This window comes from Nomascus leucogenys, chromosome 14 (genome assembly GCF_006542625.1).
Source record: "Nomascus leucogenys isolate Asia chromosome 14, Asia_NLE_v1, whole genome shotgun sequence".
Lineage (NCBI taxonomy): Eukaryota > Metazoa > Chordata > Mammalia > Primates > Hylobatidae > Nomascus > Nomascus leucogenys.
In genome coordinates this window covers 44,101,084-44,171,530 of record NC_044394.1, presented here as the reverse complement: position 1 = coordinate 44,171,530, position 70,447 = coordinate 44,101,084, and the positions used below count along the sequence as shown (strand labels likewise).

General features: G+C 55.6%; 1 protein-coding gene across 2 annotated transcripts; it reads right to left on the bottom strand.

Annotated features, from left to right (window-relative positions):
- Positions 1-20,762: 20,762 nt before the first annotated feature.
- On the bottom strand, positions 20,763-63,949 carry KCNJ12 (potassium inwardly rectifying channel subfamily J member 12). Of its 2 annotated transcripts, XM_030827863.1 has the most exons (4): positions 63,424-63,506; positions 31,881-32,002; positions 27,813-28,097; positions 20,763-25,280 (listed from the first exon to the last, which is right to left on the bottom strand). In XM_030827863.1, exons 3-4 carry the CDS (start codon positions 28,060-28,062, stop codon positions 23,923-23,925), a joined length of 1,608 nt encoding a protein of 535 aa, XP_030683723.1. In that variant the 5' UTR covers positions 28,063-28,097; positions 31,881-32,002; positions 63,424-63,506; the 3' UTR covers positions 20,763-23,922. The 2 variants fall into 2 exon arrangements, with proteins under 2 accessions (XP_030683723.1, XP_003281333.1); XM_003281285.4 differs by lacking the exon at positions 27,813-28,097 and having other exon boundaries at positions 63,424-63,949.
- Between the last annotated feature and the right edge of the window lie 6,498 nt (positions 63,950-70,447).

Below are 70,447 nucleotides of genomic sequence, written 5' to 3'. Positions count from 1 at the left end.
CCCAGAAAATCAAACTGCTTGGGGAGTGGACACTGTTTCCCTCCCAAAATGCACCTTCCTCCCAGCCCACCCTCACCTACCACCGGCTGTCCCTGAAGAACACCAGTGAGGATCAATTGCTCTTCTGTGTTCGTACCAGCAGTGCTAAATAAACAATGAAATAGACACAAAGTTAAAGTTACCTGATCCAAACAGGAATGAAGCCTAGACCTCAGCCCACTGACTCAGTCTCTAAGACTCAAATCTTCAATCAACAGTGGAGATGGCTGTGAGCTCTTCTGATTCCAGATGATAATACTTCTCCTTTTAATTCCTTGATATGTTTAATTATGTCAGTAAATTTAACATAAAAATCATTGCATTAGAGTTCACTGTTTTTTTACAAGATCCAGTGTCAGATCAATGTTATACTTTCAATTTGTCACACTTATAGAGAACTGAGAAGAATCACATTATTTAAAATCTTAGCACGTGTGCATAATTCCTTTGGATAATTTTAAAGTGATAGGATTGGATCACATATGAGGCAATTGCCTGGGTCTCTTTTGTTTTTAGATGTATTTATCTCTCATATTGTGAATCTCATATTCATGTGAATAATTATCAGGAGATTTTATTTTTATTATGCATATTAGGATAAAATGATCATACAGTGAAGAATGTATAAAATCAGAATAAACTGCCATTCATCACCTCTGGCTTTTATTCCAAGAGATCATCATTGGCCATTTCTCATGCAAATTTCCTGAACAGTTATAGGTAAATAGAAGATCTATGTACACACACTTAACCTATACAGCAGTTTGGTCCTCAGTCTTCGCTCATATCCTTTAATGAGATTTATAATTAGTCCCACTGTTTCCATGGAACAAACTCAACCATTATAATACCTGTGTGTCTTTCTATGGACTTGTATGACCGTCATACCAAGAATACTTCTAGGAATCCCAAGCCCTTCCTGTAAGATTCTTCTGCTCCATGCGGTCTCCACCTGGGACGCATGATGGTTTTCAGTGGTGTCTGGGCTGCTTTCAGACCTGGATGGCCACACTCGTGCCTTGGAAGGGTTGCTTCCAGAGAACCTGCACCTGGCCTCCAGCCTGCTGGTCTCAGGTGGCCGGACTTCTTCCATGGAGGCTCAGGGATCATGGAAAGAAAGCCCCAAGAGACAGGCAGGGAAAGGTGCCAGTGTCCTCAGTCCTGGGCCAGAAACCAGCAAGTGAATCTTTCCCTGCCCTTGAGTGGGCACAGCTGTCTCAGAGCCCGCCCGGTTTCCAATTGAGGGGACGTGACCCCCACCCACCAGCAAGAGGATTGGACACTCAACTCATTCAGCCTTGACTCATCCTGGGTCACGCTGACTCAGCCAAGCCTCCTGTTTGCCCAGCCAGGGCTCCCATTTGCCACCTGCTGCTCCCCGACCAAGGCGAGGCCTCCCTGGCCTTGGTTGAATCACTGAAGGCAGTCATTTGCATCCTCGGACACAGGCCCAGGCAGAGTCATCCAAACACCCACCATGGTTTCCTCAGCCACCAAGTGCCTAGGTTGGGATCCCGACCCTCAGGGTGGGCCACATCTGGTGGACTTGAACATTCTGTGGACCCTCACTTCCTCCTCCTGCCCTCACCAGGCTTCTTCTATACACCTGGGGTGTGGGTTGGGTTTGAGTCTGAACAGGCCATGTCCAGGGAGAACTGTAGGGGTCACCCCGCAGTCCTGAGCAGTCTCATTTTCGTTTCCTCCTGCAGGTGGCCAACAGCAGGATTCCCCAGGGTCTCTGCATCTGAGCTGCAAATATTCAAAGATGTTTTAAGGACCATTTGAATTCACATTTTTCTTTTTATTCTGTCAATTTCAAGACTTTTTAAATATTAGCTAGATTAACCTTCTATCTGCTGCAAACATTGTCTCCCAATTTTTTACTTGTATTTTGCTGTCATTTATGGTGTTTTTGGCCATATAAAAAGGTTTCGTTTAATATTTATGCATTAATTTGCTAGTTCATTCTGTGAGTGCATCAGATTCTTTGAAGCATAATGATAAAAGCCTTCTCTACACCCAGGTTTTCACAGAATTACTCCTGTTCACTTCTGGTTCTTACATGGTTTCAGTTTCCACATTTAAGTCTCCAGTCGATTGGAGTTTGATCTTGTGTGACATGTGAGATGTTTACCCAATCTCGTTGTTTTCAGGATGGCCGTCTAGTTTTCCCAGCACCATTTATTTAAAAGTCTGTCTTTTCCTCAGTGATTTGAAATGATGCCTTTATCATATACCAGATTCCCACACATAGCTGGGATATTTCCAGGCTTTGTAGTCTTCATGGGTCAGCTGGTCTATTGCTGTGCTGTATATTATGGCTTTAGTAGAGACACTTTGTAGTATATTTTAGATCTGGCAAAATATATGTGTGTGTTTGTGTGTGTGTGTGTGTGTGTGTGTGTGTAGATATAGATATAGATATATGTAATTGAGTTAGCTGCTTTCAACCCCCAGTTCATTTTTTTCAAGGTGTTCCTAGCTCCAGTGGAAGGGAGCAACTTAGTCTTTTTGTATGTACTAATTTGCTCTGGGGACCCTCACAGCCCTGTTGCTTTGTGCCTAGCAATAGAAAGGCTTTCTTTGCACCCTCTGGAACCTTTGTAAATGCTTTGCGCTTCTTTTCTTTGAATATTTGGCAAAAGGATCGTTCCAATGACTGCTTTGTAGTCAGTGTGATGTTTGAAAGGTTTATGTGCTGTAGATCCAGGAAACCCTGATAGCGAGGCTGTGACAGAGTGTACTTAATTTGCATTCAACTTTCTTTTCTTTCCGTTCCTTTGTGAGAAAGGGTCTAAAATGGATCTGTGATATCAAAGCCTGTGGGTGGGCCATCGGGCGCAATTGCAGCATATGCGGTGGACTGTGCCCAGAGGAAATGTTTCCTAGGAACTAGCACAGTATTCCCTGTTTGATGCTCTAATTATATGCTAAATTGTGTGCCTCTGAGCAGCGGGAACCCTTGGAAGGTCAAGCGCCCTCTCCGGGGCAGCAGTACCTCTGCCTGGAGACCCAAAGGCAGAATCTGAGGGCAGAGGCGGCAGCAGGAGCGGGGTTGAGGCCAAGGCTGCTTACCTAACCCCATCATGAGATTAGGAAGAAAACGCCCTAGGAGTCTCTCAAACCCGCTATTCATTATGACCCTCCCTTCCCCCCGCACCTGCAGTGGCTCCCTGCTGCCTGCAGAGACAAGTTATTCAGGGCCTCACCAGGAGTGGACTTGGAACCCCTGGAGTCCTGCCGAGCCAGGCCATTTAAACCACATACATTGAAACTTCCTGCTTTTCATCCTCTGCTCCCAGCTACTCTCCACGACCCCACTTGTCCCGAACCTCTCTCCATGGGCCACAGAGACTGGTTTACTCCCTCCCATCTATGAGTTCTCTTAGAATATTTTTGTGTAAACAAGGTCTCAGTAACTAAATCCTATTTCCATCTCCCTGCGTCAGTGTTCTCTGGCTGGGTGGGCGGCGCTCCTTTGGCTCGGTCCTGCTGATGTCCTTAAAGGCCTCAGCCCATGGAGTCAAAGCCTGGGGCCAGCAGCTGCAGGATTCTAAACACTGTGGGTGCTCAGTTGCGGGGCTGGCTGTGGGACTGTGTGATGGCAAGAAGCATCCAAAGGTGGATGTGGCCAGGGATAGGAGGAGCCATCGGAGCGGTGGGCAGGACAGCAACCAGTTCCCCGGGAGAGTGGAGTCTTAGGAATTCAGGAATTCAGCCCCCATGACTGTGGTGAGTGAGGAGGAAGAATGCAGAATTGAGAGATGGAAGATGAGGAAGGCACTGGCCCCAGCCCTGGAAAGCTGTCCTTCCTCCTGTCCTGAAAGCCCACTTCTCCCACCTGGACATGCTCCCCATCTCCCCCAGGAGGCCCTGGAGCGTTGCTGCACTCTGGCCTGCAAGCTGCCCCATGCAGCATGTCCCTCTTATCCTTGCCATAGTCTCTCTTCTGTTGGGCAGTGGCTTGTGGTATGTTTCATGCAATAGATGCCCATTCCACTAGGACGAGTACAGTGTCTGTAAATTCCTGCCTGGGTTCCCCTTCCTCTCATACATGCAGGAAGGAAAGTCACTCCGGGGACCCCGAAAGATTCTCTAATTCCAAGGGGGCGCCCAGGAGCCTGGGAAGTTCTAGGCAAGGAGGGGAGGCCAGGAGGCTGATCATGGCCCAATCAAGTTATTGAAGAGTTTTGAGGGTTCGTTATATGCTCTGGATGTGAGTCCTGGATCAGATTCCCAGTCTGTGTTTAGTCACTTCATCCTCTTAAGAGGGTCTTTCATAGACCATGAGTTATTTTGATGACTTCCAATTTATCCACTTCTCTTTACAGTCGTGCTTTTGCGGTCAAGTCTTCGAAGATCTTTACCTAGCTCTAGATACCTAACTTTTCTCTTAGAATCCTTTTCCCTGAAGTTTTCCAGTTTTGCGTTTCACATTGAAGTGTGTGATCCACCTCGAGTGAATGTTTATACAAGGTGAGGCTTCAGAGTCTAGGTCAAGGGCTCTCTCTCTGCCTGCCTGCTTGCTGTGCCTGTGATGTGCAATTTCCCTACTTCCATGTGACAGAGAGGCCACCTTTCCTCCCATGAATTGCTTGAGCACATTTGTTAAAAATCAGTTGGGCACCTATTTAATTTGGGTCTCCATTCTGTCCTGTTATCAAAGTGTCTGTCCCCCTGCCTATGGTCACAGTCTTTATTCACTGTGTAATAAGTGTTGAAATAGGGGCAACTTTATTCTTGTTTTCTTTTTTTTTTTTTTTTTTTTGAGTCAGAGTCATGCTCTGTTGCCCAGGCTGGAGCACATAATCTTGGCTTGCTGCAATCTCTGCCTCCTGGGGTCAAGCGATTCAGCCTCCAGGGTAGCTGGGATTACAGGTGCGTGCCACCAGGCCCAGCTAATTTTTGTGTTTTTAGTAGAGACAGGGCTTCACCACATTGGCTAGGCCAGTCTCCAATTTCTGGCCTCAAGTGATGTGTCCACCTCACCCTTCCAAAGTGCTGGGATTACAGGCATGAGCCACCTCCCCTGGCCTTGTTTTTCAAAATTGCATTAGCTTTGCCAGTTCCTTTGCCTGTCCATGTGAGCTTTTTTAAGGTAAGTATGCCTACTTTCAGGCGGGGCTGTCTTGTGGTGGGGGGAAGGTGGTGGGCTGTGGGTTAATTTCCATGTCTCTAGCTTGGCATCAGCTCCTTCCAGTGGCTGGAGAGCAAGCGAGTGCTACCTGAAGACCTGTGGGGCTCCCTGTGCTCTTTGCCCTGCCTGGTAACAGCTTCTCCTTCCACTGCCAGGTGTGCTGGGCCTCTGCCCTTCCTGCCTGCCCCTCAGCCTCCCTCCCCACTGTCAAGACATAGGCTGGGCCAGGAGTGCTGGGTTCCCATACAGGGAGAGGCAGGGGAAGCTCGGGGTCAGCTGAGGCTAAAAGAGTCAGGGAGCAGTGCTGGTGTCCCCAGCTTCCAACTGGGGTGGACGGGATCTCAGAGGACACGTGAAAAAATTCTCCTCCCAAATACTCAGTCATGGCCATTGTTCCTCACCCTTCTGAACTTAGAGCCTCAAGACTCCCAAATCTTAGTGCCATGTTCAGGATATGTAAAGGTTCTGGTCTCTTTTTGCCCTGGAGACTGAGCAATAGAACTGTGACTGTCTGGTTCCCGTGCAGCCCCGGCACCCTGGTGGCTGTGCAGTTCAGTAGAACGAGGGCACGGAAGGACTGACAAGGCCAGGTCCTGACACTTGTTCTTTGATGGGTCCTCTCACTTTCTAAGTCCCTGAGTGCTTGGGTTTGTTTTTTGTTTTTTTTGTTTGTTTGTTTGTTGTTTTTTGTATTGGTTTTCTAAAGGCAGTATTCACAGAGACAAGTGAAGAAACCTGGGATGACCATGGGTGTCCCCCGTGGCTTCAAACCCTCTGCCAGGTGCTGGTCAGTTTCCAGAAGTCCAAGCTGACTCTCTGAAAGAGCTGAAGCCAACCTTTTCCCTCAGCTCCAGTTCCTGGGATATTCTAAACTTCCCCCAAACTCAGCACAGAGAGGGAAAAACACTGTCCTTCCTTGGTAAATAAATGTATCCATTCAGGAAGATTCAGCGTGGCTGGTAGTGAGAAGTAAGGCCATCATTTTGCTGGGATTGGGGATTGAGGAGGACTTTCTGGGTGACTCAAGGAAACTGCCAGGTGTGAGCATGGTCCATGGCCCTGCTGCTCTGGTCTGGGCTGTCAAGGTCTGGCTGGGAAAACATTCCCTAGAAGCCTGGGAGTGGGTGACTGCAAGGTTGCTTGGTTTCTCGGACGCTGCCTGTGACCTTCTTATTGTGTGGAGCTCTCTGACTCTCAGGCGCACAGAGCTGCAGCCCTCCACCCTCTGCTGTGCTCGGGGAGTTGGGTGCCCTGTAATCACAGGGTGGCTCTGCCTGGGCCTTGAGCACCCCCTTGGGTGGACTTCTTTTCCTTGTGTTGGCTCCAGGCATGAGCCTGCCGTCCTCTGGAGGCTCCAGGCAATGGCTCACTTGTCTCTGGGTGTCCATATGCCCTTTACCCAAGAGATGGCTCTGCTGCTCAGTGGGCCTGGGCTCTGCCCAAGGCTTTGTGCCATGGGTAGGTTTACCCTTCCCTCTCCTCAGCAGAAGAAAGCACTGACACTAAGGTCCTCTTATTGGACCCCATGGCAGGAACTGGGGTGCAGGACCTGCTCATCTTCCTGGGCGAGGGGTCTTGAGTCCCGTACGCCTATTTCTCCCTCCACTGCTAAGGGTCTCTTTGGCTGCTCTTGAGTCGATGACAGATTCTCATCCTGTTTGCTGCCCTCTGTAGCCTGTGAGCAGAACCAGAAGGGACATTCTCACAGCCTGTTCGCCACGGAATCCAGGAGGCAGGTCCATTTTGGTGAGTTTGAGATCCTGAGAGAGTGTGATTAAGAATCATGTAAACAATAATCTTACATGAGTTTCATTGAGATCTGTCTCGTTTCCATGTTATTCATTTTTAAAATTGATTGATCCTGTGTATAGTGTAGGTGCAAAACTAAATAAAAAATACATACATACATATATAAACATTGATTTTAAAAATGTGGTCTTCTGATCCTTCTTCACCAATCTCAAATAAAGAATTCTTTTCTACATGGATTTCTAAATTGTGGGGCACGGAATCTCAGCTGTTCAGGCACATGCAGGCTGCATTCTGCAGGGTCCAGCCCCTGAGACAGCTCCTGTGGGTCCCATCAGCCTGCCAGAGGCCAGCAGCACTATCCAGCCCAGCCCACCAAAAGGGAATGGCAAGGCCCAGAGACTCCTGCATTGGGCAGGTGGCAGGGGGCAGGGAAGCTGGTCCACAGCCTGCACTGCAGTGTGGAGCTTAGCCCTGGAAGCCTGCCCCATGCCTAGCAGGGGGTCCCTGCTCAACCTATTCTAGACTTCTGCCCTGCTCAGCCTCTGCCCTGCTCAACCTATTCCAGACTACTGATATTTAAATCTCCCAAGAGTCCCCATCCCTAGGTCTTTCCATCCCAATAATAGATTTAGAAAAACGGCACTTGGGAAAGGAAGATGAAAGCCTACTGCTTCAGTGGGCAGCCCTTGGGTTTCATCACCTGATTTGGGTACATGTTTTTTCCAAACGGGCAAAAGTGGACACCACCGAATGCAGTCAGATGGCAGAAAGATGATCCCAACTCCATACAAATGAAAAAATGTAACCAAAGCTCCAGGGCTCATTAAAATGCAAAAGAAACCAAACAAAATTCTTCATCATCTGAAGCTCATGGCCACCTCTGGCACCTGAGCAGAGAATGTGCTCTCCTGACTGGAGTTTAGGCCCACGTCACAAAGCATCCTGAGCTCCAGGAGGGGACGAAGGAGGCAGATGAACCCTCCCCACCATCCAGCCCAGCGGATCGCCCAGTCCACTGGGCCACCAGATTCTCACATCATTTGTCACTGGGGAAATGAAACTCAAAACCACAATGAGATAACACTTCGCACCTACTAGGACGCCTGTAATGTTTTTAATGGAAAATAACAAGTGTTGGCAAGGATGTGGAGAAATTGGAACTCTTGTATATTGCTGGTGGAAATGGAAAATGGTGCAGCCGCTGTGGCAAATGGCATGGAGTTTCCTCAAAAAGTTAAACATAGAATTACCATATGGCCCTGCATTTCCACGCCTAGGTATAATCCCGAAAGCATTGAAAATAGGGACTCAAACAGATACTTGCATGCCAGTGTTAATAGCAGTACTATTCATAACAGCCAAAAGGGGTAAACAACCCAAGTGTCCAGCAAGAGATGAAGGAGTGCATCAAATGTGGTGTATACATACAATGGATTGTTTTTCAGCCATAAAAAGAATGAAGTCCTGATACACACGACCACATGGATGAATGCTGAAGAAATGATGCTAAGTGAAACAAGCCGGTCACAAAAGGCCACATGTTGTGTGATTCCACTTATACAAAACAGCGAATGTCTTAGTCTGTTATGTGTTGCTATAAAGGAATCCCTGAGGCTAGCTCATTTATAAAGAAAAGAGATTTGTTTGGCTCGCAGTTCTGCAGCTTGTATAGGAAGCATGGCACCAACATCTGCTTCTGGTGAGGCCTCAAGGAGCTTCCACTCGTGGCAGAAGGGGAAGGGGAGCCAGTGTGCACAGAGGTCACATGGCGAGACAGGAGGCAAGGAAGGAGGTGCCGGGCTCTTTTTAACAACCAGCTCTCCCAGGAACTAGTAGAACAAGAGCTCACTCACCCTGAGGGAAAGCACTAATGTATTCACGAGGAATCCATCCCCATAACCCAAATACCTCCCATTAGGCCCCATCGCCAACACTGGGGATAAATTTCAATGTGAGATTTTTAAGGGGTCAAACATGCAAACTACAGCACCCACAATAGGCAGATTCTCCCCTATTGAATGCTACCAAACATTGAAAGAAGGATTAAAGCCTATCCATTCCCCGCCAGGTGGCTGTCTCCACAACATGGGTTTTTCCCCTTCAAGATCATCAGGAGAAGAGCCTGTATCTCTGCATCTGCGGAAATCTTCTTTGCCATGTAACGTGCCATAACCGTGGGAGTGACATCGCATCACATCCCAGGGCCACCGCTAAGGAGAAGGCTGAGGACCTTGACCCTCATCTTAGAATTCTGCCCTACCTGGCTTCCACTTGTCCTCTTCTAAATCCATCTCAACGCATTCCTTTGCTGCCTGTTTTTACTGCCTAAATTTTGGCAATAAAGGGAGGAATAAAAACACATCTTTTTTTTCTTTTTTTGAATTCTCATTACATCCACACACAAGAAATGTGTCACATGAAGGAAGTGTATTTAGAATACCAGTTTTCCTATTTGGTTCATGATGTTTTTCCAGGGTAAAATTGCCAACAGAATTTGGAAGCCCAAAGCAGGACATGATATAAATTAATGCTGGTGATCTGTAAATTATATTTTATTTCATAAAATGATAAATTTTCCGCTTTAGTGTGGTCAATTTTATGCAATTTGGCATCACATTTTATAAATGTATTACCCTTTTGAACATTTACTGAACTGAATGCACAAAGAGAAGTATAAAAGAAAATCTGGAAGCACTTGTTGGTTTTATTTTAAGGTTGGAAAAGAATATAAAATGGAATGCATGTATTAATTTTGGCTTGGATATATTCATTTCCTGTGGTTGCCGTAACAAATTACCACAAACTTGGTGGCTGAAGACAACAAATATTTATTCTGTCACAGTTCAGAGGCCAGGAGTCCTAAACCTGCCTCACTGGGCTGGAATCAAGGTGTCAGCAGGGCCGCGCTCCCTCCACAGGCTCCGGGAGACCCCAATCCGCGCCTCCTCCAGTTTCTAGTGGCTGCTGGCCACCTCCACCCTCTGCCTCCATGGTCACATGGCCACCTCCTCTTCTGTCTGTAGTAAAATCTCCCTCTGCCTCCCTCTGATAAAGACATGTGATTGCATTTAGGACCACCTGGGTCATCTATCATAATCCCCCACTTCTCAAGACCTTAATTTAAATCACATCTGCAAAGATCCTTTCTCTGTGTCAGGGAACTTTCCTAGGTTCCAGGGGTGAGGGCCTGGATAATTCAGGGGCCGTGATTCCACCCACTGCAATGTGTCTTCTCTGACCCTGCTTGAGTGTGCTGGCAAGGACTGCTGCTTTGTCATCCATTCGTATTAGTGTCTGCAGCATTTGGCAATATGGTGTTTCTATTGACAGAAAGTCATAATCAAGTAAAGTTCTTTTTTTTTTCCTTTGCCTCAGAGAGAAAAATCTCCATTCCACTATTCTCCCAGATCAGCTGCTTTTGGAAGGCAGGGAACAAGGCAGCATCAGTGAATTCCACAAGCACTGACCCATTGCCACATTCCTTTCATATAAAGTAGCTTCCTGAGTCAGAGCAATTCTGAGTGAGACACCATGATGGTGAAAAGGTCTGTAGTTAACAGATCGTACTGCCATGGAAGGATTACGGGCAGAGAAGATTAGCCCATATTCAGAGTAAGTGCCTCTTCCAGGGAGAACATCTTGCTGCCCTCTTCATCCTGGAAGTGATCAAATGCAATCAGTCTGCCACGGGGATCCTGGGAAACGGTGTCACCTCAGGCTTTTCCTTGGCTTGTAGACAGCCATCTTCTCCCTGTGTCCTCACATGGTTGACCCTCTGTGCACACCTTCATCCTAATCTCTTCTTATAAGGACATCAGTCCGATTGAATTAGGGCCACCCTCATCACCTCACTCCACTTTAATTACCTCTTTAAAGATCCCATCTTCCAATGCAGTCACATTCTGAGGCACCGGGGTTAGGGCTTCAACATATGAATTGCGGGGACACAGCCCATAGCATGAGGCAAACAGCTCCCTTGCATTTGGTGGGCAAGCACAGGAGGAGCCAGGGGTGGAAAAGTCCTTTGATAGGTGGGGGATGATTCAGATGAAAGGGACAGAAAATGCAATTTAGAAAGTGGAGTTTGGGTACAGCCTCATCACGGGAGCTGCTCTGTGTTCTCAGGTCATGCAGGCTGGCATCTAATGCCAACTTTCCCCTGTCCATCAGTGCCTGTAGCCTCCACGTCCTCCTCACCCATGGTGGCCTCCACAGACCCCACTCAGCCCCTTCCATCAGCACCACCTGCTCCCCATCTATCACTTCTTCCTGGGAGAGCCCCACTCTTGGTCTTTTCTAAGCCTGCTTCATAGTAAGTGGCTGAAACCTGTGGGATAAGCTCCCATGAGGTTGTAGATTCTGCTGCCATAAATGTACGGTCTGACCATTGGTCAACTCCAACACTGTGTGGGAACTGTCCATCCGTCTGTGCGTCCATTCACCCATCTGTCTGTCCATTCATCCATTACAGACAAATTTGAAAAGTGCCTTCCTTATGAGCTAGAATGTCTGTGCACAAAACAGACAAAGTTGGCTGCTTCTTGGAGCTTACATCAGAGATCTCCAAACTTTTTCTATAAATGGTGAGATATTAAATATTTTAGGCTTTGTAGGCCATATGGTCTCTGTCACAACTACTCAATTCTGCCATGGTTTTGTAAAAGCAGCCATCAACAATTCATGAACAATTCATGAAATGAGTGTGGTTCTGTGCCAAAGGACATTGGGATTTCATTCCACTTTCACGCATCATGAATACCATGCTTCATTAATAGAGCACAAAGGAAGCCTTCCTTTGACCCTAAAGAACAATGTTATCTGCACATTACAATTGCTTTGATTCCTCCTGTTTTTGTCTTCATGCTGCCATCTTGGGTACCTAGCACACTGTCAAATAAGTCTTAATTGCCTCTTAGCTCACGTAACAAAAATACTTCTGTTTTGTAAGTTCCCTCGTTTAAAGAGAAACATGCTTCATCTGATTTAGATGTATCAGTCTATTCCAACTTAATTTGGAGTCTTCAAAATTAAGGATGGCCAGGGGTGGTGGCTCACGCCTATAATCCCAGCACTTTGGGAGGCCTAGGTGGGAGGATTGCTTGAGGCCAGGAGTTCAAGTCCTGCTTGGGCAACACAGCGAGATCCTGTCTCTAAAAAAAATTAAGGCTGCATTGTTTGAACATACACCTTACTATTTTAGAGATGAAAGTTTTATTTTTGTATTGTAGATACTGATGAATAGATGTTTAATTGTTGCCAGAGCTGAATGAAGAGCCCATGTTACTGGTGGTGGTGTCAGTTGTTGCAACTAGTTTAGACACTATTTAATCACTTATCTTCCAAATGTCATTCTCTTTGCTTAGCAAATGTATTTCTGTGAATGTACAATGAGTAAATAATGAAACATAAAGGAAAAAAGAGAAGCTTAAAATTGGAATCTCATTAAAATATTCGTTCTGTATTGTTATTTACTACCTAACCTGACCCCACTGAACCTTCGATAAACATGATTTTAAGTAAATTTTTGTGATTTTTCCACCCTAATTGGAATAACTTCACTGTGTCCTCTGATATCTTGTTGCTGGAAAAGATATTTGGCCAACTAAGTGCTGGTAAAAACAAGATTTCACTGTATTCATCAAGGATGTGTGGGCCTGCTACAGATCCTGGAGTCATGTCAATTTAGCAAATGCGCAAGAGCCAGACGCCAGTGCCTGGAGTTGAGTCCCTTACGGTGTTCCCCAGATGAAGCAATATATCCTGATGACTAGTGTTTTCCTGGCCTCCACGGGTTCCAGTTGGAATCCCTTGCCTAGACACATTCCAGGAAAATGGCTTCAGGGTACAATTATCATGAAAGTTTCCCCTTAAACCCAAAACAAGCAAGAATAAAATAAATAAAAATATGGAAAGGTTGATGTATGTGCTTAGTCAAACAGTCAAAGAGCAGAAAGTATTCTATTCCCACATTAGTTTTGAGATTCACATTGTTTGGCCCTTTATATCACTTGAACATCATGAAAATGGCAATATTGAGCCCAGAATCTAAGACTTACAATTAATAGTGGGATCCACTAATGGCTCCTTTTGGGGGCATGACTTCCTTCCACCATTTTCTAAGCAGAGTGCCTTCATTGCAAGCCCTCACAGAAAAACTCTTTTCAAAGGCAGACGATGCAACATGTGCCACATCCCAACACAGGTCAGCTGACTTAGGACTCGAAATGCTTTCATGGATTCTGTCCATGTCAGCACCAGGATTTTCACTGCTGAAACCAGTTCAGGCAAACACACACACACAGAGGCCACACAGGGAAAAACACATAGTGGAACACACACACACACACACACACACACACACACACACACACACGACACAGGATGGCTCCGGGGCCAATTAACTCAAACTCTCCCAGGACTCACTTGTGGCTCCAAGTTTTCTGTTACCCCAGGAAATAATAAAAGTGGCTCTAGCTTCCCTTTTTCCAGTCACCCGCACCATGTTCTCCATTGCGGACCCTGTTCCTCCCTTAGCATGAATGTCCTGGAAACAGATGTGACTCCACGCCCCAGCTTGCCTGCATGTCCCCGCACTTTCATTTCCCAGGCATGACCATGGGAAAAAGTGCGGGCCACAGCTGGTTCAGAGCAAGGGGGATGGGACGCTGACAGGAGCTGCCCAGGCCTGGGACTGGGCTCTGATTTTTGTCCTTTTTAAATGTACAGTCCTGCTTCTTGTCCATAGCTCTTTGCTGGTCAATCTCCCCAACGCCCATTAGCAGAAAGGCAGGGGCTTTTGATTTGGGTCATTTCAGCCAAGGGCCACCCAGCGTTTTCCAGGGGCTGGCGAGGGCCTGGGGTGCAGAATCACTATGGATGCACCTGCTATGTAACTCGGGGGAAAGTGTAACTTGGAAATGAAAATATTCTGTAAGTCAGGAGTTATTTCCAGCCAGTTAAAAAAAATTAAATAATTAATTTTGCATGTTTGAATGAAAATACAGTCAATATGAACCATCCTTCATAATCCATGTGGATGGTCTTCCTCAGGCAAGCTCAAAGTTTCCTGTTTTCTCTGTCCTCCTCCAACCCGCTCCCCAGCACACACCCTACTCCAGATGATACACACTGATAGGCCTCTTGAAACCCTTTACTGCCTTTAAGTGGCCCACACCACCTGGACAGCACCCTTTTCCCAACTCAGAAGATGGCCCGGGGTGCACAGCAGCCCAGCCTGCCTTCCTTAGTCCCTGCCAGGAGGGATTTCTGCAGCCACTTGTGCAGCAGTGGCCGGCCCAGCTAAAGGGAAGTGTGGAGAAGGGAACTGAGCTAGAGGAGTCGTCTCTGACTCCAAAGAGGACGTAAGTCAATGCCAACACCATAGATTCAAGATCTAGAAGAATGCCCCCAAAAATCAGGGCAGGCTGTTCATGAACTCATAAGCCAAGACATCTGTCTGCACTTCTGTCTGTGTCCACCTGAGAGCTACCCTGAGCTCCATCCATCCACTTACACAACTTTCTATCTTTACAGCATCCTTCTGTCTACCTGTTGCTCAGTTAGTGGATATTTGTCTCTGTCTCCACTTTCTGCCTGTTAGTCCACGTCTGTCTCTCTGCCTGTCTTTCTGCTCATCCAACTGTCTTTTTTTATCTGCGTGTCAATCTTCCTTCCAATTTGCCTCTGTCATTCCCAATGCCTTCTGCACCCGTGCCCTCTCCCAGCCTCGCCTTGCCACATCCTCGGTGTCTAGGTGTCTGGTGTCTTTAATCTCTCAGTCACTTGGCTCCATCCACAGCTGGTGACTCCCCAGTCTCAACCTACAGACCCGACCTCTCCTCCAATGTGTCTGAAATCCAGACAGGCTGGTGGCTCAACATACAAGGTTTTTGTGGCAACTTCTTTTTCTTTCCCCACTTTAAAAAAAATTTAAGGTGTAATGTACCTATACTCACCCTTTGCTGTGCACCGTCCTGTGAGTTTTGACAAAGCACACATATCCGTGTAGCCATGATCAAGACACCAAGCCCCAAAACTGCCTCCTGTCCCTCGTGGTAACCACACCTCCACCCTCAGCCCCTGGCAACTACGGATGAGTTCTCCATCGCCTACCCCATTCACAGCTTCCATGGACATGCGTGGGACCCACAGCAGGAAGTGGCGGGGCCTGGCTCCTTCTGCTCAGCCGCTTCCTTTGGGACACGTTTGTGGTGCCATGTGTCAATATCCTCCCTTCTCCCTGCTCGGGATGCTTCCATCTCGGGGTCGGCCACTGCTTGCTTGTCCCCTCACCAGGTGAGGCACACGTGGCCACTTCCTTGTTTGGGTGATTACTAGTAAAACTGCTATAAACATCCACTTACAAGTTTTTGTGTGAACATGAGTCTCATTTCTCTTGAGTAGTACCTAGCTGACAAATGGCAGGATCGTCTGACAAGTGTACGTTTAACTTTATCAAGAAACTGCAAACCAACCTCCAAAGTGGCTGTGCCTTTGTTTGCATTTTAAAGCATCCAGAGAGGCCATCACTCTCCGCAAGCTTCTCCTCCCTAGTCCCCCCCCATCTGCCTGGCTGCTCCCACCCAAGTCCACAGACCAGCCTGGATGCTGCTATGTTTCCTCGGGCCCCTTCTTGGGCTGCACACTCAGCCTCCTACCCTAGTCCCAGGGCCCTCCTCCCTGGCCTGCTTCCTACATGGCCACAGGAATGATCCTGAAAAGTCAAACATGTCAGGGGTCTTTCTTGCTCCCATCACACTTGGAGTCAGCAGATCCCAGCCCCAGCCCCAGCCCCGGCCTATTCCTCCTCCCCGGCTCTAACTGGCCCAGCCCAGCTGGCCTTCCCTTTCTCCTCCAGCCACAGAGCACCAGTCCAGGGTTGCCCCACCTGGGATGCTTGTACCCCAGATCATGGCAGCAAGAGAGGAAAGCTGGTGCTCAAGCAGTGCCCATGTGCCGGGCACTGCCACAGGTGGTTGCCTACTTCTTACCCTTGGCTTTATGATCATCAGCCCCATTTTACAGAGGAGAGAACAGGCGCAGAGAAGTTAGTGCAGCCAAGGTCTTCAGAGTCCTCAGATGTCCTCTCTGGGTGGCTCCAGGACTGGCATAGGGTCATGCCCAAGAGGACCCCTAGCTTTCATTCCCTGCTATTCACTTGTCCGTGGCATTCATAGTGTTTATGGCTTCTGGGCCAAGCGCAAAGGGAGTGCCCTGTAACAGCCATGAAGTGAAAGCCACGACCCACCATTGCAGCCTCCAAACACGTGCAGGGCAAAGACCCTTGAACTGTCCTGGTGTTCCGTAGGGAGCACCCCATCCTCCCTCAGGTTGAGCAGACTTGGGGGCTGGGGGTTGGGGTGGGCAGGAGTGCTCTGACTCTTGAGATTCAGCACTGGGTTCAAGAAATTACTCTGGCCCAGCCCAGCCCCTGTGGCCTGAACTCCCTCAGGGTCTGGGGATAAGCCTCAGAGCACGTGCACTGGGAAATGAGAAGCATTCAATCTCAACTTCACCTCACTTTCAGAGAAGTTTTGCAATTTCTTCCTTGACAGACAAGGGTGAGCAGTGCCCAGTGCCTGCTGTCCTGTCGCCCACAGATCAGGAGGCATTCCCATGCCCTGTGACACTGCTGGCCCCCTTGGGAGGGGCTGCGCTCACCAGCCAGGGAGGCAGAGGCCATTAGCAGGTCTGTAAGGAAATAAGGTCATTGGTATACCACCAATGTATCTGTTCATATTTTGATAACTGCATTTCAGTAAAACAGATTTCCTTTGAAACTCTATGTGTTTTATTTTTTGCCTTTCAAAATGTTATTCTGACGGCACAGTGGATCCTGGTCAGTGGGTCCCTAATCTGAGGCTGGGGCTGCTTGTGTGGCCCACCCCCCAGCACCTCTGGCATTAGCTGTGCAGAGGAGCCCCTGGGACCCATTGTGGACCCTATCCCTTCCTGCTCCCGGTCACTGGTGGTTACCACCCTACCCTGCCCTGCAGCAGGGTCCCAGGCACCCCAGGGACAAGCTCACACTGCACCAACTCTGGCTTGAAGGTCCTTTTACATCTTGAAGCAGCTAAGGATTTACTGAGCACCTACTGGGTGCCGGCACTTTCAGTTCTGGGGGCTGGGACCCAGCCATGAACAAAGCAGAACAAAAAGTCCTGTTCCCAAGGGCTGACATTCCAGGGTGGGCAATGCAGCCACGCTGTGGCTATGGTGGAGGCCGGGGAGGGGCTGGGAACAGGACTGAGGCTGGGCCCTGCACGGGGTCCTCGGGCTCTCAGTGACCCGCCCACCCCAGCCAAGCAGCTTCCTTCTGCTGTCTCCCACTGCAAGGCCTTTGGTTGTGCCTGTCCCTCTCCCTGGGAAGCACTTCCCTGTGTGCCTGGCAAACACCCACTCGTTCGGCAGATCCCAGAGGAAGTGTCTCTTCCTTTGGGAGGTCCCCGGTCCCTCCAGCCAGGCCTCCCTGCCTCCGGGCGCAGCCCCTGCATGTGTCCTGCTGGAGCCCGGGACCACGCTGCTCTGTAGCTCCTTGCTGCAGTGGACATGGTTGGGGCCACCCAGATCCAGTTCCTGGGAGGAGTGCCCATCTCCCCACTACCCTTCTCTGGAGAATAGTCCTGGATCCGTAGGAGCGACCTCCTCTCCCAGGGTAGCTGCAGGCAAGGACTGACTGATGAGCGCAACAGCTGTCACCGCCGCCCCGTCCCCCTCACCTAAGGAGGACAACCCCTTGCCCCTCTTCACACTCCTCGGAATGCCAGACGGTGATGGGCTCCAGTGACACTCGCATCCCTCCTCAGCTCCTTCCTGCCCGGGCTGCTCCCCTCTCCCCTATCCTTCCCCTGCACCAGAATCCCCACTTCTAGAGGACTCCGGCCCAGACTCTTGTTCACCATCTGCTGGGCCTGGCTTCCTTCCCACCTGGCCCCTGACGCTCACGGTGGCAGCTCATAAATACTTGTTGAAGGAATGAATGGAGCTCTTGTTCCATAGGAGGAAACTGAGGCCCAGAGTGGGCCAGTCATAAACACTTAAGGGCAGAGTGCAGAAGCCAGGCCATCCAGGTCCCAGTCCAGCTGTGGGTGAAAGGGAAGCCGCCTTCTAAATTTTCTTGGCAGCACCAACGAGGAAAGCGGGTGGAGTACCCAGAGCCTTCCTTGGGCTCAAATCGCCTTCAGCACAAAAGCCCTCTCCTGCTCTATTCCTGGTTCCCGGTTCCAGTTGCCCCAGGCTGGGCTGCTCTTCCCTGGGTGTGGCCGGTGGCTGGGTCCCATCCTGGCTGGGTCAGCAAAAAGGGGGCCTCAGGTGGCAAGACCTGTAGAGCCGTCTCTGTGGGAGAGATGCCTGCAGGGCCCACATCCCCCATCCAAGCACACAAGGAGCTCCTCCATGCCTTGCTCCTGGCGCTGGGCACCAGCAGGGACCGAGACGGCAGTCCCTGCCCCGCAGAGCTTGCAGCCTGGTGAGGGCAGCAGACAGCAAGCCTGGGAGTGATGGCTGCCTCCAGAGGGAGCATCAGCCATCCCTCACACTGGGTCCAGGAAGGCCTAGACTCGAAAATTGAGGAGGTGGGTCTGCCGAGACCTGAGGGGAAAGTGTCAGGCAGAGGTAAGGCACGCGCAAAGGTCCTGGGGTCAGGGCGCATGTGGAATGTCAAGGAACTCAAGGGGCAGGGTGCCTGCAGCTGAGGGGCAGGAGCGGGAGGGAGAGCAGGGAAGGTTGAGCTGCATGGGGCGGGCTTGCAGAGGTGAAGCAGGCAGGGAGCAGCTGGGATTTTATTGCCAGTGTTAGGGAGAAGTCAGGGAGGGTTTCAGGCAGGGGGGCTGCAAGGCCTGATTCTGGTTGTAAGAAGACCACTCTGGTGCTGGGTGGAGAGTGGGCTGAAGGGGGTCAGGTGTGTCATGGGGGGCCCCCACTGCTGTTGGGGAGCACATAGGCAGCTCTGATCTGGTCTGTGATTCCTCCTGAGTTGTGGGGGTCCTCCCTGCAGACTGGTTTTAGGAAGGGCAATGTGGAGATGAGTTCAGGGCAGGCCCCAGCTGGGGCATCCTTCCACTGGCCGGGACCGCAGCCCAGCCCTGGTCACCAGCAGGCGGAGGCCCTGAGGTGTCCAGTGCCCAGCAGGGTGGCAGCATCTGGGTCAACTGACCGAAGGGCCCAGGGCCTGGCTTAGATCCCAGCTTGAGGAGCTACCCTGTGGGGGCCTCGAGCAAGTCCCTTAGCTTCCCTCAACCAACCTCCTCTAAAATAGGTTAGCAGTGCCTCTGAGGCCTGCTGACACGGGCCAGCCCAAGATCAAGGGCGGGGCCTGACAGACTTCAAACTTCAAGTTCACAGGCGCTCAGTGAACACTCACAAGCTCTCCACCCCCACCCCAGCTCTACCTGTTTTAAAGCAGATTCTGGGTTGGGCTCACATCATCCCTGGAGAAGCAGGGAAGTGCACGGAAGTCACGCAGACCTGGGGTTAGGCCTGGGCTATGTGTTCCTTGCTGCGACCTTGAGCCAGAACAGCACCTCTGCGTGCCCCTCAGGAAGGCGGGCAGTGCCAGCGCAATCTGACTTAGCAGAAGGCAGGCACCGAGGAGCACTCACTACGTCAGGGTTCTTTCTCCTCCTTTCCAACAAACCTGTGAGCTGGACATTCTTATGAACATCCCCTTTTTCCAGATCAGGAGACCGAGGCTGGAGGGGGAAAGGAATTCACTGGAGGTCCCCCAGCAGATGAGTGGCCTGGATTCTGACCCAGGGCCCTTTGTGGCATTAGTACAGCCAGGACAGCGCACCTGGAGACTCTACGATAAACATTTGTTGAGCACCAACTGGGGCCAGGGCCTCATGCTTATCAGTCAGTGCCATGGGAATGGCCCAGAGGGCTTGAGTGGAGTGGAGACAGATGCCACTGTGTTTTGGCCCCAGTTGGCTTAGATCCTGCTACTGGGGTCCCAGGAGGGCCCCAGAGTCAGACAGGAGGTCCCCACCAGACCAAGCCACCTCCAGGGTCCCCCCGTCACCCTAGGTCCAACCCAAGGGAGCTCCCACTGGGAAGCTTTCGTGACCCTCTAGGCCCTGGCACCCAAGCCCCTGCTCCAGGTTCTGCCATGCATGGCACCATCACCCGGGAATAACTCGGGCAGGGGATTCTTATGTGGGGTTGTCTGGAATCATCATCAAAATCCTGCAGAAAGAGGGTCCCCTGAGTCCTTTGCTGATGCAGAGGAGTGAAGAACTCTCCACTTACATAGTTTGGGAAGGGAAGGAATTCTCTCCCCACAAGTCCCTGCTGAAGACCTTGGAGATCTGGGGCTCAGCCTCAAGGTACAGATGAAAGTCTAGTTTCCCAAAATTGGGCTATGTGTGTTCCCTCGCCCCACCCCAGGCTTGTCTCGTCACCTCAGTGGAGACACCGGCATGCTCTGAAACTCCTCCTCAGCCCCCGCCTGCTACAAGCTGGAGCAGGGCTTCCCCTCCTGGGAAAGGAGTTGCCTGTCTCAGGTCAGCCTCCCCCAGCTGGGGAGGGCGCTGCTGCAACAGCAGGCACCCAGCACATCCCTGCAGAAGGAAGGGAAGGCAGGAGGCTCGGCCCTGCCGCCTGGGAGGGGTGACATCATGGGACAAGCCCTGTGTGCTTGCTGGAGACCACTGGGAGCTGCAAGGAGGCTGAGTTCTGTTCTGTCTCCCAACAGCTGCCACCATGTCCCACCCTCACCCATGAGGAAGCCCCAGGAAACCCCCACCCAAGGCGGAGGCTGAGGAAGCCAGGCAGACACCCAGCACACTGTGGAGCCATGCAGGGGACCTTCAGAAAACACATCTCGACACAGGGAACCTCAAAGAGATCAAAATGCATTTAATGTGGTCTAGTCTCATCGCCTACGTCTTTAGATACTATGTATTGAAAATAACATGAAAATTCTCCAGTTTCACCATTTAAAATAATTTGACATTCTATGACCTCACGCAGGGCAGACACCCTATACAGGGGCCTCCCAACGGTGGCTCCTCCCCGCCCCCCAGGACCCTCTGGGTGGGGACCAGGCAGCACAGCACCAGCAGAGGCTCAGGGGACGGCCACCGTGCTCTGAGCAGCAGGCATAGGCTGCACACAAACACACACTCAAATACATGGGTTCACATGGGCGCACACACAGCCTCCTACACACAAGCCGGATGCACACGCTCACCTCCAGGTGCCTCATCCTGGAACACAAGCTCCACTCAGCCACAGACGTGCGTAATCAGGGCAGAGGGTCGGGGACCGTGGGGTTCAACTGTGCCAGTGCCCAACCTGATGGGTGGGTGCCCACCCTCACAGCCCCCCTCATAGGAAACTTGCACACGGAAACGCCTGTGGGTAGACAGACACATAACCACCTGCACACACACACACACACACACACGTATAGATCACGTATCTGTATTACTAACCCAGGCATACACGTAAAGAGCCGAGTGTGCATGTGTGCACCACACATGTATGCATGCAGGCTCACACAGGCACACGCCTCCACACACGCACTCCCCAGGGGCCAAGTCTTCCTCGCTCCTGGCTCGTCCCATCCGCCCTCCCGCTTCAAGTGCACTAAAGAGGGAGACTATTTTGGTCTTTAGCACAAGCAATAAATAAATAAATAAATACAGGGGAAGGAAGAAAGAGGGCAGGAGAATCAAGCATCTGCCGCCTTTGGGGAGATGAGGCGCTGGGGCTGCTCTCCCGCAGGGTGGGGGCTGGGAGGCAAGAGCACAGACCTCCAAGAGGGCCAGGCGGTGGGCCTGGGGCCCCCAGACTCAGCTCTGGGTTGGGGGAGTAGAAGGCTGTCTCACTGGCCCTGGAAGGGCACAGGCCCCTACACCAGCACCAAGTGACCAGGGTCACCACTGTCCCTCATCAGGGAGGCGAAGTGTCAAGCTCTCCCCTGCCAACTTCACCCCAGCACCCAGGGCTAAGTCTGAGAAAGCCCCTCAGGCTTCAGGGCCAGGCCTGGGAGCAGGAACCAGCTGAGGCACCCCTGGCAGACCCCGAGAGGAAAGAGCTGCCTCGGCGGAATCTTCTATGCCAGAAATGAGTGTGGGGCTGAAGCTGGGGCAGGATGCTGAGTCGGGCCTACCCCAGGATGTAGGAGTCGGGTGTCTTGACTTCCATTGCCCCAGACCTCGGGGCTGAGTCTTCAGCTGCTAAGGAGAGGAGGAGGTGGAGGGAAGAGGCAGATACCCCCACCCCAGGCCCCCAGCCCCTCTCTGTCTCCCGCACCCCACCCACTCACTGCATGACCCCCTCTGCTCTCTGCCTCAGCTTCCCCACTTGGGCCAGAGTCCTCGGTGCCTTCTGGCTCTGAGCTGTCTCGGGGGCAGAGTTGGAGCAGGAGACACATCCTTTCTGATTCCCGGCTTCTGGAGAGGCCCGACTAGAGGAGAGCAGGTTTTCTCCGCAGCCCTGGGAAGGGCCTGGCTCTACCACGGACCTGACCCAACCAGCTGCCATGAACAAGATGGGGTGGCAGAGCCAGCAGTGACAACAAGGGGACCCCAAACCTCTTCCTGATGAGGGTGCCACAGTGCCTCTACCTGGGGGAGGGTGGTGGAGGAGCGGCCCTGGAAGCCTCGGCAGGAATTCTGTTCCATGGCTGGTTTCTGATTCAGCTTTGAATGAGCGTGGCACTCCCCAGTCATCCCAGTTGGCAGGAGAGGGTGATGATTCCTCTCCTTTCCTAAGATCTTTCCTCTGCCATTCAGCGCTGACCAGGGCCTGGCTGTGCCCCACCTGAACTCCGCTGTGCTGCTGCTCCAGGTGAGGGAGGGACAGGATGTGGTCCTATGTCAGGCAGACCTGGCCCCTGCCACCTTCACAAGGCAGACAGAGGGGCTGGAGGAACTTCAGCAGTGGAGGTATGGGCGGGGTGGGGTGGGACAGGGTTGGGGGGAGATAAGCGAGCCCAGAAAGAACAGGACAACCCGGAGTCTCTAAGGCACGACTCACACTGTGGGCCCAGTGGGGACAGGGCTGCCAGTTTCCTCCTAGCCTGGGATCCCGACTTCCCTTCCCAAGGAGCCATCCCGGCCTATGGCTCCTAACCACCCCTCACTGTGGAAGGGGCGGAGGCCTGGACAGAAATGGACAGAGAAGCAAAACAGGAAAATCGAGGGTTGGGGGAGGAACCCTCGATGGCAGGTCCCATGCCTGGCCCTGAGATGCATCTCTAAGGTACAAAGGCAAACTCTAAAAGCTCAAACCAGTTTCTTCCCAGCCCCTACCCACCACCCCAACGACAGTAGAAAGCTTTTATTACGATCATTAACATGGTCTTGATTTTTCTATCACAAACAGAGCCTAGCTGGCTCGTGAGCTTGACGAAGTGCGATTCCAGAGCACCCTGCTTGCCCAGGGACTGCAGTGCCCATACACACGGGGAGAGGCCGGTCCCACCTCAGGGAACACTCTGGGGCCTCCAGCCAGCTGCTGCATCCTGGCAGACCCATGGAATTCTAATTGTTCTTTTTGCCCCCTATGAATTAAAAAACATTTTTTTCAATTGCATGGTAATTTTTTTTTTTTTGTAAACAGTCTCACCCAAGCTAAGGTCGAGAAAGCTGAAACCCGGTGTTTCTCCCCAAGTTAAAAACCAGCAAGGAGCACCGCAGCTAGCCAGCCTTGAACAGCAGAGGCTGGGCCCACCATCGAGCTGAGCTGCTTCCCCGCAGGCTGCAGCTCCATCTTCAGGCAGAAGCCCTGGCCCCCGTGGCCTGGCCCCCCAGGAGGCCACTTCTTTGCCCTGAGCCTGTGATAGCCTCTGAGGCCGGGGGCTGCCGCTCTGGCTGCCCCCTCTCCGGCCAACCTTCTGAGGCCGTTGCAAAGAAACATAAAACGACTAAAACGCTACTGAGTCTGCAACCCAGGGCACCGGGCCCGTTCTGCTCAAACCCAGGGCCCCTGAGTGACGGCGGGGCCTCTCCCCGGCCGGGGGTGGATGCTGCATGTCGGCCAAGGTTGGCTCAGATCTCTGACTCCCGTCTGTAGGGCCGCTGCTCCAGGGCCCCGCCGCCAGCCTGGAGTCTGTCAAAGTCATGCCTGGCCTGGGGACTGAGGCCATCCCGGCTTCGGCCGTCCTGGTCTCCGTCCGCCTCATCCTCCTCGTCACGGCTCAGGAAGGCCAGCTCATTCTCGTAGCAGAAGGAGTTGGCGCTGGGCAGCAGGAACTTGTTCTCCACCAGATCCTTCGCGCTGCAGCGGGGCGTAGAGGGCACCTCATAGGTCTTGTGGAAGTGCGAGTAGTCGATCTTGTACTGGTTCTTCTCCTCGAAGAGCACGGGCTCAAAGCGGTGACCCCACAGGATCTCATTGGCCAGGTAGGAGCTGCGGGCCTGGGTGGTCATGGCTGTGGCCTCCACCATGCCTTCCAGGATGACCACGATCTCAAAGTCGTCCGTCTCCAGGTCCTGCCGGCTGATGCCGAAGAGCGGGCTGGCCTCGTCAATCTCGTGCAGGATGGTGATGGGCGACACGAGAAAGATGCGGTCCAGGCCCTTGTCGAAGCCCACATCGATGTCGATCTGGTCCAGCGGGATGTACTCGCCCTCCTCGGTGACCCGCGGCTTGATGAGCTGCGCGCGCACATGGGCCTCCACAATGTGGCTCTTGCGCAGGTTGCCCACGCGCCACATGAGGCAGAGCTTGCCGTCACGCAGGGCCACCACGGCGTTGTGGCTGAACAGCAGCGTCTGCGCCCGCTTCTTGGGCCTTGCCATCTTGGCCATGATGGCACCGATCATGAAGGAGTCGATGATGCAGCCCACGATGGACTGGGCCACCACCATGAAGACGGCCACCGGGCACTCCTCCGTCACACAGCGCAGCCCATAGCCGATGGTGGTCTGCGTCTCGATGGAGAAGAGGAAGGCCGCCATGAAGCCGTGCACCTGCATCACACAGGGTGTGCGGCCGCGGCCCTCAGCTGGCTCCAGGTCACCGTGTGCCACAGCGATGACCCAGAAGATGATGCCGAACAGCAGCCAGGAGGCGAGGAAGGCCAGCGAGAAGATGAGCAGCATGTAGCGCCAGCGGATGTCCACACAGGTGGTGAACATGTCAGCCAGGTAGCGCTGTGACTTCTCGTCCATGTTGGCGAACTCAATGTTGCACTGGCCATTCTTCTTGACGAAGCGGTTGCGGCACCTGCGCCGCGTGTGCACCTTCCCGTTGCCGAAGCCGTTGGCGCCCGACATGGTGACCAGGTGCAGCCCGTCCTCCTCCGATGACACAATGCTGTAGGGGTTGGCCCGGCTGGCCGCGGTCATCCCGGGGGTTGAGGGACCCTGGCTCACCCCCAGGCTAGCTCCAGGCAGGGCGGCTCCTGCAACAGAGAGGACAGCATGTCTGGCTGGGCTGGTGGCTCCGGGCTCCTCCACCCCCATCCCAGGGCCCCCAGACATGACTGGAGGACGCTTCCACCCTGATTGACCCACGATCTTGCTCTGGTCTTGCCTAAGCCAGCTCCCCACTCCGCCTTCCCAGTGCGAGTGGCCACCCCCTTCGCGCCCCCAGCAGCTCCAGCCAACAACCTCAGCTCCACACCTCACTCCCACACTGAGGGCTCTGAAGAGTCTATTTAGGATCCGACCCCTTCTCCCACCCTCAAGGCCTGAATCTCACCAGTGCCTGCCCAGCCAGTTCGGGGCACACCTTGCCAGCCTCTCTGCCTCTGCCCATGGCCCCCCAGTCTCCATGGCAGCCACAGAGGGCCTGTGGAAGCTGAGTCGGTGCCTGTCCCTCCCTTGCTCAATGCCAGAGGCCCCCCAGGACATGCAGGGCCTGCACAGGGAAGCCCCTGACCCCTCGGACCTCACCTCCCAGCCTCCTCCATCAGACTCCCCTTCCAGCCACAGCCCCTGGCCCCAAGATGTCCCTCAAACCCACCCTGGACACCCTCCCCTAAGACAGTCCTGCCACTGCCTCGCCACTTTGGCACCAGAGGCCTCCTTGTGCCCCGGGAAGACCCATGTCCCATCCCTGCTATATCCACAGCACTGCCCTTTCTAAGGGCACAATGGCAGCAGCAATAACAATAATGTAGCCGGGGGCACTCAACCATCAACCCCACCCTGAGACTACCACTCCCTAAAGGCAGCACATTTTCTTTTTTTCTTTTCTTTTCTTTTTTTTTTTTTTTTTTAGACAGAATCTTCCTCTTGTCACTTAGGCTGGAACGCAATGGCGCGATTTCAGCTCACTGCAACCTCTGCCTCCTGGGTTCAAGCGATTCTCCTGCCTCAGCTTCCTGAGCAGCTAGGATTATAGGTGCCCGCCACCACATCCAGCTAACTTCTGTAATTTAAGTAGAGACGGGGTTTCACCATGTTGGCCAGGCTGGTCTCGAACTCCTGACCTCAGGTGATCCACCTGCCTCAGCCTCCTGAAGTGCTGGGATTACAGGCGTGAGACGTTTTCTCTTTTGCTTCCTGTTGTCCCTCCCAGGGCCTAGAACAGGGCCTGCCACCCGTCGCCACCCTCCTGACACCCAGACCCCCTACTCTACAGTGTCCACCCACATGCCATGCTTGCAGCTTCTTGGTTACCAGCAGTGCCAAAGAGGGCAAGATCTGGCACCCAGACATGGGCTGCTCCCTGGCTGACCTCAGCCGAGGGCCTTCCCCAGCCCCTGCTTCCCGCATCTCTAAGGAAGATTGCAAGGCTGCTACCCTGGCACCTGGGCAGTGCTCAGGGGTGTCACCTGTTCCCAGCACCACCCTCAGCTCACTGCAGGCAGCACCTGGCTCCAGGCCAGCCTACTGCACATTCAGGCACCCCAAGACAGGCCCCGCAGCAGGGCATCCATGCCAGCCAGAACAAAACCTGCTCTCAGCCACCGACGTGTCCACCCCCAGGACACACAGGCTGTGCTGCCCCCACTAAAGGCCCCACGCTGGCCTGTCAGTGACAGGCTAGGGCATCTGCAAGCTAGGGGCTATGGCACCGCCTGGCCCACAGCCACATCTGGATGGCAGCCTGCCTCGGCTGGGCTAGGCTGGAAGCAGGGAGACCTGGGCCTTCCAGCATTAGCCCCGAACAGAGGAGGTGGACAGGCCCACCCCTCCCCGCCCACGGGGACCCAGCACCCCCAGTCCCAGTCCAGTCACACCATGACCTCAGAGCTAGACAAAGCCTTTTCCCTTAGCACGCCTGCAGCCACGTTACTCAGTGACGAAGACACTGAGGCCCCAAGAGAACATCCTGGGGGGCTGGCACCACTGTGGACCGGGTGCTGCACACAGCCTTCTGCAGGCCTCTCAACCCCTCCAGGGAGGGGTGGGCCACCCTGCTTTACAAACAAGGACCTGGAGGCCCAGAAGCCAGAATGGACTTGTCCCAGTCCCATAGGCAGGAGGCAGCAATGCCAGCATTCAGTCCCGGTCTGTGTGACCCAGCTTCTGGCCATGTCCACACTAGTCTGCGCCTCAGAGCGGGCGCGGCCTCTGACCTCTGCTCCAAACACCGGAGCAACAGGTGACGGTGGAGCCGCCTGCCCAGCCAGCCTGTGGAACACTCCCAGGGGCTGCACCAGTTGCTCGGCCCCGAGCCAGCCGGTCTGAGCAGCACGCAGCAACTGCTGCCTGAGAGAGACACAGGGAGAGCAGGCGAGGTCCTGGGCGCCTCGGCAGGCAGATCCATCAACAGCTGCTCTCAGATCATCCTCTCAACAACCCGGGGGTGCAGCCACCATCCAGGTTCAGAGAAGTTAAGTGACTCTCCCCAGCCATTAAGCAGGAGAGTTGAGATTTAAACCACCTCTCGTGCAGTCTCCCACCATGGGCCCCCAAGCTCTGCAGGGGACGCCTTTCCTTACTCCGCCGTCCTCCCCCAACACCATTGTGGCTGACCACCTCACCATGACGCTGAGGAGCTGGGACGCAGGGCCGGAATGGTGGACACTGCTTCTGCCTGGGCCAGGAGGTAGGGAGCCGGCAGCAGGGGGGACCCCTGAGGCTGTGCTGGGAAGGGGGCTCGGCCCCAGATTCCTGGACCCTCCAGAAGGAGGCAGCCAGGGCCGGGGCACTCAGACGCCGGCGTGAGGCCACCAGCTGACAGGGGCTGGATTTGTGTGGCCCAGGGGCCTTGAGGGATTTCCAGCGCGTCATGGCTGCTCCAGCCCCTGCTCCGAGCAGCTCGAAGCCTGCAAGGAACAGAATCACAAGAATCAAAGGCCAGAGAGCCCAGTCTGCATGTGCTCCCAGCAGCTGGCGGCCTCGAAACTGGCCAGCTACCAGACTGGTGAGGGTGCTGCCACAGCTCCTGGCATCTCTGCCAGGGCCGGGTGCCCCAGACCTGCCCAAATGGTGTCATACAGGCTTGGAAACCCCCACTTCTGTTGACGTTCCTCTCTGCGTGGTTCTACCACACAGAAAGCATCAACAAGGTCAAGTTCACGCCCCACTCCCTCATTTCTCAGAGCCAAAAACTGACAAAGACACCTGTCCCAGGATCCCTGGAAACTAAGCAGAGAGAGAGTTGGAGCCCAGAATGCCAGTCCTCAGCCTCATACAGCCCTGCTCTGCTGTGTGTGCATGTGTGTGTGAGAGAGAGAGAGAGAGACCCTCCCCAGGGGTGCTGGGAGCCCCCTCACTGGGCACTTGGTGAATACAGCACCACAAAGACCCAGAAGGGGACTCTGGCATAGAAACCCTAGCACCACAAGCTAGACAATGTCCCAAGAACACTCCTGTGTAAACACAGGCGTGGCAAGAAGTTACACAACCATGCGGCCTTTAAGGACGCAATTTAAAAAATATAGGACAATATCCTCCACCAGGGACACACAGGCCTTTTTGGCTCTTGCTCAATGGGGTGCATACGGTGAAATCAGACAAGACATGAAATCAGAGAAACTGTTTTGCTGGAAGAGGCCTTAGCAAGCAAGGAGGCTGGCTCCCCATTTCACAGATGGGAGAAGCAAGTCCAAAAGAGAAAAAGAGACTTGTCCCAGGTCACAAAGCAATTCAAGGGCCAGGACAAGGTGCTCACTACTAAAATTAGGACCGTCTTCCGCAGACACCCAGGTTGGTCTGCCAGGGTCCCAGGGTCACCGGGAGGGGAATGGGGGAGGGGCGCTGGGGTACACTACCTGAGCTAGACAAGGCGGTTTCAACACCAAGGGGCAGTGAAGCAGACCCAGCAGGGAGAGAGCAGGCAGTGGGGAGAGAGCACGGGCCTGGCAGACCCCCGGAGATCCCTGCTTTCCTGCTGGCCACAGTGCCTACAGACACAGCCTCCCAGCGACCAGTCCACTGGAAGAACGGACCAGGGCCTGGGCTGGGAGCTTTTAGAGAGGATGCCAGAAGGCAGCTGCCACGTGACCTAAGGGTGGGGTCCAGGAGTCACGGGGAGGGGCTTCCGGATGGAACTGGACGCCCCATGCCCACTGCCCTGAGGCCTTGTTCTTCTCAGGTTTCGGTGACATCCGGGAGGAGCCCAGGGCAAGGCCTGGACCCACATTCCCAGACACCAAGAAAGCACTGACAGGAAGGGAGAGTGCAGGGGCCTGCATCACCCAGGGTAAGACATAGGGACTCAGACGGGGAGGCGCCAACAGCCCCCATCCTCCATGCAGAGACTGTTAAACTAGCTGGGGCACCTCCCGAGGCATGAACACAGCACTCAGTATCTACCAAGTGCTTACTACCTGCCAGGTGCTCTTCTAAGAGCTTTAATAAACTGACTCATTTAATCCCTTCCCTCACAGTGTGATTATTATCCCCATTTTCCAGATGAGCAGATGGAAGCCTAGGAAGATTGAGTCACTGTGAGGGTTACACAGCCTTTCAGGAGTAAAGCTTCCAGGCTGGGCTGTGTGGGTGAAACCAGTGCCCCACAACACCAAGACCTGAGGCCTGACTGTGTGCATGGTACTGCAGTCCTTTTGGTCCCAAGCCCCTGCAATCCCAGGTGGTGATGAGATGTAGACTGCCGCAAATCAGCACTCAAAAGCACAGGTTCAAGGGCCCTCACCAGCACTCCGACCCACGGCCATTCACCCTCATTGGTGATGGGGCACTCTACCTCATGATCAACCCTCACCATTGGAAGACCCCTCGGAGATCACTCAATGCAGGGAAGGCTGGCGCACGCCTCCCCGCCCAAGGTGCCTGCTCCAGCCTCGCCCAGGCAAGCACCATTCCTCAGCCACAGAGCTTCATCCACTGCATCCAGGGCAGCTCAGAATCTTTCCTAATCCAGGCACCATTCATCAGATGCAGCACTGGGGCCTGGAAAGCCCAGCCCTTCCTTTGCAGATGGGGAGACTGAGGATCTGAGCGGGTGCCCTTGCTCCGTCACATAGGGTATGAGAGGCAGGGCTGGCTGGGGGGTTAGGGGCTCTCCCTCATGCCAGGCCCTGCCCAGGGTGTAGGACCACATCAAGGCTAGGCTGGGCACAGGCAGCCAGGAGGGGCACTCCTGGGGGACACTGCCAGAGCCAGGAGTGGGAGGCAAAGACGCGCTGGGCACCCTGGGAGCAGTGAGGAAGCTTGGCTGGATGGGGGAGAACCCAGGCTGGTGTGGAGGGGAGAGGGAGAGTGGGGGGTGGCATTCCTATGTCTCATAATCTGGGAAGAAGATGATGACCTCTTATGCCCAATTCCCTTTCCAGGCCAAACTTCCCCACCAGAGACTCAGCTGGCCTCTGTCCACCAAGCTAACCCATGGCCCCCAAACATTTGGGTCCAATGCCATGCCAGCTTCCTATGCCAAATGCAGGCTAGGCCCGAGAAGAGAGGCATCATTGTGTGCAGGGCATGGGGTGGTGGGTGCCCCACTGATATCCTAGGCCCTTACCACCTCAGGCCCACCTGTCTCAATGCCTACACCAACCACAGTGTCTCTCTGCCCAAAAGCTCTCTCTAGCCATGGGCACGCTCTGCCATTCAGAGGGCAGGCTGAGGAGCTGATGCTGCCAGGACAGCTTTCAGTCAGTGACTGATGGGAGCAGGTGGCTGGGCCCCAGCAAGCTGCCCCTGGGAGGGGCACTGCTTCCCTGGCCTTCCCAGCAGGAGTCGGCTCCAGTGCCCCAGCAGTAACTGTATCAATGACATGCCCTTTATCACTTCCTTCTCTTTCTCACCTCATTTCCTTATTTCCTGGGATCACCTCCCAGGAAACTACTTGCACTGGAACCTTTGTCTCCTGGGCCTTCCTCATAGGGTCTCCAGTAGCCTCTCCACAGCAAAGGCTCTTGAACCCTGGCCTCCCCTCCCAGATGCCCCACAACACCAAGTCTCCTCCTCCTCTTCCTCCTCCTCCTCCTGCCCCACAATACTGAGCCACCTTCTCCTCTGCCTCCTCCGCCTCCTCCTCCTCCTCCTCCCCTGGCCCCCTTTAGGATCCTCTAGCACTGAGCTTTTCCCGTTCAGGCCAGAAGCTACTTCCCACCTTGTGTGAGAGTTGATCTTGCCCAGGCCCCATCTCTGACCAAGCTCAGAGGCCTAGAGAGGCTGATGTAGGTACTAGCAAAGAGGGGCACCCAGGAAATGCTCCCCAGCCAGAAGAAGGGTGAAGGACTAAGCAGCCAAATGGGATGGATGAGGAGATGGGTGGAACAGTGATTGAATCAACAGGTGGGTGGTCGGGCAGATGGGTGGATAAATTGGGTTGACAGATGGGTGGGTGGATGATAGGGGTGACCAGATAGATGGACTGGCTAGGTGGGTGGAAGGATGGGTGGATGGATGGTTGGGCAGATGAATGGGTGAGGGAATGGGTGAGGAATGGATGGCATGGGCGAGAGGATGGGTGGAGGGGTGGAGGCATGGGTGGGTGGATGGAAGTCTGAGCAGATAAATGGGTGGGGGAATGGGTGATGAAAGGATGGCATGGTGGGTGGAGGGGTGAAGGATGTACAGATGAGAGTCTGGTGGAAGGAATGCCTAGATGCACAAGAGCATGTCAATGACTTCACTCTTACCTCTTGAGTTCTATCTTCTACGTAATGGTGCTGAGTGGGCACGGTACTGTCTTCAAGGCTGAATTAGTAGTGGCTGCCATTTCCCAGGCACCAGCTGGAAAGGATCCAGTCACTAGAACATCCTAAAGTTAAAAGAGTAAAGCCAAGTTACTGCAGGCGGTGCTGCTCTTCTCAGAGGGGCTCACAAATAAGACATAACCACATGAACCCACATTTCTGCTCACTTCCCCAGGGGCCCCACAGGAGGTGGAAGGGCCTCTGGCCTGCACCTTTGATGCCCCACACCTTCACAGCATAGCAACCATCCAGAACCAGAGAAGAGCAGAACAAGATGGGGTGTCAGAGAAAAATGACAGCTGACAATTATTGAGTGCCTATTGCATGCCAGACACTATAGTAGGCATTTTACATACATCATCTCACATAATCCTCACAATTCCACAAGGTTGGAACTATTGTTGTTACTAATCCAGAGAAGCAAGTAATGTGGTAATTCTCCCACTGTCACAAAGGAATTCAGGCCCTCAGCCTGTACTCCTAGCCACCACCTGCAGAGCCTTCCCAACGCCAACCTTGGAGCCAGTTGTGAATAGCTAGGTGGGTAGATGGATGGATGGATCGATGATGGATGGATGATGGATGGGTAGGTGGATAAATGAATGCAGGGACGAATGGGTAGGTGGATGGGTAAATGGATGAGTGGGTAGACGGATGAATGAATACATGGGTGGGTGGATGGATGGATGGGTGAATGAGTGGTCGGGTGTGAGGGTGGATGGCTGTATGGAGGAGAGGATGGATGAGTGGATGAATGGGTGAATGGATGAGTGGATGAATGGATAATAGGATGGATGGATGGATGGATGGATGGTTGGATAGATGGATGGATAAATGTGAAAGTAGATGATTGGATGGATGGATGAACGGAAGGGTAGATGGGTGGGTGACTGAGTGGATGGGTAGATGAATGAATGGAGGGATAGATGGGTGAATGGGTGGATGGATGGATGGATGGATGGATGGATGGATGGATGGATGGATAATGGGTGGGTGGATGGATGGATAGATGAATGGGATGGATGGGTGGATGGACAGATGATTGGGTGGATGGATGGGTGAGTGAATGAGTAGATGGGTGAGTGGAGAAGTGAATGGATAGAGGGATGGCTGGGTGGATGGGTGGGTATATGGGTGAGTGGGTGGACGAACAGATTAATGGATGAATGGGTGATAGGTGCATGGATGGATGGATGGATGGATGGATGGATGGATGGATGGTTGGGTGATGGATGGGTGGAGTGAATGCGTGGATGAGTTGATGGGTGGATAGATGGACAGGTGGATGAGTGTATGGGTGGGTAGAGAAATGAATGGATAGAGGGATGGAAGGGTGGATGGATGGATAGACGGGTGAATGGATGGAATGGGTGGATGGGTGGGTAGATGGATGGATGGGTGGATGGGTGGATGGATGGGTGGGTAGATGGATAGACGGATGGGTGGATGGGTGTGAGGGTGGGTGATGAGTGGGTAGATGGATGTATAGGGTGTTTGGGTGAGTAGGATAGATGACTAGATAGATGAGCGGGTGGGCACATGGCTAACTATGTGGATGGGCACACATCAGTAATTTGCCAGAGATTTGCCTTGGGTACACATACATCCTACATGGTCCCTGCAATCCCCAAGATGCAATTTCCCCACCTGTCAAAGGGGTCCCCCTGCCTTCCTATCCAGTGTGCCATGAGAATCAGAGAAGAGGTTGGTGGGAAGGGGCTCTGAGGATCTCCAGGGTGAGCCACCTGACATGCTTCTCACCTCCGCACCTCCCAGCCAGGGAGTTCATGGGGCCTGCCCTTTCCAAGGTTACAGCCAAGGCTGGTTTGTCACACTGGTTTTTCTGGCTGGAATTAAGGCAACTGTTGGTGAATCACCCCCACCTCATCAGCCTCCTGGGACAGGTGACAGTGGTTTAGAGGCACACAGACCTAGAATCAAATCCCAGCTCTGCCCCTCATAAGCTGTGTGACCTTGAGTGAATCACTTCCCCTCTCTCAGCTTGTTCTGAAATGGGATGGCCTGCCTGGTCTCTAGTGGCCCTTCAGTGCCTCTTCACCCTCCAAGTCCCCCGATCCCCAGCCCCTGCTTCCCCATCCCTCATCATTCTGGGAGCAGAAGCCACAGACCTACACTTTGCCTCTCTCAGCCATTCCACTCTCAAAACTGATGGGGACACAGAGGTTCAGAGATGGATGGGTGGATGGATGGACAGGTGGATGAGCTGCAGAGGTTCAGAGAGGTTCTATCACAAGCCAACATCACACAGCTGGGGACCTCCACGGTGGGGACTTGGGTCCACGCCCTTCCCTGAGTGGGCCAACACTGTGCCTGGCCCTGCATGCTTGGCAGCTGGCTGCAGTTATCCCGACGCTCACAGCCCTGCCTTGGAGGAGGGACAATTCTCCCCTGTGGACAGATAGGAAAATTGAGGCTGAGAGAAGCTAAGTCACCTGCCCAGTCACCTGGAGCTGGAACTCTGAGCAGTGAAGGTCGGATGTTGCCACAGGGCCATGGGAAGCCAAGCAGGGGTGAGGGCCAGAGTGTAGGCAGCAGCCTCTATCCACGTCCTACTGGTCACCTGGCTTGCACCAGCCTCTCCCAACCTCGTCCCTCACTCCCTGCTACCTGGAAGGGGCATTCCCCAGACCACAAATCCAGCTGGATTTGTTCTTATCTAGGAGGAAGGCAAAATTACCTCTACTCTACACAGGGGTACTGAGACGTGGAGCAGAGAAGCGACTTGCCTGAAGTCACAGGGCAGGGCAGGACCCTGCAAACAGGAGCCAGCCTTCCGGATGCCCTGGCCAGAGCTCCCGCCACCTGCGGGGGCCACAGCAGCCACCATGTGAGCTCACCCCGCCAAGTCCCATAAATGCTTCCCAGGGTTATGGTCACAATCCTGAATGGGGAGGTGGGCTGCGGGGGCAGTGCTTCCCCACAACCACGACTGAGGGCCAACAGGCCGGGCTGGCCCACAGCCTCCCACAGGGGAGGGCAGGGCCTGGGCTGAGGCTGGGGCTGAAATCCCCCACGGAACAGGGCAAGGCACTTCCCCTTCCTGAGGCTCAGCTTCCCCTGAAAAATGAGGCTGGTGACGCCTGCCAGGCCTCTCAGAGGATGTGCCATGAAATTGAAGGTGGTGACGAAGGTGCAGTCCGGGCACTGGGCCTGATCCCAGTGGGTCTCTGGGAGGTGGCAGCTGTCACCCTCCCTGGAGAGGCCTGGCAGCCCCCCAGCTCACTGGGGCCTGAAACTCCCCATCTGCAAAATGAGGAGACCCCACACACCTCGGGAGACTGTCACGAGTGTAAGCCAAGCCCTGGCTTCAGTATCTGTCCCACAGAGACTGTGCAGCAGTGTGGGTCCTGCAGGCGTTCACTGTGACAGGCACTCCTGACACCACGTGGGCACTGAAAGCAGAAGCAGGCTTCCCAACAGGACGGAAAGCTGGCTGTGCCCAAGCCTCCCTATGGCCTGCTGGATGTCCTCAGAAACCCCCCTGGCCCACAAGGAACCACAAGACGCACAAGGGCAGGATCTGCCTCGCTATTCCATGCTCGGGATGTGCCCGGCCCACAGAGGATGCTCTGAAAGTGGAAGCTGCAGGAACCTTGAGTGACACTGACCCCTCACATTCTGTGGCATAAAGATGGGGGCTGGACATATGGACCCCAAGAAGAGACTGCACCAAGTGGCCAGAAAAGGCAAATGTCCACCCTTGAGCCCTGAGGTGAGGCCAGGTCAGAAGATTCTGGCCCCACAGGGTGGACGACAGTCACACCAAACACCAGGGAATGTTTCTGACGGTATTTTTATCTTGAGAACATCCTTCTTCACAGAGGGTTGGGGCAGGAAGGAGAGAGGGTGTCCTTGGCCCCAGGCCCCTGGGAGAAGCAGAGAACAGAGGCCCTGCAGTAGTGCCTTCTGCTGGGGTGGCCATCGCAGACACTGCCCCGTCCCTGGGCTCCGTTAAGTCTCAGGAACATGGGAGACCTGGAGGGTCTTGGGGCCCTTCTAGGGCTCCTGGTTCTGCCCCAACTTGCTGTGTGACCTGGGACAGGGCTCTGTCCCTCTCTGGGTCTCCCTCTTCAAGTCCTCACTGGGCACCAAGGACTTGAAGAGGAAGCATTGGGTGCTGCCTTCATGGGGCACCCTGCCTCACAGGGCAGACGGTGAGAAGTCAGCAGTCACAACTTGCTGGGCCCTCAGGAGCCCAGGGGAGGTGTCTAACCCAGTGGCAGGAGGGGTGCTTCCTAGAGGAGTATCTGCCAGTCGGGAGGCAGCAGCAGGCAGCAGGGGAGAGAACCCCACCTGAGACCAACCATAGCACAGTGACACAGCTAAGAGCACCAGAGTCCTGCAGTCTTGGTGCAGATTCCAGCTCCACTCTCCAGGCACTGGGCCTTGGGCAAGACCCATCCTGACTGTGTGCAAACCGGGGGCTGGCCCAGCTACTCCACAGAAGCCCTGCCAGCCCTTCATTCCAGGATCTAAACTATTCAGGGTTTGTGGGGAAGGTGTGAAGAGATGGGCACAGCCTTGCCACCATCATATCAGGGAAGCTCAGTGTGTGCAGGCACAGAGGCCGAGGCATCCCCCCAGGAGGCCTCAGATGTCATATTAATGAACCTAGACTTGATCCCAAAGGCAATGGGGAGCCCAAGGGCCATAAGAGAGCTTGAAACTGTAAGAGTTCTGGGGCAACAAGGCATGAATTCAAATCCTGTCTCCATCCCTTCCTGTGTGGCCTTGGGCAAGCCACATAACTTCTCTGAACCACAGTTTTCTCATCTATAAAATGGAACTAATCATAGCACCTGTCTCATGAGGTTGCAATGGGGTTTCCATGAGTGAATACATGGAGACTGGCCAGCTGGGAACTCCCTGTCCCCCCACCCTCTCCCCTCATCACAGCTATGAGCCTCTGCCTCACCCTGCAGAGAGTCACAGGCCCCTTTAGGGCCTCAGCTGGACCCCACTCCAGGCAAGAAGGAATGATGGGCAGGAACCCCAGCGGGAGGCACAGGTCAGCAAAGGCACCCTGGCTTCTGATTTTCGTACAGCTGTAAATTTTCCAGCTTCAACTTAATTTGACTCTCAGACACGTCCTGAGCAGCCAACATGTGCACAGGAGAGCAAGGACCCAAGGTAAGGACACAAGAAGCATCCTGGGACCTGAAAGACCACCAAAGGAAAGGCTGGGAAATTTGCTAACATAAAAATATGTATGATGTTGTCAAAACCAATCATAAGTAAAATAAAAGGAAAATAATGTGTTTGTTTACAAAGGACCCATGTGCTTAATATATAAAGAGTTCTTATGAATCAATAAGAAAAAAGGACACAGTAGGAATGAGCAGAGAGCTAGGGTTGGGCTTCCAATGTCTCTGGAATGTTCCACACCTCAGAGCCTCAGCCGGAGCTGGCCCCTCACCATGAAATGCCTTTCTCTGCCTCTCAGAATGCAATGCATCCTCCAAGCTCAAAGGATGCCTCCTCCATGAAGCCTTCCAAGATTTCCCCAAGTCCCTTGCTCCTCCGTGAGTACTCCTAGCGTGTTTCTTGAGCCCCTAGGACCCAGTACTTGGCTTCTGCTCACTGCATCACAGAAGTCCCAGGTGGGGTGGCCCAAGCTTCTTTGAGAGGAGGAAATGAGGTGCAGAGAGGAGCCATGCCCAAGGTCACCAGTCTGAGCCAGAGCTGGGCCTAGCACCCAGGTGTCCTGCCTCAGTCCCTCTGTAATCCAGCCACCAACCCCTCAGTGAGTCCTCCAGGCCTGCCTTGCTCCCAGGAAGGAAGTCCCCAGCTTGAGGGGTGCATTTATTTCTTCACAAAGGGCCAGGCAGGATTAGGGCCTCAGCCCCCCCATAACCTGTCTGCTCTCTGTAGGGGAGCACGTTATAGTTGCTTTCTTAGCTTCCTTCTTTTATTTTGTAAATCTGGCCTTATTTCAGGTACAGAAGATTCCCTGGGAGGGCCTGACGGACTCTAAGGGCTCTGGGGTTCACCCTACCATGGGCAGGAGGCTGACCTCAGAGATGTGGAGTCCAGGAAAATAGGGTAGGCCTTCCAGAAAGCCTATCGCTCTGCCCCAGGCCCCATTTACAGTTCAGATCTGTGAGCGCACCATGGCCTGGCACTGCTGCCAGAATCACACTCAGCATTGACTCACACGCTCAGCGGCGTCTGCCTCTACTATGAGCTGACATCATGCTTGGGGGCCCACATGCTGCTGGGGCAAGACAGACCAAAAAAAAACAGGCTGGGGAAAAAAAAGAACTTGAGTAAATCCAGAGACGGGTGGAGACTATTCCAGAGATCAGGGAAGACTGCCTGAGTAGGTGACATCTGGAGAGCTAGTGAGAAGAGAATGAGGGAAGAGGGTACTCCTTGAAGTGGGAACTGTAGCCACAAAGGCCTTGAGGCTGAGGCCAGGGGAGGGCAGTGGGGCTGAAGTGAGTGTGCCAGGGAGGTGGGGGAAAGGGAGGCAGGGACAGCAGATGGATGGCAAGACAGAGGCACACAGCTCAGAAAGCGAGGGGACTTGGCCGAGGACGCACAGCACGCTGGGCAGATGGGAGCACCTCTTCATCGATGGCACTCAGAGGAAAGGCTTCCCATCCCTTGCCTTGCTGCATGCCAGACACTACCAAGGCCCTCTCTTCCCCATTCTCCCTCAAGCTCCTATGCATCCTTCAACACCCCTTTCCAAGCCCCACCCCTTGTGCTTCCCTCTGTCCTGGACCAGACCATGCTGGGTGCAGCCGGTCTTTCTGAGTCCACCAGGCCAAGGGTCTCCTGAGAGTAGAACATGGGTCTGACCGTGTTGAGGGGCCTCAGCACAGAACCAGGTCCCTGGGGAAAGTTAAGGGATTGGGAACTAGGATTCTGTCCCTGTGCCCCAAGAGTGCTCTAGAGTCCTTAAAGTCTGAATCACAAGATGGCAGGCAGCACTGCAGCCCACCCAAGGCCACTCCAGCTTCAGCTCACCATGGGACCACCCCGTCCCTGTCCCCTCTGGGCCTCAGTTTCCCCATGTGTCAAATGAGAGGCCCCATAGCTTGGGAACACGGCAGCTCCACCTTCCTCCTTTATGAACTGCTCACAGCAGGGTGGCCCCTGCAGGGAGAAAGCATGGCTGTCACTCTCTGACCCCTGCTGAGCTCTGAGCTCGGCCCACAAGGCAGGAAATGTCAGCTTTCTGCCAGGCCGGCAGGAGGGTTCCAGACGAGCCTGGGGGTGATGGGAGATCCTCTCTGCTCTATGGCCTTGCTGGGGGACTCACAATGCCTGGCCTGGGCATTTCACCCACAACAGCCAGGTGTGGGGGCCTGGGGATGCAGCTGACCCCGACCACTTCTCCCCCACCATGGCTGGGAAACTAAAGCTCAGGTCACAGTCGGGATGCCTGCCTTGGTCCCCAGACCCCCAGGAGGGCTGCCCAAGGACCCTGGGGGCAAGGCAAGGGGGCCAGGCAAAGCAGGGGCAGGCTTTGCAGTCCCCGAGACAGTGGAGCAGGTTCCCGGAGGTCCTGCCGCAGAGCCCAAGGACAGAAGCCAGGGCTTTGTGAACTTGATGGGGGAAAAATCACCAACTTCCTGCCTTCAACCTCTCTGTGAAATGTATGCTGGACACACCGAGCCTGGGCTCACCCCAGGCCCTATAGCAATGCAGACCACTGGAGCTGCACGGCTCTCCTCCCTGCTCCCGTGGAGCCAGTAGCATAGCTGCCACCAGGTCTTGCTAGTTAAGGTGCTCATAGGCAACAGCATGCTAATTACTAGATCACACATTTTAAAATAATGTTTTGATAAGTATTGCAACACTTACTTCTGGTTTCCTCTGTAGCCCTATATGGGTTCTCTCTTGCATTCAAAAGTGTTATTCTGAGAAGGAGGATGTCAAAGGCATCCCTAGCACACAAACAGCTCAGCACGCTGATCAGAGGGAGAAGGGCTGAACATCTGCCAGCTCAAGGCCAGGGCCTTGTCGGGAAAGGACAGGGCAGCCTGGCCCCTCGCCCACCCATCCAGCCACTTGTTCATTCCCTGTTCATTCCATAAACAAGTCTTTCCTGAGCACCAAACCCGTCTGAGGCTCTGTGCAGGGTGTAGCATGAAAAGGGTGGTCAGCCCTGTGCCTGGCTCCTCACAGATGGGGGGAGACAGACATTCCAGGAGAAACCGGAGAAACACAGGATATTCCAGCTACAGGACGGACTGTGTGACCACCCAGGAGGAGGGACTCGAGGCCAGCTGGGGGGCAACAGGGCTGGAAACAGGAGCAGGGTCCCCGGCCCAGGACACAAGGCAGGGTGTGAGGAGACAGGAGGGAGGGGCAGGGAAATGAGCTCTGAGAGGGGACAGGGCGGGAGCAGGCTGCTCAGAGGCCAGGAGCTTCCTCCCCACCCCCAGGTGGCCTTTGCACGTGCAGCCCACCCAGGTGGGGTGGGGAGCCCTTCAGGCTACAGGGAAGGGTCTGGAAGCACTGGCTGCACTTTTTCCTGCACTCCCTCTAGTACTAGGTAGCAGGTGGCTCTGCATGGCCTGATTTCACAGTGAGGAGACTCAGGCACCCCACAGCTAGACGGTAGCGAGCGGGGCCCCACAGAGGCTGTTCTGACCCCATACCGCCTTGCACAGACCTCTTACTGCCACACACGCTTTCCAACCCCAGTAAACTGGGACTGCGCAACTGCTGTGCGTCAGGAACACTCGTCACTGTGACACATGCCACTTCCATTCACACCAGTTTCTTTTGATAGAGGCAAGAAACTGGGGCTCGGATAGGATGAGTGCCGTGCCTAGGGACACGCAGCCAGTCCATGGCAAAGCTGGGATAGAAATTCAGGACTTCCAGGGCTGTGGAAATCAAGACCTAGGATTTGACCACGCACGTTGGCCCTGATGTCTCTAGGAGACACCACAGCCACTCCAGGTTTGGCTTGGACCACCTCCTCCAGGAAGCCTTCCCTGACTATGTGGCTCTTGCCTGCCTCTCTCCCATTCCTTTGGTGGCAGCTAATTGGTGCTGTGAGGAGGCAGGGGCTGTGGGACCCAGGAGTGGTGGGGTAGGGCCCTGGTGTCTGGCCTCTGTTTGGCCCCTGCTGTGTTGTGTTGACCTGGGGCTATGGTCTTTCTCTGAGCTGGGATCTAGCAGGACATTTGTCCTGAAGGAGAGGTGTGACCAGCAATGTCTGCTCAGAAAGCAGGTGGGTGGCCACTGAGACAGCCAGGAAATGCTTTCTCATGCCTGGAGCAGGAAGAAAGGACCTATTTTGTGCATCTCTTGACAACCCCAAGAGACACACCGGGGACTATCCTTGCCCCAGGACGAAGAAATAAGCTCAGAGAGGGAATCCAGAGCCCAAAGGCCACATGATCAGCCAGCATCTGGGGGCCAGGCGTCCTGGAAAGGGTGCATGCACCCAGTCGCTGGGGTGCAGGGCCAGAAGCAGGCATGGGGGATGGCAGCTTCGCTCCATGGGGTCTGAAGATGAATGCGGCCGCTGCCACCTCCAGCCTCCTGCTAGCATCTGCAGGGCTTGCGGCGGGTAGTGCAGCAATGCTGAGGGGGTGCACAAATTCTCACTTCCTAGGGTGGGTCCCAGCTCCTGCCAGGGTTCCACCCCTAAGGCACACCTTTATGGATTCATCCTTGCCTCAGTTTCCACATCTGTGGAACGGGCCTAATCATTCTGCCTCCCTGGTCCAGCAGACGTTAGTCTATGCACAGTACCCAGAACAGGCCCAGCACACAGTGCTATGTGCTATGCACACTACACACATGATGCATGCTAGCACATGCCTGCTCTCGCCACCACGGCTCTGTAAATGCATCTTTGCTGGCAACATGTCACATGTGTACATGGATACACGACCTGGGATAAGGGTGTGTTCTATTCTAGTCCTTTCCCCAGAAACAGATCTTGAGTCAAGGATTTGGGAGTAGGGAGTTTACTTTGGAGGTGACACCAGGAAGCACCAGGGAGTGGGGACATGAGATGGGGACAGGACGGCAGCCAAAAATGATTACATAGATGAGCAGGTCACCGCTGAGGATACCTGGGCTCCAGCCTCCTGGGCATAGAACACGCCTCAGAGTTATCCCCAGCAAGGAAGCCCCTTGGAGGGATGGCCCAGCATGCTGTGGGCAGTGGGGGCCGTAGAGGTCTGGCCTGGCCTCGGGATGCTGCTGGCCACGGGGGCTGCCAGGCAGGGGAGGATGCGTTCATTCCTTCGGCTGCACATGCAGAAGGCTCCAGTGGCCAGAGGAGGCAGTGGGCAGGGCCTCGGGTACCAGAGAAGTGTGGGGTATGACGAGGGAGCTCCTGCATGGGCACACATGGGTGTGTGCAGTCCACCTGCGTGTGCCTTCAGCATGCACAGAGACTCGGGCCTGCGTCCTTCCTCAAACGATGAATCCATGCCCACATTTGTGTGGGGCTATAGACCCAGGGGTCTCTGCGTGTCTGCTCTTGTACACATATGTACACAGGCATGGACACACACACACACACACACACACACACACGTCCAGGGCTATGTCCCTCACCCAGCCCTGGCAGTGGCTGCAGGGTGACAAGGATGGTCTGGTCACCTTGGCAACGGGGCAGGAGCAGCTAAGTCTGGGACAGCCTTGGTTCAAAGGCAAAAAACAAAACCAAACCACTGAGCACAAAGGGGCTGAAAGAAGAAAAGGAGAAGGGAGGGGTGAGAGGGGGCAAGTCTCAGCCCCCAGGCTCTGCTCCTGGTCCAGCTGCTAATCCCTGCTGTGCCCTGTCAGCCCCAGCTGAGGGCTGCCAGGGGAGCTGGAGGGGGCGGGGCAGAGTATGAGGCCCTGAGTCAGGCCGCAATGGCTGATTCTCCGGCTTGGGGTCCTTTCTCAGAGTCGTGGGGGCAGGCATCCCAGACATCAGGCACTCTGCAAACCATTGGATTCTGGGCCACACCCTCACAAAGTCATCCTCTCTGCACAATTAACACACTAATTGCACACACTGCCCATGGCCAGTGCATTAGCCCAGCTCCCACGATGATTTATTCAGGAGCTCCCATCTCCTTCCCATCCCCAGGCCAGCTCATCAGCCTCTGCCAGGCGGGGAGGACGACCCACAGACGCTTCCCTAGCCTTGCTCGAAAACATCGCGTGCTATTTATATTTCATCAGACAAGAGTGCACGGGGATGAAACCACCGGTGATCCGCTCCCTGCAGGCAGTCGGGCGCTGAAGCCCCACACGGCACCAATCTCAGGCAGGAGAAGCTGAGGCCTCCTGCATTCTTTGGGGTGGCCCTTGCTTGAGAGCCTGCAGCAGGAGCTGTGATCGCAGCTACTGGGATGTTACCTTGACTGCCTCACTGCGCCCTGAGAAAGCTCTGCAGGGAAAAGTCTGCTATTATCCCCATTGGGCAGATGAGGAAACTAAGCTTCAGAGAAGCGAAGTTTCTTACCCAAGGCCAAACAGCCTATAAGAGGCAGAGCTGGGGAACAAGCCCATACCTTTACTGCCCAGCATCTGGTCTCGCAAATTCAGTCCCCAAGCATCCCTATGAGGATCTCTATTTCACATATGAGGAAATTGAGGCCCAGAGAGCTAAACACACTTGCCCAGGGTCACACAGCTAGGAATGGAGGCCAGGCAGATGACCTTGATGGACAGTGTGCTCCAATCTGTGCCCCGGGAGACCCCCTTGAACTATGACCCCTGGCCAGAGCCTCCCAAACACCTGCGTGCATCCAGGAAGCCTCCCCGGGAGGCTCTGCATAGTCCGGCCCCACGGCTGCCTGAGGCCATACCACGGTGGGCCCCAAAGCTGATGCCTTAGCCCCACCCCTGGATGCTGAGTGGAGGCCCAGCTTGGCCGGCTCTGGTGACTCCAGGGGTCCAGTGGTTAGGACAGTGACCACTGTGAAGAGCCCTTGAATCACATCCTCTTGTCGTCATCCTCACAGAGGAGGGGCACCTCACCCCAACCAAGACGGCCCTCCCCATCAACACGGGGCTGATACCCACCCCGGCATCCCATAACCGCTGGCTCCTGAGACTGGTGTGAACCAAGCTGGCTAGAACCCCGGCCAGGCATGGGGATGTCTCTCTGAGCCTCGGTGTCCTCATTTGTCAGATGGGCGCTGACAGCCCCTTGGAGGACTGGGATGGGCATGCCAGGGCTTGCTGCCCGGCAGGACCTGTGCACAGCAAAGCACCAGGCAAGTAGAAGCTGTGATCGTCATCAACGTCGTCTGCAGAGTGGGAAGCAGGGCTTTGCAGCGAGCTGGCTCTGTGACTCCCTGGCTGTGTCATCTCAGATTCCTGGCCGCCCTTCTCTGAGTCTCAGTTTCCCTGCCTGTTGGCTGAGGATTTCTCAAGGTTGTAGGAAGAGCAAGGAGTCCAGGTGCGTGTAGCACTCAGCTCTAGCCTCAGCAAGTTCTCGAGAGCCCAGCCAGTCCCTCACCCCCATGCCAACCACAAGGCCAGGGGAGCTGGCACCTTGGAATGACCCCTGGCCCCTGCCTGCTCCCGGGGGCCCAGGGCAGCCACCATAACAAGCCCGGCAGGCACCCAGGTACAGCAGGGCTGTGGCCCAGCCGAGAAGCCCGAGGACATCCTGGGCTGGCTGCAGAGGCTCAGAGCCCACAGAGGGCAGGCCATGCCTGAGCCACACAGCAGGGCAGGCAGGGCAGAGCAGGACATGCTCTGGAAATGGCCCTGCCCACCAAGTAGAGGGGCTCCAGCCACTCCTCTGCCTCAGCTGAACCCCAAATACTCTTCCCCTCTCCCCAGGCCAGTGCACAACCTCTACCTGACCTCTGCCACTCAGTCGTGGTAAGACCTTGGGCAGGTCATTTCACCTCTCTGGGATCAGTTTCCCTATCTGTAACATGGGGGCAATATGATGTGATTGTCATGAGGATTAATGACTTCATAAAGAGCTTAGAGCCATGCTTGGCATAGAGAAATATTACATCACTATCCCTGTTATCATCGGGTCCATTATTTCCTTTTTTTCTTTTATCTTTTTTTTTTTTTTTTTTTTTTTTGAGAAGAAGTCTCGCTCTGTCGCCCAGGCTGGAGTGTAGTGGTGCGATCTTGGCTCACTGCAACCTCTGCATCCCGGATTCAAGCAACTCTCATGCCTCAGCCTCCCAGAGGCGGGTGCCACCATGCCCAGCTAATTTTTGTATTTTTAATAGAGACGAGGTTTTGCCATGTCGGCCAGGTTGCTCTCGAACTCCTGGCCTCAAGTGATCCACCTGCTTCGGCCTCCCAAAATGCTGGGATTACAGGCATGAATCACTGTGCGCCATCTTTTTTTTTTTTTTTTTTCTTTAGGATCTTGCTCTGCCGCCTAGGCTGGAGTGCAGTGGCTTGATCAGAGCTCACTGTAGCCTTGAACTCCTGGGCTCAGGTGATCCTCCCTCCTCAGCCTCCCAGGTAGCTAGAACTACAGGCATGCTCCAGCAAACCCAGCTAATGTTTCATTTTTGTAGAGATGGGTCTCACTCTATTGCCCCGGCTGGTCTTGAACTTCCGGCCTCAAGTAATCCTCCTGCCTCAGCCTCCCAAAGTGCTGGGATTACAGGTGTGAGCCACCTTGCCCAGGCATCATCAACACTTCTGTGCCAGGCACTGGGTTAAAGAAGAAAGCAGCCCATGGATCCCATGTGGTCATAGTCTGTGTCCAGGCCTGCCACCCTCAGGGGTCCCTCAGCACTTCCAGGGACCCGTTTGCTGTGGCCCCAGCAGGGCCTGGAAAGAATTTCTGGAACTAAGATGAACAATTTCTACTGGTTTACCCCTGGCAACACTGAACTCCCAGCAGTTCCCACCTCCAACGCCTTACGCCAGGCCGGTCCCCTCCCAGGGTGCCTATGCCAGGGTTTCTCTCTGCCACAACCCTGACCACACCAGGCGGTCTCTGTCTTCACCTTCCCCACCCTCAGCCTCGAGTTGAGCCTCCAGTCCTGATTTCTCTCCAGAATCAGTGCATCACCCAGCACAGGGCAGGCACAGAGCAGGGGCCCTGTGTCTGTTTCCAGAACAGCAACAGTAATCTATAATGAGAGCTTAGGTTTATTGAGCACTTACTATGTGTCAGACTTAGCCCCTGAGTACCATACAGTCATGCCTCCACTAACGATGGAATACCTGCTGAGAAATGTGTCCCCAGGCAATTTCATCACTGAGCAAACATCATAGAGAGACTTACACAAAGCTAGATGGTACAGCCTACTGCACACCCAGGCTGTGTGATGGAGCCTGTTGCTCCTAGGCAGCAAACCTGTGCAGCAAGTACTGTACTGAACACTGTAGGCAGCTGAAACACAATGGTAAGCATTTGTGTATCTATACATAGTTAAACATTGAAAAAGTACAGCAAAAATACAGTATAAAAGATAAAAAGTGTACACCTGTATAGGGCAGCCCCTTGATCTTATGGGACCACTGTCATACGCACCCTCCATCACTGACAAATGTCATTAGTTGACACGTGATGAGATCCCCACGAGATAGATATTATAATTTTACAGATGAGTACACTGAGGCCCAGGGAAGTAGCCTTCACTGGAGAATTCAGGTAGACCACAGCCTAGACCAAACCCCTTGTTACTCCAACCTGTCCTCCTTTGCCTGGGTCCTGTGGGTGGGGCATAAGAGGCCAGCACCAGAGACCAGCAGTGCCCTGAGTGGCACCCTTGGCCCCAAACTTAGACAGCCCACACGCTCCATGGGCTCAAATGAGTGGCTCTGGGAGGATGCGCTCAGCCTCAGGCCACTGGCCAGGTGTTTGCCCTACTGCTCAGGGTGGAGGCGGGCGGTGAAGGCCTAGGGAAATGGGGCTGGTGTCAAACACATGGGATTGAATGGTGCCTTCCAGGCCCCTGTGGCTTCATCTGTAAAGTGGGCCATGAGGGGACTAAGTGAGACAATTCCAGCACCTGGCACGGAACAGGTGCTCAGCAACTGTGGAACAATGAGGTGGAGTCCCAGGACCCAGGGCCTGCCAGGTGTGCTGCCCTCAGGCCTCCACTGTCTGCTGGCAGCTCAACCCACGTGGGGGAGTCTGAGGCTCCCAGAGGGGCACTACAGGGTTAGCCGGATAAATGGCCAGCAGGCAGTGCTGGCTTCGTAAGCGAGAGTGGAAACACACCAGAGGCACAGGGGAGGGTGCACGCAGAAGCCAGGGGCTCTAGAGGCTCTAGCAGTGGGGCAGGGTGTGCAGGTCAGCCCCAGGGTGCAGCCAGCCTCAGGGACAAACTCAGACTGTTTGAGGGCCTGAAGCAGGGCCTCTGAGGGCTGCCCCATCAGCCAGAGCCAGATCCCTCTACTGTGGCTCAAAAAAGCACCACGGGTCCCAGAAAATTCCCTCCACCTCTCTGAGCCTCAGCGTCCCCATCTGTAAAATGGGGACAAGCACAGAAAGCGATGAGTCAGCACCCAAAACTCCTAAGCAGCACGAGCTTCTGACAAACGTCCTTTCCAGTAGGGGAGGGTAGGGGAGGGCAAGGGAGAGTTGGTTCGGCCGTGCAGGGAAGCACATGGACTTAAAATTCCAGCACAGGCCTGGGAACAGCCTTGGCCCCTCCCCAGACAGTGGGGGACTGGGAAAGAAGGGGCAGAAGTTAGGGGCCCATCCTGTTCCCAGACCCAGGGACACTATCCACATCTTCCTGCCCTAGCCTCCCTGACCCCCACCATCTGTGCATCTCCACACACACCCGACCTGCCCTGCCTATGAAATTCAGACACAGCTACATGGCCTATGCCTGCAGGCACACCATCAAGGTTGCCCCGACCGTGCTGCCCACACCCACCTTCAGGCCTTCCACCTGTCTCCACCATCCACCTCCCCGTCTATACTGCCCAAATGCTGTGGCCACCATCATGGACCACAAATGTCTGCCATTTAGACAAGCCATCTACACAGCCAGTCTCAGGCCTCATTCTCTGAACCCACTTGAGGAGGATGGGGGTCCATGAAACCCCTCCACTATAGAACCAACACTCCCAGGCCAAGGGAGCCAGGTGGCTTGGAGCCCCTCCAAGGCCAGTGCCGGGTGCAGCCCTGGTGGGGCTCCTGCTGGTCCTAAGTGCCAACAAGATGATTAAGGAGTGGGGACCAGCTGGGCCCCTGCCCCCTGCCTTGAGCAGCTGCAGCCTGATGGGGCCAGAGGCAGAGGGCCCCTGTTGGGGGGCGTGTGTCCCTGTCTGCCTTTGCTCCTTGCTGCGGTGGCCAGACTCATCCTTCCCTGGGGACCCAGCCCACTAAACTGGGTTCTCTGAGCAAACACAGCTGGCTTCCGTGACCCACAAGTGAGCACACACTGAGCGCCTACTATGTGCCTGGACCTGTGGGAAGCCCTTCACACAGCACCTCCAGTAGGTCCAATGGTCCGGTGGTGCTGTGTGCAGAGGGTAGGGCAGCTTCTTGTTCCCACTCACACCTGGGGACACTAAGGCTCAGGAAGGCTCTGCCGGAGCCTGGACCACCTCCCTCGAAGTCACTGCAGCTCAGGAGAGAGGGAAGGAAGTTGTCCAGGAGCCCACAGTCCCCACCACCACACTCAGCATAAGTCACCCGGTTCTACCTCAACCACAGCCCTAGGAGGCAAGACGGATTCCTGTAGCCACTTTCAGATGAGGAGCCCCGGCCTGTAGCCTGGAGCCATGCAACGCCCCATAGCTGGGAGACTACCTTGCCAGACATGACCCCACACTTGGCCCTCCCACCCACTGGCCAAGGAAGGCCTGGTGGCAGGGGAGGTCTCAGCCTGTCCCCCTTCCAGTGATGAGGAGACTGGGGTGGGGGGACCACAGGCTCGAGGAAGATGGGAGCCCAGTTCTGACCATGTAGGATCCAGGTGCCCACAGACTCCAGGGGAGATGTCACCTGGGCAAATGGGGGAAGAAAGGCCTGGGCAAGACATGAACCTGGGGCTAGAGGAGGCCAGATGTGCAGGGGAGCGAGTGTGCGTGGGAAGATGCCTGGCCTCCAAAGAAGAAGAAGAGCAGGAGGAGGAAGAGGGCTGGGCGGAGTGCCTCAAGGCAGGTGTTCCCAGAGAGCACAGGCTCAGACAAACCAGGTGACTGGTAACCCTGTCCTAAACGTTTCCAAAGCATCGCAGGGGATGGCCATGAGGAGAAGCTGGGGAGCAGCAGGACAGTCTTGTGAGGAGGCCTGTGGTCTGGGGGTACAGCAATAACGCAGGCTGGAGGGGTACAGGGAGGGTGCCCTGGAGTCAGAGCCTCTTCCAAAGGTAACAGCCCCTCCAGAGTTTGGCGGGGCTGCCGCAGGCCCAGCCATTTCACCTCTAGGTAAATGGAGAGACCTGGAAACCAGCATCCAGGGGAACCTGTGTTCCATGTCCATGGCAGCACCATTCACAGGTGCCAAAGGCCAAGCAGCCCAGCATCCACCACTGACAAATGGGCAGGCAAAGTGTGTCCATCCATACCCAGGCATCCCTCAGCCATGGCAAGGAAGGCGGTGCTGATGCACAGCACACCAGGGCCGAGCCTGGAGGACATGACGGAGATGGGGAAGCCAGCCACAGAAGGCTACCCACACAGGGCCCCACGCACACACGACGTCCAGATTAGGAAGATCCACAGCTACAGCAAGTGGTTTAGTGGCTGCCAGGGGATGGGACGGGGACCGGCAGTGACTACCAATGGGACAGGGCTTCCTTTCTGCGTGGTGGAAGGCTTTGGAACTAGACAGAGGTGATGGCTGCACGACATTGTGAATGCACTAAATACCACTAAATTGTTCATTTTTAAATGGTTAATTTCACCTTATGTGAATTTCACCTTCAAGAAAAAAAAAATTGAATTTCACCTCCAAGAAAAAAAAATTGGGAGGAGACACACAAAAGAGATTTGAAACCAACCTCGGCCTGACATATCCAAGCCCAACTCCTCCCAGCAGCTCAGAGCCACAACCAAACTCTGGACCAGGGAGCGGGAAGAAATGCTTATTGTTACAAGAAAGGAGGGAAGGAAAGAAAGAAAACCAGAAATGCTGCTGAAGCCTCCAGACCCTGCAATTGCTCCCCCTCCCCGTCCCCGTGCCCCTGCCCCTTGGTCAGGCTCTGTCCACCTCTGGCCACCGGCCCCGCTTCCCTTGGATGCCCACCCAGCTCCCGCCCTGACTCCACACAGGTCTGGGCCCCTTCTCCGGAAGCGAGTCCCTCTCCCATGGAGTCTATGGTCAGTGGTCCACTGGCACAGAAGCTCCATGGGGCAGGACTTTGTTTTGTGCCTTGGAGCGTCCTGGGGCCTGGGGGGCAGTGCCCGTCCTGGTGGGCCCTCCATCGCCACCTTTGAAAGGATTCACTCCCAACTAGGGTGTAGTGCAGGGTCCAGTGGAGGGAGGGAGCCTCGAGACAGCGATAGCCTTGGGTGGGCAAGAGGGGTGGGCCCTGTGGGTGAGGGGTGACAGGCCATCATGGGGAAGGGAGGTGTGAGGGGCACGAGTTGAAATTCTCTTCGATGTTCTCAGTGAAAGAGGTGGTTACCCTGCTGGTGGGGAGTCAGGGACCCCTGAGGGAAAAAGCCAGGCACGGGCAGGAGTGGGGGCCTGGGGGCTGGGCCCGAGAAAGAGAGAGTGGGTTCTGGAATGAGGCAGGAGGAGGAGGGTCCGGGACCAGCACCCCAGCTCAGAAGCAGGACGTGCAGTGAGAGGCAGGGCAAGGCTGATGGGCAGCCCTGAGCAGCAAGGCCACAGCTGGACTCGGGGTTCATGCCCTTTAAGTCTTGCTCCCTGCATGTCACAGGGAGGGCTAGGAAGCAGGTGGCTGGGGACCTCCCTGCCTAGGGCCCAGGGATGGTTTTGAAAGGCTCTGTAAGGGCTCTCCTGAGCTGAACACTGGTGCTGGGGGACACAGGTGCCACAGCAGCCCCCAACCCCCACGTGGGGTCAGGATCCAGGGCCTCTTCCCCAGGAAACCGTCCCTGTCCCACCGCACCCCACCCTCTGCAGAGACCTCCACTCAGCCATGGGGCTCTGAGGGCACAGCTGCTTCCCCCTCAGGACTGGGGATCCCCAAAGTTAAGTGAATGAGTGAGTGGGTAAGTAAGTCATCGACTTACTCCCCAAGCAGCGAAGCTGCCACCACCACAACCTGCGGCATCACACAGGGCCCAAAGATCCGTGGGAGGACTGAGCTCAGCCAGGGGGCCGGGGCTCCAGGACGTGGTGCACATGGAGAGAGGCCATTTCACCTCTAGGGAACGGGTGAAGGGGCAGGCCTCACCCTGAGAGCAGGGTCTCTCCCTGCCCGTGCCCCCAGCACACGGCAGTGCTCAGGCAATGGCTTGTCCTCTTAGCTTGGTCTAGAGTCAAGAAAGAGATGCCTGGACCAGCCATGCTCTGTGGCTGAGGTCACAGTGGGAGGCAAGGCTCTGGGCAGTCCCTCCCCTTCTCCCGGCCTCTGTTTCTCCATCTGTGAATGGCAGGACTCAGACCCCGTCATCTGGAATTCTGAAACAGCCTAACGCCTGGCCGGGCAAGCTCCCCACACAACTGCAGTTTCAATGGGGTAAATTTGGCTCCATTCCTCACAGTAGGGAAATGAGGTTCAGAGAGGTGATGCAGCTTACCTCAAGTCACACAGCAGATGGCGGTGGGAGAGCAGCCCGTGTCAATCAGGCCCCAAGTTCATGCCCAGCGCTGCCATTCCAAGCCAGAGACATCTCAGTGGCAAGACACCTCCTGGATCCCAGGCCCAGGATGTCTCTACCTTCCCTCATGAGGGAGCCCAGCGGGGCCTTCTTCAGAGAACCGAGGCTTCCCGATTGGGGTTCAAATCTGGCTTGGCCACCACCTCCCCCAGTGGCCCCATCTCTCAAGCCCCACTCCTTGCCTGGCTGGGACATTTTGGGAATTAAGTGAGATAATGTTCGGGAAAGCACTGAACACAGCGCCTGGCACCAGGCGCCGCTGGGTAAGCAGTCATTTTCATTATTGTTTCTGGGTGCCAAGCCTCAGCACGACGTCGCACTGCTTCCTGAGAAATAAAGGCACCTGGTGACACCACAGGCTGCTGGATTCACCACCGGGCCATTCGTATTGCTGGTGATCCCAAATTTCCTGGCGGCAGTTGGGAGCCACAGGAGGGGGCCAAGGACACCCAGGTTCCCTTGGCCAAGGGGCATTACAGCAATCCCACCTACACCCACCTCCAGAGGGACTAGGGTGTGGCAAGGGGGTCACAGGTGTGAGCCCAGCCCCTCCCTCCAGGCAGTGAGGAGCCCCACTCTCGGGCTCCATGCGCAGGCAAGAACGCTGGCACGGGATGGGGTATGGCAGGTCCTCCCGACGCCCCGCTCAGGCATCTGAAGTGAGGCCGCTGCTCCCCATCCCTGGGTGAGCCATAGAGACCCAGGAGGATGAGAGAGGGCTGGCATGTGGCCAGGGCATCCCACCCACTCCCTGAGGGCTTCTCCGCCAGGAAGGATAAGGTCAGGAAAACACCCTCCCTGCAGGAGCTGGCAGCTGCCAGAAATGGAACTACAACAAGAGGTTTTAACTTGAAAAGCCACTACACCTCTAAAACAAAGGAGATGCCAAGCAGAATGATGGCAGCAGGGGTGCCATCTTCACGGCCAGAACTGGTGGCCTCAGTAGTGGGGGAGGAGTGGAAGGTAGGGACCCAGTGCACACAGACTCTGCCAAGGGGGCTACCAACCAGCACGACCCTCGGGGGGCACAGCGGTGACACCTCAAAACCACAAAGGCACAGCCCCTCAAGTGAACAGGCCATTTCCAGAACTTTCTCTTGGACAGCTGGGGCAGGAGGACCTCTGTGTCCAGGTATTACAGCAGCATTGTATCACTGACAGCTGAGGGTTAGAGGGAAACCTAAAAGTGAGCGCATCAGTGAGGCCGGTTAACTAAACAGAAATCCAGCCTCCTGCGGGAAATACCAACTAGATGTTCACACCAGATGCTGACAGATATAATAATAAAAGGTGTCACATCTCCCACACCCTCCGACAGGGGAAGGACCATTCATAGCTCCACTTCCCAGATGAGGAAACTGAGACACAGGGCAGCTGGGAAACCCGCCCAAGGATGCACTGCTGGTAGCTGATGCCAAAACACCTCACCCCGGCGGTCGATGTCTCCAAAGCACAGTTCTAAAAAAGAGCATGTTTCTTTTTTTTTTTTTTTTTTTTTTGAGGCGGAGTCTCGCTGTGTCGCCAGGCTGGAGTGCTGTGACGTGATCTCGGCTCACTGCAAGCTCCACCTCCCAGGTTCACGCCATTCCGCCATTCTCCTGCTTCAGCCTCCCGAGCAGCTGGAACTACAGGCACCTGCCACCACGCCCGGCTAATTTTTTGTATTTTCAGTAGAGACGGGGTTTCACCGTGTTAGCCAGGATGGTCTCGATCTCCTGACCTCATGATCTGCCCACCTCGGCCTCCCAAAGTGAAGAGCATGTTTCTTAAAAGAGAAAAAGGATGCAGGGTGGCATATCTGGGTTGGCCATGAGTAGTGGCTGAATGGTGCCCTCCCCAAAGAGATGTCCACACAGAACCTGTGAATATGACTTTATTCAGATGAAAAGAGCCTTTGCAAATATAGAGTTTGGATATGAGACCATCCTGTATTAGGGTGGGCCCTAAATCCAATGACAAGCATCCTTAGAAGTAGAGGTCCTGGCGCAGTGGCTCACACCTGTAATCCTAGCACTTTGGGAGGCCAAGGCAGATGAATCACAAGGTCAAGAGATCGAGACTATCCTGGCCAACATGGTGAAACCCCATCTCTACTAAAAATATAAAATTTAGCTGGGCGTGGTGGCGCACACCTGTAGTCCTAGCTACTCAGGAGACTGAGGCAGGAGAATCTCTTGAACCTGGCAGGTGGAGGTTGCAGTGAGCCGAGATCATGCCACTGCACTCCAGCCTGGCGACAGAGCGAGACTCCATATCAAAAAAATATATAGTTAAAAAAAGATAAATAAAATAAAAGTAAAAATGTGCCAGGCATAGTGGTACACATCTGCAGTCCCAGCTACTTGGGAGACTAAGGCAGGAGGATCACTTGAGCCTGCGAGTTCCAGGTTGCAGTGAGCCATGGTTGACAGAGTGAGACTGTCTCAAAACAGAAAGGGTGAGAGAGAGGAGAGGGAGAGGCAGCACAGGGAGAGGAGACCACGTGAAGACAAGAGGCAGAGACTGGAGTGATGCCCACAAGCCGAGGAATGCCAGGACTGCCAGGAGCCCCCAGAAGCTGGGGGAGAGCCCCCGAATGGCTTCTCCCTCAGAGGCTCCGCGAGGAACCAGCCCCGCAGGCACCGGTTTCAGAAGTCTGGCCTCCAGAATGGATGCTGCATTTGTACTGTTTTAGGCCACCCAGTCTGTTATGGTGGCAGCAGCAGGAAACCGACACAGGGTCTCACTGGCTTGCCACCCTCTGATCCCTGCCTCTGCTTTCTTTACTGGACCTGGTTGGTGGTGCTGCCAGACTCCTGCCCCAGTGCTCCTTCCACACCCCAGATGCAATGGTAGGCGTGTGGGTTTGCCCAACCCACTTTCTCTAGTGTTCCCATTTCACAGGGGAGGACACTGAGGCTCCCAGGGCTCCTGCTCCCCACGCACTGTCCTCCCAGTCTCCTATTACCTGCCTTTGATCTGGGGCATCCCCACCCAGCGGCAGCTGGTCCTAAGGCCACCAAGAGCCTGGTCATGAGCCCTGGTGCTGCAGAGTCAGGGCATCTGCGTGGGATGGAGGCCAGGACCCAGGGGTGGCCTGGAGGCTGTGCTGGCAGGGCCCAGGCCAGCCTCCACCCCGCAGAGGAGAAGAGGAGGGCAGCAGGGTCTCCTCTGTTACACAACCCCCAGGGAGGGCCTGGGCCACTCCACGGCTACCTCCTGGGGCACTGCCTCCAGTGGTCTTCAAGGTTCCCAGGGCCTGGGGAGGGACCTGGCTGCTCCGGCTGGGCAGGTGCTGCTGACAGCTTGCAGCCCAGCAGGCTGAGATGATGGCAGGGCTGAGCCTCCGGCCACACAGCAGAGTAGGGATCAAGGAGGCCAGGAAGCTGCCCTGTCTTGCCTGCAGTGCCCAAGCCCAGAGGGGAGGAGAGAACAGATGCCCAGACACGAGAGTGGACTGCCTCCCCATTTCACAAACACGGAAACTGAGGCCCGTAAAAGAAGGGCACCAGGTATATCTGATCCCCACAGACACTGAGACAGATACTGAGAGTGACCACAGACTGGTCACTCTCCCAATCAGTGTAGCAGATCCTTTCTAATAAGGGGCCCTGGTGGAGGAAGGTGGGACCACCCTGATGCATCTCAGGCCAGGTTCAAAGGAATGACAAGGAGAGGACAGGCACAGAGATGGGGAAGCTTGGAGACAGGTCAAAGTGACATTCCTGGGTCGGACGCGTGGCTCACGCCTGTAATCCCAGCACTTTGGGAGGCCGAGGCGGGCAGATCATAAGGTCAGGAGATCAAAACCATCCTGGCTAACATGGTGAAACCCCTGTCTCTACTAAAAATACAAAAAAAATTAGCCGGGCGTGGTGGTGGGCGCCTGTAGTCCCAGCTACTCAGGAGGCTGAGGCAGGAGAATGGTGTGAACCCGGGAGGCGGAGCTTGCAGTGAGCCGAGATCCCGCCACTGCACTCCAGCCTGGGCGACAGAGCGAGACTCCGTCTCAAAACAAAAAAAAACAAACAAAACAAACAAACAAAGCGACATTACCCACACAGAGGCCTGCCCCAGCCTGAAGACAGTGAAGGAACAAGTGATCCTGTTTCTAGGAGGTCAGGGCTAAAGGAAGACGGACCCCAGCGGGAGCAGCAGTGAGCGCCTCCCCTTCGAGCTCCAGGGTGTCTACTCTGCCCTGAGTGGGAGCCAGGTTCACTCAGAGGTCCCAAAGCCCCAGGGGGCTTGACTGCAGCAGGGGCTGGGCTGCGACTCCCAAGCCCCCCAGACCCTCTGAGCTCTGGGGAATGGAGGCAGGGGATCTGGATTCTCCCAACTCCCAGAGGGATCTGAGGAAGGAGGCACCCAGGTGAGGACTCAGTACCTCTCCTGGTACTTAAACCAAATCCTGCAATCCAGGATCTCTGTCTCAACGCAGCTAAAATGACAACGAAAAGAACCCATGACTCACAGACTTCGGTGGCTCTGTGTATCCAGACGCCACAAAGATCCTACAGTCCCAAGACTCAGCCCTCAATCCATGTCCAGGACAACAGGATGAGACCCCTGAGTCCAATGGGCACAGGCACCACACAGCAGCGCGCATGGTGCAGGGGACACCATGACATGTATGCAATGGTCGCACATGAATAAAAAAAAAAGGCAACTTAGATATTAGCAGTTTCTATGCCTCCATTTACATATTCACGTCTGCATAAGCACTGAGAAACCCAGAAGCCTCTCTAATGATGGTCACCGCAAGGACATGAAATTTTGGGGGTGGGGGAGGCAGGGGGTGAGGAGGAGAAATTCACTTTTCTGCTTACAACTGTTTATCACTTTACTGTGAGCACATAACACTCTTATAATTAAAAACTGTTATATTCAACAAAATATGACAATGTCTGTGATGGCTCATGTTTCTTGTCTATTTCATCCTGCCCCACCCACTGAGATGTCAGCCCCCCAGGGCAGGGGTCTTGTGCAGGCCACATCCCCAGCCACCTGCTGAGCTCAGGAATGAGGCCAAAATCCTGCATCCTCAAAGCTTACCATGCAAATACCTGACCTCTAGGACCTCTAGGATTCTCTGGGAAGGGAAGGGAGGGGATGGAAAGAAAGGGACACCCAGGGGACAGGCTGGGGGTGGCTTGTGATTCAGGATCCCCAGGGCCAAACAGGTGGCTGTGACCCCTGAGTTTGCCCCTCCCAGGCCCTATTTCCACAAGACCCAAGACTGTCGGGAGCCCCACTTTTGAGCATCCCCAACCTGCCCCAGATCCCAGCACCCCTGGAAGCCCCAGGTCTCCATCTGCCTCTACCCTCCCTGTGATCATGCCAGGACCCACCCCCTCTGGCCAAGCCAAGCTCCCCTGGGCCCTCCCTGGCCTCGGTGCCCCCCAGGCCTGAATGGAAGCCTGGCTTGGCCTGGAACCAGGAGCCCCGAGGCAGAGGGTCGGGGCGGGGTGGCTCGGCTGCTGCCACACAGAATGCCAGCTGCTGGCAGCGATTTATTTTTGCTTTAAGTGCTGGAGAATTGCGGGCCTGGAGCCGCCAGCTCGGGCCCGGCTGCAGCTGGAGCAAGCAGGGCGGGCAGGGGCAAGGGCACACCTCCGGCCACCGGGCCACTCCATCCCCCTTGACCTCTCCTGCCCTCGGCCTTTCAGCCTCTCTATCACACACATCTCAGTCTCCACATGCTCCCTTCTCCCCGGCCCCTCCCCTGCCAAGTCCCCAAACAGCTGCCTGGAAGCTTCAGGGACAGAGGGTCTGTGGCCTCAAGGCTGCGCCCCAGCCTTCCTCTGGGAACTGTGTGACCTCAGGCTGTGGGGACCCTCTCCGGCCTCAGGCTGCCCACTCCCATGGTGGAGGTGTCATGTCGCACCCTCCTGTACACCCTTGGGGTGGAGGCAGGGAGGGCTTCGAAGTATCCCTGCTGCCAGTCCTCATGTTACCTGGTGTCCTTTTCTGCCCCCACTCCCCAGGTGAGCCTCAGGAGACAATCCCCCATCCTGGCACACCTGGCCACACACCTGGCCAACCGGGCACACCTGGCTGAGGCCCAGGACCAGAACCTATCTGCTCCCCACAAAAGGGGCCACCAGCCCTGTCTTTTCTGAGGCAACATGGACATCCAGGGAAGGAGGGACAAGCTGTGCTCAGGCAAGCAGAAAGCATTCCAGTCTCTATAGTTGCAGAGGTGATCATTGCTGGCCACTAAAGCCGCTAGAGTTGATCATTGCAAATCGTAAACATTTTTAAACATTTTAAAACGTGGGTGTCATGTTCCAAAAAAAAGACTGGAAAGGAGAGGTGAAATGCATTGACGTGAAACTCAATGACCGTTGGGAGTCTGGAATGCTTAACTGGGCAAGAAACAGAGACACTGTCCCCTCCCTGCCAGCCCCATCCCCTCAGCCGCCCTCCAAACATGTATGCTGAAGGCGGGAAAAAGGATTCAGCCATCAGCTGAGATATGAGAGGCCCCACGCCCCAGGCCTCAGTTTGCTGGGATCTGCAATGGGAACGGCTTGTGATCCTCGGAAGGAATCGGATGGGGACATCCTGAGCTGAAGCAGGCCAAGTGCTAGGGGACACAGCAGGGCTTGGAGCTTGAAGCAGTGAGGGTACAGATATAAAGCACTCCACCCAGAGCAGGGGCCTGAAGGAAGCCCCAACTCTCTCCCACTCAGCCAGACAGACAGATGGCAGGCCAAAGGCTCAGAGAAAAGGTCAGAATCCAGCTCTGTCCACCGACAAGCACCACAGTTCTTGGACAGTGACCTCTCTGAGGCTCAGTTTTCTCATCTGCAGAATGGGCTGACAATGCTGGCTACCATTGCTACCAAGCACTCACTGCATGTCACGCACCAGGCATGGCTGAAGCAGCCCATTCACTCTCTGTGTTTACTGGGCGCCTGCCATCTCCTGCCTACCGCTTAGGCACTGGGGACACAGCTGTGGTAGAATAGGTCCAAAAAGAGGAGATCCTATTCCAAGGGAAAGAGGGACAGTAAACAAGATCAGCAAATAAAATATATTGTGGCAGATAGCATTAAGTTCTACAGAGAAAAATAAAGCTGAAAAAGGAACATGGGGGAAAGGGAGGCTGCAGTGTCCCAAAGGGGAATCAGGGGAGGTCTTGGAGAGAGGGTGGCATCTGGGCAAGACATGAACGCGGTGAGGGAGGGGCGGTGCAGAGATCTGGGGAAGAACACTCCAGGCACAGACAGCAGCACGTGCAAAGGCCCTGAGGTAGGAGTGGGCCTGATCTGTTGGAAGCACAGCAAGGCAAGCAGGAGGGTGGCCCCGGGGAGGAAGCAAGAGTCCTGGAAGTGAGGCCAGACTGTGCAGGGCCCTGAGGGTCCCAGGGAGGAGTGTGGTGGGAATCGACAGAGGGCCCTGACACCCAGAGTGCACCAGGCACATAGTAAGTGCTCAAGGAACAATGGCCCAGAGTGGCTCTGGTAGAAGCCTCCACTCCATAAGCTTTATTGTTTGTTCCCTGGTCCCTCTCCAAGCCTGAGTCCTTCAAAGAGGCCTGGGCTGCAGGTGAGGGCAGGAGAGGTAGGCTTTGGCTGCCCAAGCAGGAGGGAGGGCTCAGTCCAGGTGGGTGGGGGGAATCAGGCAGGATCCAGAAGGCTGTGCTCACCAACCCTAGGACAGCATTAATGCACAGCCAAGGCGGAACTGCTCCCTGGGGCAGCTGAGAAAGGGGTTCCCACTCCTATCTGGCCAAGCAAATGGAACCAATGATGTATGGCTGAAGGCTAATTAGAGGGCTGGGCAGGGGTCCCCAAGGTCTCCACAGCCTCATGCTGCCACTTCAGCAGCCAGGCAGGAAGGGGTGAGCTATGGAGCACCAGTGGTGGTGACTGGGGTTGGGGGACACTGAGGACGCACCAGGAAACAGGAGGCCTGCATCGGGGCCCACTGCCATCTGGGACCCACTGCTGCAGCAAATCGCTGCCCTGCCCTGGGCCTGCTTCCCCACATGTCCAAGGGAAGGTTGGATGGGGAAATGACGAGTTCCCCAGGCTCTGGCTCCACAAACGCTCACACCCCCTTCTTCCCAGATCCCCCTCTCCACATGCCCATTTCTACTGAGACCAGCCCCTCCCCACCCCCAACTCCCAGAGGCACACTCCAAGTCTCACATTCCTACTGCCCCATCCTGGGCACTCTCCGGAGCCAGTCCCACTTCACAGATGATGAACTGAGGCCAAGAAGAGTGACCCCATCTTGGTTGCAACACCTGCCTCTCTTGCCCCCCCTAGTCTGTCCAACAGTCTCCTCTGAGACAGTGAGATCCCTGAGGGCAGGGGCTGGGTCTCCCCGTATGCAATGCCCATTGATTAAGCACTTCTGTATGCCTACCCAGCACAGGGGCCACAGCTAGGCAACAGGGCCTGGGGTCTCCAGCCCCAGAACTCAGCCCCCACAGCTCTCACCAGCACAGCAAGGCCTCTGTGTCTGGAAGAAGCAGTCCAGACATGGAATCATCGAGCATTTACTGAGCACCTACTCTGTGCCAGGGCTTCACTAGGTCCTAGGAATACAGCTCCCGGGAGCTGGGATGGCATGCAGGCCCCAGGCCCTGTGTGGGACCTGCCTGGTGGCAAGACAGGGAGAAAGCTAGCCTGGCAGTCAAATGCCCCTGAGGGGCATGTCTGTGGAATGGGGGAAGGTGCAGTCCTGTCCCTGGGAAAGCACCAGGGCTCTGGGTCTGAGCCCCACAGGCTGGTGCCTCCAGTGCCTCCCTGGGCCTCCAATCCCTGTCTCCACAATAGAGCTAATGCCACCCTCTGCACTGGCAGGCCATTAGGAAATTAAGTCAGCTGACCCAGGGCTGGGTCCTTGGCCAGTGCCCAGCGGGGGCTCTGGTCCTGCCCCGAGCCCAGCACCTCAGAAAACCCACCTGCCTCTGCCAGGCCCCACCCACCCCCAACCCTATGGTGCCTCTGAAGCTCTGGCCAACCTGCACACGGCCCAGTTTCAGGCCAGCTCTCTTTCATCTTCAGCCTTTCCCTGCTGCCGTGTCCCCATCACGCTGCCAGTTCCCGGCACAGCCATCCCATGGGGCTGAGCCCCCACCCACCGCACCTTCCATGTGGCCAGCCAAGCCTCCACCCCTCCTGCTGCCCGCGAGCTGCCCCCTCCCTGACTCTCCTCCATGCTAGCCTGTGGCAGGGCTCCAAGGGCAGGCCCAGGGGACGGGCAGGTGTACCCATGTGTCGCTCACAGTAAAGCCCTGGCCAGGGCCCAGCCACAGGCACCAGTTGCACCTGTTGGAGGAAGGGCCCAGCCCAGAGCTGGGCCTGGGAGCAGGGGGGGTGAGGGTGGCCACCGGGTGGGCACCGTGTGTACCAGTAGCCTTCTGCCTGGGGACCTGGCGAGGGCCACAGAGGTTGATGACAGTAATGATGCAGTCACTTCCGCCCCAGCGGTATGCCAAGGCCTCCGGGTGCCACGCTTGGTACTGCCAACTGTGGCCCAGGGTACCGGAGGCCTGGCTAGGCAGAGAAAACTGCCCATAGGCGGAATCGGCCCCAGTGCTGCAGAGCTGCAGGTGCTGCTGCTGCTGCTGTTACTCCTGTTATCACTGCTGTCATTATTATTTTGCTGTTGCAGGGCCACTCAGTGTTACCTTGTCCTGCTTCAAGGAGACCCAGGGATGGGGACACCATGGCCCTGGGGCAGGAAGGCTGGTGGGGTAAGCCCCTGGCCTGGAAAGAGCTAGGTGAAGGCATCTGTCCAAACCCAACCCACTGCGTGGCTTTAGGCAATACCCCTCCACCACTTCCCAGGCACCTCTTCCTTCCAGCACAGTTGAGGCACATTCCTGGAGGGGTCCCTTCCGGAGCAGCCTGGAAACCTTATGGGGGTTTGACGGGGTAGCTGCAGGGGGAGTGTCCAGAGATGGACTGACAGCTCAGGTCCTGCCTCTCCCAGAGAAGGCTCCACCCCTCCAGTGCTGGGGATGAGAGGTGTCAGCTATGCCTTCCCCTGGGAGGGGAAAAAGGAGGTGATAGAGGACTTGGAGCCCCTACCTGCCAGCTCTGGGTCAACAGCCAGCATTTACAGACTGCCTACTATATGCCTACAGCGGCCCTCCAGTGGAGAAGAGGGGTGTCCCTGTGGCCCAGCACGCTGGAGCCACTCTCCTTGTCCCCAGGGTGCTCGAGTGAGTGCCCTCTGCCCTCACTCCCTGCTCTCTCTCAGGGGGCTTGGCCCCACCAAATGGTAGGCCCCCAGGGTCCCCCTCCTAGAGCTGCCAACCTCGGGTTCCCTGTCTGGCTGGAGGTGCCACCAGAGAACTGAGGAGCAGACTTCGCTGAGAAATCTTTTGTGGGGGGGGGTCCCAGCAGACACTGAGGGGCTCTTCTCAGAATACAGAAGGGAGTACCCCTCAAAAAGAGCGCAAGCCTCCGGTGGCGCCCAGGGCTGAGATGGACCTCCCCTCCCTGACCCTCGCCCGCCACAGGGCGGCGGTCCAGGGCGGAGCTGCGCGAGGAGGGGCCACGGAGGTGCAGCGCAGCGCGAGGGAGACTGGGGTCCAGCCGCGCGGCCAGGGACCGGCCCTCCTCTGGCATCTCAGAGGCGGCGAAGGCTAGGCCCAAGGCTAACGCTTTCCGGGTTCGCACCTTCCAAAGGCGGCTGCCGATTTCAGCGGCGTGTGGGCGCCTCGGCGCTCTCGGAGACGGAGCCTGTGAACCTGGGTTTGGGGGCGCAGCTGTGGGGGCCAGGAGGTCCCCAGCGCTTTATTGCAGGGCTCGAACCTGGGTATAGAGGAGCAAAAAAGAAACTAGAAATGGCCACAGGCAGCGCGGCACTCTAAGATGGGAACGCCCCCTGGGAAATGGGGAGGGGTAAGTCCCAGGTGCCGGCGAGTCCAGGCTGTGAGGAGGCAGGAAAACCTTCCAGAACAAGACCGTCCCCAAAGAAGCACTTTGACCCCCATTCCGATCACAGGTTTTAAAATATTCACATGACATGGGCACGCTGGATCAAAACCGAGGCACAGACACTCGCTTGGGCCTCAACTCCCATCTGAACCCCCCAAGGAGCGCCCCACCCCAGCTGTCTCTGCCCAAGAGCCCCTGATTCCCGCCCCGCTCCCCCAGGGCATCCGGAGAGGCCGTGCGAGCGCAGGGTGGACCCTGGCCCTGAAACCCTGGGAGCTTCTCAGCCAGCGGCCATCCCCTCGGAGATCAAGGCCGACTTCTAAAAGCAAAAGGGAGCCTCTGGACTTGGCTGACTTGCTGGCATGGAATCATTTCCAGAATATTTTTACTCCATTACAGCACGGGAGGTGAGAAAGAGACACGACTCCAAGAACCCGCAGGTCTCTGACGGGAGGCATTCGCGGGGCGGCTCATATAGCCCGGGCGCCCACCTCCGAACCCCACCTCGATCGCGGGGTCTCCGGGAAGGTCACGCGTAGGACCCGTGCCGCGCGCCAGAGTGCTTCCGCACGCTCCCTCCCGAGCCCCCTCTTGCAAATCAGCCAGAGGGGGGCCGAGGGCTCCTCAAAGTTTCCCGGAGCGCCCCCCAGGACGAAGGTTAGCCAGGAGCAAAGTTCCTTGTGGTGGTAGCCGGAGACATGGCAGGAAAAGAAAAGCTCGCAGTCAGCATTTCCTCCGATGTCTCACCAAGGGAGGAAAAAAAATAAAACGAGAGGAAGAAAACACCCTCCCGCTCCACCTTCCCTGTTGCTGCACAACCTCGTGCTCGCTCCGGGCCGGGCTAGTGGCGAGGGGCAGCCTGCGGGGAACTGGGGCCGGGCCCGGGAGGGACCATGCGCCCGCGGCCGCGCACTTACCTCGGTCAGTGGCCCGGGCGCGGCGCACTCGGCGTCCTCCCAGCTCCGGGCGGCCGTTCCTGGCCCCGGCAGCTGCCGCGCTGGCTGCATCGCTGCCGCTGCCGCCACCGCCTCAGGGCAGCTCCCGGGGGCGCTCCATGCCGAGGGGCGCGTCTCTCCGCAAAGCGGATCGCCCTGGTCCAGCCACGGGTCGGGGGCGCGCGCCTGGACGGCGCCCCCGGCCGTTGGGCGCTCGCTTGGGCCGGGGCGGCTGGCGTCGGTCCCTCGGTCCGGCTGTGAGCACGGCCGGCCCACCCCCTCCCCCGCCGGCTGTTATCTGATCTCGGGCAGGGCCCGGCGCGCTCCCCTATGCCCGGGCGCCCCGCACCTCCTCGCAGTCTCTGACCGCGCCAGTCCCCATCCCCCGGCTACTGTTCCCAGGGAGGCGGCAGCAGTGGCGGCGTGGCCCAGAGAAGACGGGGAGCGAGCAATGGAGGGCGAGGAGGCGGCGGGAGGCAGAGGCTCGGCGCGCACCCAGCTCCGCGCCTCGCTTCACCGGAGCTCAGCTAGGCAACTCCTCTAACTCTCCGCGGAGAGCACGCCCGCCCCGCGCCGCGCCGCGCCGCCGCTGCACCCGCCTACCGCGGCTCCGGCCTGGCCCCGAGCCCCTCCTAGTCCCGGGCCGCCCCCTACACACACACCGCCAGCCACTTGCGCACTGGGACGCGCGCGCGCACACACACACATACACACACACACACACACAGAGGCACGTCTTCCCGGGGACATGCGCGCACACACACATACACACACATGCAGGCACGTCCTCCGGGGGACACGCGCGCACGCACAGGTGCAAGGCGAGCACACACACAGGCATAAACATACAGGATACATGCCCCCACATGCATGATGTTCGCAGGTGCACATGTGCACACTCGCTCATATGTGCACATGAAGGATGGCATCTGCACGTGTGCATACGCACACACAGCTCTAAGCTTGTGCATTCCCACAGAGCCCTTTCCCCCTGCACACCAGGCACGCACCCTCTACACACCATCCCACCCTAATAGCATTTTTCTCCTCTCCATCTTGAGCTGTTTGGCTTCTCCCATCTCCTGCCTTCTCTGTGCTCCTCCCCGGACCTCTCTCTGCCGACTGGATCCCCATGTGACCCCCTTCTCTTTCGAGCCCCTGTCTCTGGAGGCTCAGGCTTTCTTCCCAACCTGTCCCCAGATGCCCTGCCCTCCCAGCCTTCTGAGGCCTATTGTCCGGGCCTCATATCTCTGAGCCTCCCGCAGGGGCCAAGCCTTTCATCCTGGCAGACAGACCTGCTCGCCTGGACACTGACCCAGGGAAACCCCATTTTGTCACCAGTCTGACCCCCAGCTAGACCCTAGGGCCTCAGAATTGGGCCGAGGAGGCCAGTCTGTGCCCAGAGCATGAGCCTCAAAGGGCTTCTTGGCCCCCTTGGCCTCCAGCTTCCCCTTTAATGTGAAATATAATTATGTGTCTGCACAGCAGGGAGACTGGCTGCAGGATTCTAACCAAGGAGGACGGCTCTCTGGCCCGCGCCCAGATTGCTGGCGGCTCAGAGCAGAGTGATCTGCAGGCCCCACCAGCCCTAGGATCCTGGCCCCAGGCAGCTGGTGGGTGAAACCAGCCCAGCACTGACCGACATCTGTCTGCCCTGGGTTTGAATCCCACCTCAACTGACTAGCTGTGGGACAAGTCACTTCACCACTCAGTGCCTCCGTTTCCCTGTTGTCGGTAGAACTCACTACACTCATGGGGCTGTAGCAAGGATTAAATGAGATGAGTCTACGTAAGGTGCTTAGCACTTGACCTGGCTGGTAAAACAGCCAGGCGGAGCACTCAATATGTTCTGAGCTCTGTGCTATGGACCCAGCTAGAATTATTTCATTACCGCTGAGGCCATCTGGGGTAGATAAGCTCATTGGCTCCATTTTACAGATGAAGGAACTGAGGCACAGAGGGGTGGTCACTTGCTTAATTACAGAGCTACCAGATGGTGGAGCCAGTACTCAGAATCAGGTGCGTCCTCAACTTAGGACTGCAGTGGAGAAAGAAGGGGCATCCCAGGAGTCTGCAGCCCCCCACCCTGCCCTGCTGGGCACACAGTGTCCTGGTTTCCTCCTCCTCCTGGGAGAACAGCATCCCAGGGGACCAAAAGCTCTCAGGAAACTTCCTTCTTCTCCCTCCAAGTGACCAAGGAGGGAAATGATTCAGCTCTCCACCTGCGCCTGCTCCATTTCCCAGATGGGGAAGCCCAAGCCAGCTGCAGAAGAAGCCTCGAACCAGCTCCTACCCTCAGAGACCACCCAGCTGTCCCAGGAGGAATGGGGCCTGAGACATCCCTTCCTCGAGGCCTTACTCTGGTGGCCCAGAAAGGGGCAAGGGAATGGGCGGGAACACCTCAGGGCTCCTCTGGGTCTAAGATTCTGACAGCTCCTGGGACAAGGGGCTGTGCCCAGGGCATCCTCAAGCCTGGAACACCGCCCCCCCCCCCACCCACACAGGGCCCCTGCCCGGGGACTCACCACCCAAGATGGCCACTGTGAGTCAGGCCAGGTCTCCGCCCCTCCCTATCCCCACTCCCAGAGCCATTATCAGACCCATTTCACAAAGAGGGCAAGTGTCTTGCCCAAGGTCACCCAGCAGAGACGCAAGCCTGACTCCCTGGGCCACTCTCTTGGGCTCCACGTCCCACCCTCCCAACCCACTTGCAAGGTCAGAGTTCAATTCTTAATTGTAATTGCAACCCATGAGCAGCCATTAAGGGCCCCTCAAAGCAAAGCCCCTCTGCCAGGCCACTGGGCACCAGCCTCCCTCCAGGAGGGGCTGGGACACAAAGAGGCAGGGATGTGGGCAGATCTCTCTCTAAGCAGCTCACACATCTGCCCCAGGGATCCCCACGTGGGCAGAGGGGCTCACGGCCCTCCTGGGGTGCTGCGTGAAGCCAGAGCAGAGGACATCCTGCCCCCTATATTGTGGAGGGGGCAGTGTCGCGAGTGGCTGGGTGAGGCCAAATGGACTGAGCCTAGTACCAACACTGCCCAGCAGGGGACCTGGGACACGTCCCCTGCTGAGGCCCCACTTCCCTCTCTGTAAAATGGGGGTGATAGTGACAGCCGAGGCCATCAGAGTAGTAACTTTCCTGGCACAGCCATGGGAGAAGCCGGGGAGATGAACAGCAGTCAGCTATCCCACCAGGCACACACCTTCCCAACACCCTGAATTGTGTGCCCTGCACCTGGCTTTCCCTTGATCCCAGATTCTTCCCCTCCAGGATGGGAGCTTCTCCAAGACAGGGGTGAGACTGAGGCTTGTTTGCAGCCCAGTCTCTCCCAGCTTCGGGTGGGCGTGTTGGCTGTTCAAGACGCCTTTGCATATCGGAGTGTCCCTGGAGCCACAGGCCCAGGAGACAGAAGAGCTCCTCAGCTCATTTGGAATCATGCCTTTGTTTTAAGGAAAGCAAGGCCCAGAGAGGGAAGGTTGCTACTATGACCACTAAGTTGTCCAGGGCAGGTGTCCCGAAGGCTGGTTTTGCTGCCCTGTGTGTAGGAGCCCCAGAGCTGCAGCCTCTCGACAGCAGCTGCCAGCTCTTGTGGTAATCACATCTTGATGTCACAATGCCGATGCGTTTGTGGGAGGCATAAGTCCATCACCGAGTGAGATGTGAAACCAGACGGCCCTTCCCCGGCAGCTTTGCTTGCCCTGCAGGCAGCTGCACCCAGTGCTCCCCAGACTCCCAGCATCTCCGCCCCTCCAAAATGCCTCCTCCCAAGAGCCCACTGAGACTTCCCCTGCCCACCCTAGACCTTGGCCTGGCTTTGGCCCTCACATCCTCCCACCATCAAAATGTAAAATGAGCTCTCAGCATGCCCAGTTTAACCCTTCTAGGAGTGATAGCCAAAGTCCCTGAGGCCCCAGACACCCTCCGCATCTGAGCCACTCTTTTCTGAACACACTGGCCATCCAGGCCCTTGGGCACCAGTAGCCTGATTCTGTCGCTGGGCCTTGGTGCCTGCCTCCCCCTCAGTCAGGAACGCTGTCTCTCTGAACTGCCCTACATGCAAGGGCAGCTGCAACGGCATGTCTGTGAGAGGCCTGCCGACCACCAGGACTCCCCCTGCTGTGCCCAGCTTGCTTTCTTCCCGAGCTGGCCACTCTCTGAGGTGTCTGGCTCACTGTGGTCTTCCCCACCAGCATGGCACCTCCATGAGGGCAGGAGCGTGTCCTTCAGGCATGTCTGCAGCCCAGGACCTCACATGCTGAGGGCATGCAGTGAGTGCAAAACGAGTGCTAACAGACCTGGCTCAGGAACGCCTCATCCATGAGGGATTCTCCCGCCCTGCTCTGCGCAGCTTGGCTCTCACAGCCACTCCCAACTCCACCTGCACCATCACCGAGCCACGCTGGCCCCTGCAATCACAGGCTGTCTGTCAGCACAAGCCTTGCTCCCTCCTCCAGGCAGGTGGCCAGGGTCTGGGTCTCACCCGGCCTCCCACCCCCACCCACCATAAGGCCAGCAGGAGGGCCTGTGCTGGTCGGTTACAGGATATGCACTTCTGGTGGGGTTGCTTTCCACCTGAGCCGGGTCAACACCCTGTCTGGACAAGGTGGAAAGAGACTCTGTCACTCAGGCAGTGAGCCACAGAACAGAGACCATTTCCAGCAGCCCTGCCCTCAGCCCAGTCTCTTCCCTAAACACCTTTTGTCACGAGACACTTTGATGATACTAACAACAGCAAAAGTGACAAGGGCCAATGCCCACCACACACTTGCCATGCACTAGGCTCCAGGCTAAATGCCGACCTGCGTCATAGGCCACAGGCAGATGGACGGAGAAATGACGCCCGGGTGGGTAGAAGCACTTGCCCAAGAGGACGTGGCTGCCCCCAGGAGCATTGTGGGGACATGGCCCAGACCCAGGACACAGTCACACCCACATGCGCACACGCATGCACACACGCCCCTCCCCCTGCCCAGGTGCCCGTGGGCCCCGGCTGACCCTGCAGCATTGATCTGAGGCACACAGAACTTCAGGAACGGTTGGCGGCCCTGGAAACAGGACACTGAGTCCGTCCTGCCCCGTTAGGAGGCAGGCATTGATCAGCTGGGCCTGGAGCTGACCGGTTGACTTATTTCCCGTGTGCGGGCTCCAGCACTCCCGTGGCCCCGCCCTCTGCTGGAGGAGCAGCTGGGAGGAGGATGCGCTAACTGTGGCCAGTAGGGCAGCCACCAGGGCCAGGGCTGAGGCCAGGACGTTTAGCCATGCTCCATCTGGCATCTCCTGGGCAGGCCTGGGTGTCAGGGTTTCTGTCCTGGCTGAGAGACTTAGAGGCATGCTGGACGCTGGTCCAAGTCCTCCCATGTCCAAGCTGCTCTCCTGAGAGCCTTGTTCTTGGGGTCTCCCTGCTCCTATACCATACCCTCCACCATATGTTTCTTGTGGGCCTGGGGCACCCCTAGGGCCCAGGGGTGGGTGAGAGACCCAGGTCTGGCTGTGAGCATCACAGCAATGGTAGAGTGATGGACACATGATTGAAGCCAGCCAATGAGAATCAGCCATAGAACTTCTGCTGGGTCTGCAGGAAAGCAGGAGCTGTATTTCCCAGGGCTTTTGGGCTGGCCAGGGGCCCCAGGGACACCTTTGCCCCCAGGTAGGGTGAGCCTGCATGAAATGAGACCCACCTAGAAGAAGTAAAGCTGAGATATTGAGAGAAACAAGGTTCTGGGCTGGTCTTTTGAGCCCCTTAGATCCACCCGTGGGCTTTCTTTTTATTATAAGCCAAAACCACCCTTTTTTTAATTTAGGAAATTTCTAACAGCCTCAAGGGGCTGCTGGTGGAGGCAATAGATGTAAAAAGACCAGCAAGTCTTCCAAAATGCCCCTCAAGCTTTCTGAAGCTCTCTCTCCTTCTCTAAAACGGGGCACATGAGAACCCTGCCAGAACCATGTGGGGACCACACTCTATGGTATGTGAGGGGAGCGTTTCATCCCTCCCTGCCTCTAAAGGGACAGAGCTTCCAGGAAGGCGGGCAAAGCCTGCAGGCCCCAGGAATAAAGGGCAATAAAGAGAGGGAGGGAAGTGGCTGCAGCATCTCTCGGAGTTAAAAATAGCTTCCCCAAGGAGGCCTCCCCGCCGGGATAATCCGGCCAATTATCAGCCCCTCTCCACCCTGGTGGGCACTGCCTGCCTCCTCCCTGTCCCCACGTGGGGCCATCACTCCACAGATAGGGCCTCTGCCCCAGCACCAGCCCCATGACCCTCCTTCCTCATGGGGGCAGGGCTCCAGCCCTTGGCCCGGGGCCCCTCTGAGTCTGGCCTGACTGAAATAGAAAGGTCGATTTGCCAGTTCTGACAGCAGTGTGAACTGTCCAAAACACACTGTCCCCCCAACACACACAGAGAAAAAAAGAATCAAGAGGCAGCGTGGGGCCTGTTGCACGATTCTGTTTATGTTAAGAAAAACGACAGATATATTTGCATTAGCAAGAGAAAAATCTGGAAGTTTGGAGGCAAATTGTGGTAGTTGTGTCCTCCTGGGACCTTTTCCTCATTCACTGTGGCACGGAGGAAAGTGTCTAAACCTGTTTCCCCGGGGCTCTGGGCTCGGACCCACCTGGTGGGATCCCATGCCTCCCATCGCAGGCGGGAGATGTGGGCAAGCGCTCAGCCCAGCCTCGCTGGGCCCTGAGGAAGGAGAGTCGCTTGCACTCTGGGTGCGTGGGCACATTGTACGCTTTCAGGGCTGTTTGTTTGCATTTTGTACAGCAAGCATTTATTGTTTCAGCAATTTTTTTAAAGTCAAGTTATTTGTAAATGGAATAAAGCCTGATGACCGGGCACTGGGGCTGGGCAAGGCTTCCGAGAGCTGGGAAGTCTAGAAGCCAGCCTTGAGGGCCTGCCCCACAGCTTAGCCCCTGGCTCTGGGGCCTCTCGAGGCCTCCGTTTCCCCACTATCCCCTACCCTTGTGTTCAGGCTGAACTCAGAGAACCTGAGCCCCTTCTAG

Coding starts and splice junctions, on each gene's coding strand:
- KCNJ12 (XM_030827863.1), bottom strand. CDS start 28,062: ATGACGCGCTGGAAATCCCTCAAGGCCCCTGGGCCACACAAATCCAGC. Junction 25,281..27,812: donor CCCAGCTCCTCAGCGTCATG/GTGAGGTGGTCA, acceptor TCTCTGTTGCAG/GAGCCGCCCTGCCTGGAGCT.